This window comes from Vulpes lagopus, chromosome 14, assembly GCF_018345385.1.
Source record: "Vulpes lagopus strain Blue_001 chromosome 14, ASM1834538v1, whole genome shotgun sequence".
NCBI classification, from domain to species: domain Eukaryota; kingdom Metazoa; phylum Chordata; class Mammalia; order Carnivora; family Canidae; genus Vulpes; species Vulpes lagopus.
Genome location: NC_054837.1, coordinates 20,987,827 through 21,053,345, shown reverse-complemented (window position 1 = coordinate 21,053,345; position 65,519 = coordinate 20,987,827). Strand labels below are relative to the sequence as shown.

The 65,519-nt window shown below is 41.4% G+C and overlaps 1 protein-coding gene across 1 annotated transcript; it reads left to right on the top strand.

The window, feature by feature from the left end:
- Positions 1–24,520: 24,520 nt before the first annotated feature.
- TMEM233 (transmembrane protein 233) lies at positions 24,521–60,649 on the top strand. The gene is made up of 3 exons (XM_041728464.1): positions 24,521–24,809; positions 50,466–50,602; positions 58,579–60,649. The coding sequence occupies exons 1-3, from the start codon at positions 24,624–24,626 to the stop codon at positions 58,583–58,585; spliced, it is 330 nt and encodes a 109-aa protein (XP_041584398.1). The 5' UTR covers positions 24,521–24,623; the 3' UTR covers positions 58,586–60,649.
- The last annotated feature ends 4,870 nt before the right edge of the window (positions 60,650–65,519 follow it).

Below are 65,519 nucleotides of genomic sequence, written 5' to 3'. Positions count from 1 at the left end.
AAGAGATGCCCCCTCCTCCAGAATTTGTCAAGCTCTCCCCCACCCCACCTCCTATAATTTCTCCTGTAGAACAATTCGCAGAATTGAAATTAGTTATTTGTATACATTTAATGCCCACAAGCTTCAACTATGCTCACTGTACAAGGCACACATGAAAACTTATTGACCACAACGAGATACCACTTCACATCCAGTAGGATGGCTACTACCAAAAGAAACAAAATAGTAAGTATTGTTGAGCACATGAAGAAATTGGAACCCTTGTGCATGGTTGTTGGTAAAATAATGCAGCCACTGTGCAAAACGGTATGGCAATTCCTTGAAAAGTTAAAAATAGAATTACCATCTGATCCAGCAATTCCACTTCTGGATATATATCTAAGAGAATTGACAGCAGGGTCTCAAAGAGATATTTGTATACCCATGTTCACAGTAGCACTATTTATAACAGCCATAAGGTAGAAGCAACCTAAAGTGTCCATCGATGGCTGAAAGGGTAAATAAAATGAGATCTATACATACAATGGAATATTATTCAGCCTTCAACAGGAAGGATATTCTGATGCATGCTACAATATGCATGAACCGTGAAGATGTTATGTTTAAGTGAAATAAGTCAAGCATGAAAAGAAAAGTTGAGCATCTGCTTTTGGCTCAGGGCATGATCCCGGGTTCCTGGGATCAAGTCCTGCATTGGGCTCCCTATGGTCAGCCTGCTTCTTCCTCTGCCTATGTCTCTGCCACTCTCTCTGTGTCTCTCATGAATAAATAAACTCTAAAAAAAATAGGTTTAAAATGTTTAGGGTGGTCAAACTCCCACAAACAGAAAGTAGGATGTCTGTTGACAGGGGCTGGGAGGAAGGGGAAATGGGAAGTTTTTGTTTAATTGGTATAAAGTTTCAGTTTTGCAAGATGAACAAGTTATGGAGATCAGAGGGACAACAATGTGAATACATTTAACACTACTAAACTGTACACTTAGAAATGTTTCAGATGGTCAATTTTATATTGTGTGGTTTTTACCACACTTTTTAAAAGTAACTTTTAGAAAACCTTCTTGAATAAATGAAGGAACACAGCTGGGGAGACTTTTAGGTATGTGGGGGGAAAAAACACAATCCAAGCCCACCTAAGGAAAAGGGAAATTTTATTGCCTTCATGACCAAACAAATTCTAAGACAGAGTTTTAGACATAGCAGGATCCAGGTGTTCAAATGATACCATCTAAAATCTGTCTCTATCCCAGCCCTGCTTTCCCCAAGTCATGGGGAAGAATGGCACACAGAGCCATGGAAGATGAGTTTGTTGTTCATCAATATTAGTTTTGCTCTGAATTGGATACTAAGTGGATACCACTTTAAAATCCCCTCAGGCTCACCTGAACACCAGCAACTACTGTTGTAACCATTTCTATGGAGGTGCTAACCAATTATACACAGTTGCAACCAGACATTTTAAAAAAAGGAAAGGAAAGGAAATCTTGCCATTTGGGATTTTGAAAAACATGAAATAAATCTCAAGGGCATTATGCTAAGTGAAATAAGTCAGAGAAAGTAAAATACTGTATGATTGTACTATTATGTGAAATCTTTAAAAGCCAAGCTCAGAGAGTAGTTCTATAGTTAGCAGGTGCTAAGGGATGGTGGAAATGAGGGGATGTTGGTCAAAGGATACAAACTTCCAGGTATAAGAGGAATAACTTCTGTAGATCTAAAGTTGGTAACTATAGTTAACAGCATTGCATTAAATACTTGAAAGTTGCTAAGAGAGAAGTTCTTAAATGTTCTCACCATAACAAGAGTGGCAACAAAATAATAACTATGAGACTGAAGGATATGTTAACTTACCTTATTGTGACAATAATTTTTATAATATATTCGTGCTTCAAATGACTACATTGTACATCTTAAATTTACATAATGCTGTATGTCAGTTATAACTCAATAAACCTGGAAAAATATTAATAATGTGGATTAAACTCACAAGTAGTCATCACATTATGAATAACAAAGAAGAAATATTATTCCAGTATTTGAGATAATTATCCAATTCAGCAAAAAAGTCTTTATGTCATTGACAAGTGATATTCCCATATATTCAACATTTCACTTTTATCTTTCTCATTAACCTTAAAAAATCAACTAACATTCTTGTCAAAACTATACTCATTCATCAATGCAATCATAGGTTGGCTAAGAATACAAGAGTTTGGTAGAAATCAACAAAAGAATTCTCTAAGAATTGATTTGATATTTGGAATTTACATTAAAGAATATTGCATTTTTAATTATTTGTAATTTTAATGTTATGAATCCTTTATATCATGAAATTTATAATAAGCATACACATAAGTCATAATATATGTCTATAGAGACATAGCAATATCCAGCACAATCACTACAAAAAGCTATACAAAGAGATACGTCTAAAACACTAGAAGGGGCATCTGGCTGGTTCAGCCAGGGGAGTGTGCAACTCTTGATCTCAAGTCATGAGTTCAAGCCCCACACTGAGGCAGGGAAGAGTTTACTTGAATAAATAAATAAATATACAGCCTTAAAAACACTAGAAATAAATCAAGATGGAATCTTAAAAGGTATTCAAATAACCTACAGGAAGGAAGAAAAGAGAAACAGGGGAAGGAGACAGGAAACAACCAATAAAATGGCAGACTTAAGTTCTAAGATATCAATAATTGCCTTAAATGTAAGTGGTCTAAATAGACCAATTAAAAGGCAGAGATAGGCAGATTAGCAAAATGGATAACAAAGTAAGTTCCAACTACATGTTGCTTACAAGAATTCACTTCAAACTCGATGATATCAGTAGGTCAAATTAAAAGAATGAAAAAAAAACATACCATGCAAACACTAATCTTTTAAAAGGCAGAAGTGGCTATGTTGATATCATAAAAAGTAGACTTCAGAACAAAGACAATTACTAAAGACAAGGAAGGACATTACGGAATGTCAAAAGGATCATTCTTCAGGAAGACATAACAATCCTACGTGTGCACCAAACAGCAGAGTCTGAAAATACACAAAACGTGAAACAGAAAAACCCCATTATAGCTAGAATTTCAATATGTCCCTTTTAGCAACAGATAGAACTACTAGAAAATTGGCAAGGATATATAAAATCTGAACTACACAACCAACTTACAGGATCTAATAGAACACCACACCCAACAATAGTAGAATACACAGTTCTTTTTCTACTGCCCATGGAATATTCACCAAGACAGATCATATTCTGGACCATAAAACAATCCCCCTCCCTGTAATTTTTATAAATGGTCAAGGACATGAAAGTTGGGGACAAACTGAGGAACTATTCCAGACTGAAGGAGACATGATAACAAAATGCAATGCATTTTCCCAGGTGGGACCATGATGCCCATCTGTTGGGACATGTAGCAATATCTGAACAAAGTGTATAGATTAGATAGCAGGGTTGTATCAAGACTGATTTCCTTATTAGAAGGGCTTTATGGTGGTTATTTAGAAGAGTGCTTTTGTTTGGAGGAAATACACAGAATTATTTAAAGGTGATAAGGCAACATGTATGTAGCTTATGTTCAAATGGTTTAGAAAAATGCTAATGAGTTTGCACAAACAAGTAGACATATATAGGAAGAAAGGAAAAGAGGATGATGAATCAATGCAGTGAAATGGTAGAACGTTGGGAATCTGAGTAAAGGATATATGGATGTTGCTTCTGCTGCTCTTCCAACTTATGTATGTAAGTTTGAAATTATTTAGAAATAAATTGAAAATTATGAAAGTTAAATATTAGCAAAAGCTGAAGGAATTCACCCACTAGCAGATATACAAAGGTGGCATTTACTCAAAGGATACAAAAATACTAATTAAAGGGATACATGCACCACGATGTTTATAGCAGCATTATCAACATTAGTCAAATTATATAAAGAGCCCAAATGCCCACCAACTGATGACTGGATAAAGAAGATGTGATATATACGTACAATGGAATATTACTCAACCATAAAAAAGAATGAAATCTTGCCACTTGCAATGACACAGATAGACCTAGAGCGTATTATGCTAAGTGAAATATGTCAGGTGGAGACAAATACCATATGATTTTACTCATATGTGGAATTTAAAGAAACAAAACAGATGCACAAAGTTAAAAAGAAGACAAACCAAGAAACAGACTCAACTATAGAGAACTGATGGTGACCAGAGGAGAGATGGATAGGGGGGATGGGTGAAATAGGTGGTAGGATTAAGGTTCCTTAATACACTTGTGATGAGCACCTGCTGTTGTATGTAAATGGTGAATCACTAAATTGCACACCTGAAACTAATATTACACTGTATGTTAACTAAGCAGAATTTTTTTTAATTTACTCATAGAGACAGAGAGAGAGAGAGAGAGAGAGAGAGAGAGAGAGAGGCAGAGGCACAGGCAGAGGGAGAAGCAGGCACCATAGAGAGAGCCTGACGTGGGACTCTATCCGGGGTCTCCAGGATCACGCCCTAGGCTGCAGGCGGCGCTAAACCGCTGCGCCACCGGGGCTGCCCTAACTAAGCAGAATTTAATTTTTTTTTTATGATAGTCACACAGAGAGAGAGAGAGAGGCAGAGACACAGGCAGAGGGAGAAGCAGGCTACATGCACTGGGAGCCCGACGTGGGATTCGATCCCCGGTCTTCAGGATCGCGCCCTGGGCCAAAGGCAGGCGCCAAACCGCTACACCACCCAGGGATCCCACTAAGCAGAATTTAAACAAACACTTGGGGGAAAAAGATACACAGAGGAGGTTCTATGGCAGAAGACTACTGTGTATGTACAGAAATTAAGACAGTGTAGGTACTTCTACTGAAGGTAGCTAGAGGGGACCTGGGAGGGATGGGGTAACTGGGTGATGGGCATTAAGGAGGGTGCTTGAAGTAATGAGCACTGGGTGTTATATACAACTGATGAATCAATAAATTCTACCTCTGAAACTAATAATACAGTACATGTTAAATTGAATTTAAATTAGAAAAAAAAATTTAAGACAGTGTGGGTACTTCTACAAGGAGAAACAAAGAAGCCAACCAATGGATTGCCCCACATGTATTTGGACATTTGACTGATGACAAATTATTAATGGTACTATATTTAATTAGACATCCATGTGGAAAAAGGATCTTGACCCCTAACTCATCCCATCACATTAAAAGGTCCTGTTTTCACAAAGGACACTATAAAACTTGGATTCACAATCAAGGGACAGAACGCATCCTCCTCCCTTTTTCACTGATCAAAGGTTACTACTATGGCATTTCAACTGTTAGTAGGATTAAGAAATCAGGGTTGGCAAGGAAATCAGGGCTTCAGAGTAGTGTCCAGAAGCAATGACATATCCTCTGAGGTACCAAAGCTAATGCGTCCAAACAGAGAAGACTCGACACAGTGACTGCAGCTGACAGATCTGTCTGTGAGCATTTGTGCCACGGTGACATACCATCAAGGTCTGCCACATGGGAATGAAAGATCCTTTGGAGGGAGCTAGAGATTCTGGGTAAGCAGGTGGAGACAAGGGCTACCCAGCTATTACTGTTTAAGTGACTCCCATTGAACTCAATGGGAGGTCACAAGCATATGAGCTCCCCAACAGTCTGAATTAGGTCTTATCTAATTCTGTATCCTCAATGTCTGACATAGGGTAAGTGTATTAGTTTGCTCAGGCTGCCACAATAAAGTACCATAGGCTGAGTAGTTTAATTAAACACAGAAATTTATATTCTCATCATTCCCAAAGCTGGAAGTCCAAGATCAAGATCTGCTTGACAGGGCTGCTTTCTTCTGACTTGTAGATGACCATCATCTCCTTGGGTGCTAACATGGTCTTCCCTCTGTGTGTGTCTGTGTCCAAATTTTCTCTTCCTATGAGGACCCTAATGACCTTGCTTTAACTTACCTCTACAAAGACCGTCTCCAAATACAGTCACAGTCTGACATACAGGGGAGTTAGGACTTCAACATATGAATTGGGGTGGGGGGAGCACAATTCATTCCCTAACAGTAGCTAGCCCCTTGATGACTCTATGCTAAGTAAAGAATGAGTGAATAAATGGATATAGAAGCCTCCAATACAACATCTCTTTTGCGGGAGAAGGCTTCAATCCCTCAATGCCTGAGCTGAAAATGTTTGGGCATTTGTGATTGTTCTGGACCCCTCCCATTCAGCCAGTGAAACCAAGTGGAGTGCAGCTATCACCAGTGTGATTTGGGGAGCCAAGCTAAGTGCTAATACAATCTACTTGTTATGGCTACTGCTTTGCTATCTTCAATTTCCCAGCACTAAACATTGAGGCCCAAGGAGACACTCCAAATCAAATTCAGTCACTTTTTGGATTAACCTTTACTATACCCAAATGCTGGGGGGAAAAAAGCATTTAGGCACACACAACCACCACCCTGACTCTCATTGTCAGGATATGTGACAGGAGGATAATCTAGCTGCTCCTAGACCTTTGGTCACTTATTTCCAATTTTTCAGGACAACACAACCAATGTGGCCAGAGTCCTAATTTCAAACATGTAGCTCCCTTGTCTTCATGTGTATCTTTACATTCAATGGAACACATGCCCAAATTTTGGTAACTGAGTAAATGGTGATAAAAAGCCTAGATACCAGGACACTAAACCTGGCTCTAATCTCTAAAGATATCATCCACCTGTAAAAATGAATGCTTTGAAGTTAATCATCTTGGTGATCCCTTTAAGTCTTAAGATTGCTTGTCTACAGATACCCTGGTTTCTTTATAAACAATTATGGCTTTGACATCCATGTATCATTTTATTCATTCGTTCATTCTCCTGATCAATATTCACTGTTCTAAGGCCTGGGATACAACAATGAAAGAAGGTTTCTGCTTCCTTGAAGCTTACATATTAGTAGAGGAGATAGAGACTAGTTACAGAGTAAGTTATTATAGCAATGATAAGAACAACTGAAAAAGGATAATTAAAAACCATATGAAGACCAGAAGTATAGTATTCCAGCTGGATGGAACAGCATATGCAAAGCCTGAGGAAGAAGAATAGAGTAACAGGAAAAAAGTCTAGTGTGGCTCCCAGTATCTAAAATTCAATAAGGGGTGCCTGGTGGTTCAGTTGGTTAAGCATCTGCCTTCAGGTCAGGTCATGATCCGAAGTTCCTGGAATCAAACCCCTCATCGGGCTCCCTACTCAGCAGAGTCTGCTTCCCCCTCTTCCTCTCCACACCCCCTATTCCTCACTCGTGCTGTCTCTCTCAAATAAATAAATAAATCTTTAAAAAAAAAAAAGTTCAGTAAGTATCCAGAATGATGTTCTATCACTCAGTTTAAGCTGAATTCTCCTGAGCATTTGGAAAGTAGGAAAGGCCATCCATTGCTGTGAATAAATAATACCTCCATTATCCCTTTCCTGAGTTTAGATTTGGATCAAAACTACTCTCAAGCTTCTGTTTCTAATGTGAAGAATCTCAGTGGGTTAGCCTAGCTCATGTCACCTCAGGTCCTCTTGATAAAAATAACTTTGTTGAGCCCCTAACAGTTAACACTTACTGAGCACTTATGTGTCAAGGATCTTGTTAAGCACCTCACATACCTTATCTCTTTAATCCCCACAATATCCCACTAAGGGTTGGCACCATATTATAGGCAAGAAAACTGAGGCTCAGAGAGACTGGATGACTTATCCAAGCAAGAAGTGGGGGAACAAGGATTTGACTTGTCTAGGCATGTGTCATGCCATTTTGTGCTACACAATATTGGCTACCATTATGCCCCACATGGTGCACTTGACCCTTGACCTAAATCAGTTCCTAAAATCATGGAGGATCTCAGAGAGTCCTCAAGCACTTCAAAGGGACCTTTTAGTTCTGCTAATTTACTGATTCTAAATGTCATTTGGGACCAGAGCCAAGTTGGCTCCATCTGAGACTTTTGGGAGGAAATTTTTAAAAATAGAGATGTCAGGATTTGAACCCAAGGCTAAAAATACATCTGCTTCTTTTGGAAAGCTCCCCCAGGTGATTCTGGTGAGCAGCCAGGAAGAAGACTGGCTCCTCCAGCCTAACCTTCCTGACATAATGCAGACTCTGCCGGGAAACTTTCAGAAACAGTGTGCATCACATACTGGTTTGATTAGTCCTAATATTTGGAACTTTCTTTCATCATTGCCTGAAGTCTACTCTTCCCAAATTGTGGTTGCCTAAAGAAATGGGAGTCAATGCCATATGGTTGAAAATGCGTATAGCTGATAAACAATTTCACATCCCATTTCCTGGAACTATGCTGCTATTGTTCTAGTTTTGCAAGGAAAACAAAAGCAGAGCATCTCAGAGTACAAATCATAAAACAAAAGAGTAACACGAGTGCTTCATCATATCCACTTTGTAAAAAGATCAAAGGAATAGAAAGAAGAAAAAGAGGCAGCAGGGGGCTGGGAGAGGAGACAGTTGGTGGGGTTAGAAAGAGAAAGAAGAAAGAGAAGGAGTCAAATATGGGCTCTACCAACAGTGGTTCTAAATTTTAAAAATCCACTTTCACTCTTACTCAGAAGAACAATACAGAGATAATTTTTCCCTTTACCAAGAGCTGTTGTACCTTCATTGGACAAAAGGATCCAGGAAAAGTTTCAGTCCTTAATGCACAAAAATTCCCCAGGAGCCCAAGAAGAGCTTTTTTGCTGGATTGTGATAGAAAGCCCACTCCTTCATGTATAATTGAAGATACTTAGGACAGCATTACAACCCTTCCTGCTTAGACACGGAACTGCCTCCAAATCCTCACTAATGTGCAGCTCTCTCAGGAAGCTCTCTTAAGCAATTAAAAAAATAATTCTGCCACCTAGCAAGAGCCTGAGCCCACCCCAGCCTTTGTGTGCACTGCAACTGCACATTTAGTGGTTTGCACTGCAAATGTAAACACTCTACAAACTTTTGTTAAACTGTGCTTGCTAAATACGTAGGTGAGGCTCATTAATTTAAAAGAATAACACAAAGAAATGATCATTTTTGATAAGGCTTTACTTTAATTTATCCAGTTGGTTTCTAATTTGCCAAGAGTAGAAAGTAAAACTATATTATGTGTGTTCCCTTACCCCCTCAAGAACAATTTGCTTCTGAAAACTTAATGCTGGAATCCCCAACTTCCACATAGGAGATCTAATTTAATTCATAGCAAATAGTGTAGTGAATGGAGTTCTATTTTGCATTAATTACAATTGTCATATACAGTCTTCAAAAATATAAGGAAAAAACTAGCTACTTTATTAGGCTATGTAGTTTACAGCAATGTTATTCAATGTGTGGTCCACAGACTAGCAGCACCAGTATCTGAGATCTTGTGGAAACAAAAAAAAACACTGCTTTAGGGGCACCTGGGAGGCTCAGTTGGTGAACCATCTGCCTTTGGCTCAGGTCATAGTCCCAGGGTCCTAGGATCAAGCCCCAGGTAGGGCTCCCTGCTAAGCGGGGAGTCTGCTTCTCCCTCTCCTTCCACCCCTCCCCCACTCACTTGCACGAGCTCTCTCTCTCGCGCTCTCTCTCTCTCAAATAAGTAAATAAAATCTTTAAAAAACAACAACAAAACCCCCACTGCTTTAGAGCAGTGATGGTCAACTGAGGTGATTTTGCACCCCCTCCCCCACAAGACACTGGGTAACGTCTGGAGACATTTTTGATTGCCACGACTGGGGCTGAGAGTGTTACTGGCATCTAGTGGGTGAAGATCAGGGATGCCTCTACTCATCCTACAATGCACAGTAGAGCCCCCCCAACAAAGAACTCTCCTGCCCCAGATGTCAACAGTGCCACTCTTTAGAAACTCTGATTAGAAGAAAATGAATTGTAAACAGCACGGTTAATGTAGGGAGAGCAAAAAGAAAATGTTTCAAGCTGATAACTAATAGAAGTAAAAGAAGAAAACTATGGCATGAAGGCCTTGGGACTTGGGCTGTGATCATGGGAATTGTGTACCCTTAGCAAAGTCACCCTCCTTCGATGTCATTTTACACGTCTGTAAAATGATGGAAGAAAAGGTCGAACCAAAAGAATGGGAATATTATCCTTGGGGTTCTTTTTGGAATTGATACATTATAATTTAGGCAGTATTTCCCAAGCCTTGAGCAATCCATAGATCACCGTCACTACATTTGCCATATCTGAGTGACATCTTTGTTATTTCAGTTTTTACTTTAATGAACATATTTCATATGTTTGTGGTATATTTTTAAAGGAAGTTTTTTTAAAATGATTTATTTATTTATTCATAGAGACACACACAGAGAGAGAAAGGCAGAGACACAGGCAGAGAGAGAAGCAGGCTCCATGCAGGGAGCCCAACGTGGGACTCCATCCCGGGTCTCCGGGATCACGCCCTGGACTGAAGGCGGCGCTAAACTGCTAAGCCACCTGGGCTGCCCTAAAGGAAGTTTTATGTCACTATCATTAGTTTAAAGCCACTTCTACTTGCCACAGCTGGAATAAATGCCATTAACAGAAAATAATGGTATTAAAGTCTGGCTGGGGATCCCTGGGTGGCGCAGCGGTTTGGCGCCTGACTTTGGCCCAGGGCGTGATCCTGAAGACCCCGGATCGAATCCCACGTCGGGCTCTCAGGGCATGGAGCAGCCTGCTTCTGCCTATGTCTCTGCCTCTCTCTCTCTCTCTCTCTCTCTCTGTGTGACTATCATAAATGAAAGAAAGAAAGAAAGAAAGAAAGAAAGAAAGAAAGAAAGAAAGAAAGAAAGAAAGAAAGAAAGAAAGAAAGAAAGAAAGAAAGAAAGAAAGTCTGGCTGGATACCCTTGTCTTCCCAAGACTTCGAGCTGGAGGCCAGCTCTTTCTTGGTTAAACAGGAGATTAATGAGGGTTAAAGGGGTTAAAGGCATGTTAACACCAATCCAAGACTGTATCACCTTAAGTGATTTTACATTCCAAAAGTGACATATCTACATTTTGGAAGATGGTAGCATAAAGAGGGCAAACTTTGAAAGTAGTTCCATATGGGTTCCAAACTTAACTCTGTGATTTACTGGCTGTGGAATGCTGAGCAAGTGACTTAACCTTGATAAGCCCCAGTCCCTCACTGGGAGTTAGTAACAGGACCTAGGGTATTATGGAACCCTTTGAGATGGCACCCAGTGATCTCTACCTTCAGGCATTTATGCCCTTGTATAACCCCATCCTTGCAGAATCCCCTTGAGGGTGTGCTGGATCTAGTGCTTATAACCAGTAGCAAAGAGTAATAATAATGGGATGTCACTTCTTTTGTTTTTTTTTTAAGAGTTTATTTATTTATTTATTTATTTGAGAGAGAGAGCACAGAGGGAGAATGAGAGGAAGAAGCAGACTCCCCACTGAGCAGAGAGTCCAGTGCGAGGCTCCATCCCAGGACCCCAGGTCATGACCTGAGCCCAAGGCAGATGCTTAACTGACTGAGCCACCCAAGCGCCCCAAGATGGGATGTCACTTCTGAGACTGAGTTGCAAAAAGGCTGTCTTCTCATCTCACCCTCTCTCTCTCTTCCCATCTCTCTCCTCCCCTTCCTCCCACTCTCTCTTCTTTCCTAGAGAAACAAGCTGCGATGTCAAGAGCCAGCAAGGATATGAGGCCAACCAGAAGCACTGTGAATGGCCTTGAAAGTGAATCTCCCCCATGTCAAGCCTTGAGATGACTGTGGCCCCAGCTTAGGAGATACTCTAAGTCAGAGGGAGCTATTGAAACTACACCCAGATTCCTGATCGACAGAAACCATGAGACAATACATACTTGTGGGATAATACTTATTGTTCTAAATTGCTAAATTTGGAGATAATTTTTTATGCAACAATGGAAAACTAACACAGTTATACTATGAGGGTTATACAAGATAATGGCCTTTCATTCAGGGGAGAAGTCCTGCTGGAAACAGTCTCACACAAGGTGAAAGAAATCCACAATAGCTTTTAGCATTAGTCAACCAATTTCATTATAAATATAAATGGATAACCATAGGTCCCCAGACATTTGAGAACTGAGATGAACAAACAGCACAACTGACTTATAGTCAAAAGAGGAAAAGTATTTTTAAAATCTCTAAAATTATAATTAGTATCTTCATAGAGATTCAAGAAGATATTCATTTTTAAATAATATTGTTAATAATGATAATTGTAGGCGCTAATTATACTGAAGTTTTCCGTAAATAGGAAGGCACTCTCAGAAATTAAAACTTTATTGCTTAAAATTTTTGATTTAGTGGACATCCTGGAAAAAAATCTGAGAAAATCTTCCAGAATATAAAGAGAAAAAAAGAGATGCAGAATATGTTATGAAAGCTAAAAGACATAAAAGTATAACCCAGGACATTCAAAGTTCGTAGAATAAAAGATACCAGACACAAGAACAGAAAATGGAAATGAGAAAATTATTTTTAAAAATAGAATTATCATTTTGATACATACAAGAAAGGCATTCAATAAAGTCCAACATCTATTAATGACTTAAAAATTAAAACACTAATGAAAACTTTCTTAAACAAATAAAAGATATCTATTAAAGAAACCTTAGAACAACTGATTATAAGACATCACTTTGAATTACCTAGTTTTATTGAATTCTATTCCATCCAAACCTGAATGATATGCATATATAAGTAAACTTCAGAGTTCTAATAAAACATAACTTTCATAAAAAAGAGAATTGATTAACCTTTTCTTTAAAAATCCACCACAGGGCAGCCCCGGTGGCGCAGTGGTTTGGCGCCACCTGCAGCCCAGGGTGTGATCCTGGGGACTAAGGATCGGGTCCACGTTGGGCTCCCTGCACGGAGCCTGCTTCTCCCTCTGCCTGTTTCTCTGCCTGTCTCTCTCTCTGAATGAATAAATAAATAAATCTTTTAAATAAATAAATAAATAAATAAATAAATAAATAAATAAATAAATATCTGCCACAAACAGGTTTATTGGTAAAACCTTTAGTAGCATTCCCATTAATGTAAGGAATAAAAATATAATACCTGCTAGTTATTGCCAAAATTATAATTGAGATGTTAGCCACTCCAACAAGACAAGAAAAATAAATAATGTTTAAGAATAAAAGAAGAAAGGTTGGGTAGCCCCGGTGGCCCAGTGGTTTAGTGCCACCTTCGGCCCAGGGCGTGATCCTGCAGTCCTGGGATCGAGTCCCATGTCAGGCTCCCTGCATGGAGCCTGCTTCTCCCTCTGCCTGTGTCTCTGCCTCTGTCTCTCTCTTTGTGTCTCTCATGAATAAATAAATCAAATCTTTAAAAAAAAGAAGAAAGGTCTATAACCAATATGATTGGCTGAAGAGAAAATATAAGATAATTTATAGGTAAACTATTAGAACCAATAGGAAAGCTCAAGTTCATTGCATATAACAACATACAAATACAATTTATATATTTCAAGAACTACCAGTTAGAAAATGTAATAGGAAGCTATATATCTTATTCAAATAGCAACAAAAATTACAATATACCTAGGAATAGAAGATCTTTATGAAGAAAATTATAAAACACTGAAATACCTACAAGAAGTCCTAAATAAATATATATAAATTTGGAAATACTTTAAAATGTTACAAATTGTGTCCCTATCCATGAAATATATTATGTGTGTGTTTCGGGAAAGTTACTTAAAAGTGAATGTGAATTGGCTAAGCCAATTTTACAAATAAAAACAATGAGGAAGTTTCACCCTACCAAATTTTATCACATCTTATGCAGTCATACCAATAAAAACCATGAAATACTGGTATAGGAACTGGCTTCCAGAAAAATGCATAATCATAAATGATTTGGTGAAACTAGCTCATTATTTGGACAAAAATGAAGCCAGATCCCTAACTCAGACCTTTACAAAGGTGAACATCAAATTCCTTGAGGACCTAAATGTCAAACGCGAAACCAAAAAAATCTAACATAAGAAATTGTCAGAGAATTTGTGATCTCTAAATGGAGAGGGACTTATTAAATAAAATCCAAAATCGTATATGATAAGTGGAAAACTGGTAGTTCTGAATACATCAAAATTAAGGATTCCTGTTTAAAAAAACAAATCACATAGATGGTAGCCTGAGAAAAGTTGCTTATAAAACATAAAACTGATGAGGGATTAACATCTAGAAAATAAAAGAGACTCAACAAGAAAATATGTAAACTCCAATAGAAAAAATTCAGAAAATGATGTTGACAATTTGCAGATGAGAAACCCAAATGGCTGACAAGTAAATAACATGTCCAATTTCACTAGTAATCAAAGAAACACAAATTAAAATGGTAAGATACCACTTTACTCCTGTCAGACTGCGCAAAACTGGAAAGTAAGGTAATAACTAGAATCTCCACACATTCCTGATGGGTTCTATCATTCTAGAAAACAACCCGGCAGTATTTTGTGAAAATAAATTAATGTATGCCCTAGGACCTGGCATATCCCTCTCCTGAATGTATGTACTTCATAGAAACTCACACAGAAAACCACACAGGGACATGTATGAGGATGTGTATTGCAAAACTGTCTGTATAGCAGGGAGCTAAAGATCATTAGATGTCCATCACTGGCAGAAATGTAACAGAAACTTGTATCAGATGTGCACTTTGAAATACTATGCAACAGTTCAAAGGAATCAACTAGATGTACACATAGCTCATAATACATCTAAAAATCATGATATTGCCTTTAAGAATTAAGATCAATTATATCTGTTGTATGATATTGTTTGCATCACTTGAATATATATATATCGTTTTACAATGTTATACAGGTATCTGGGCACATATATCAAACACATCTGAGTAGGTGCCTTGGCAGGGGCAGGCGGGAAAGATATGGAATATGAATATAAGGATGTAGAAAAAGAATACAAAAATGAAGTCATCAAAAAATAAAACAAAATGAGGGCAGAACGTTGAATGGGCTGACAATAACACATTAAATGAACTAAGGAGTATGATTAACTTAGCTCTCTGCACTTGAGATCAAAAAACACATTTCACAAGGAAGAACAAAGGGCCAAGAAGAACCAAGAGAATTTTGAAGAAGGGAAGCAAGATAGTTGGATATTCCCTATCAAATATCAAGACTTTTTATAAAAGTATAACAATTGAGGCAGGAGTACAATAAAAACAAATGTTTAGCTGTGTAGTAGGCATGAAAACCAATGATCCGAAGTAGAACAGGAAGGCAGCTCCAAAAACAAATAGATAAATCATCTAATATTTTGACATAGAATCTAGTTGAACTTGATGGAATCGGATGGCAAATAATAAAAATGACAATAGCAATATGGTTATAATATGTTGTATCCTTTTCCCTTTCCACTATCCCTCCTCTCAAGTTTTATTAATTATACCTCTCTTACAGGACACAACTGTAATGACACCTAAGTCCAGTAAGTCCAAATACACAAATTCATTCTTCAGTAAATCATATTTATGTAACTGAAACTGTCAGTTAATGGTTTCAATTACAACCTTTGGACAAAGCCCAAAAGAATTAATTTTTCTATGTGACAGAACAAAAGGTAAATGTTGTAAACCTTGAAGATGTACAAATAATGACAAAAGGCAGTTAGGAGGTAAAGGGATTTGGGTCTTGCTCTTAAGAAGAGCAGATGACAATTACACAACTTTTGGGAGGAAAGTTGGTGCTTTAAGGAAAGTGTCCATCATCATTCCAACCAGTGGAATATGATACAGGAGATCAGAGGTAAAAAGACAGGAGGGAAGAGAAGAGAGGCTTCAGAGAACCAGAAAACAAAAGCAGTCAGAAACAATGAAAAAGCATGCTCTCCACTGAAGTTACAAGGTAGCAAAGATCCAGCCCCAAAAGTTTCCTAGAATTCATGTGACCCCAAGTTTGGGTGCTTTTTTTTCAAAGTATTTCAGAAACCACAAGAATGAATGTGGGAAGGAAAAAAAAAGGTTCTTCCTTTTTCAAACTTTGAAGCACTTAAAGTCAGTTATGAATGGTCCCATTTTCAGGATTGCTGAGATTTGGTAATTTCACAATTCACAAGGCAACTCAAAAAGTACTTTACAGTTAGTCCACTTGAAGCTCTGAAGTAGAGATTGTCACAGCCATTCAACATGTTTGTTGAATTACATTCCTTTGGACAGGGTATTGTCCAGTTCACATCAATGCCCCCTTTCTATAAGATGTGTGTGTGTGTGTGTGTGTGTGCATATATGTGCATATGTGTATTTTCTCCTTTCAGAGCCTCTGTTCATGCTATTCCTTCTACTTAGTGGGCTTATACTCTGCTCCTCACATGGCTTCTCCTTCTCATGCTACTCATTTTAACTTAAATGTCAACTCTCCTATCTAAGTAAGTTCCTTGCTATTATCTACTTGTATATCCACTAATATTTATTAAACACCTCTTTTGTGCCAGGCTCTGTTCATTCTCTGGTCATAGAACTGTGACCAGATTAAGGTCCCATCCACAAGGAACATTTTATTTTATTTTTTATTTTTATTTTTTCACAAGGAACATTTTGAAATAACTTTTTTTTTCCTATAAGGAGGGGCTCTCTTCCCTTGAAATAAAGTTTCCATGGACAGGTCTGCTAAGCTCATTATATTATATGCACCCCTGGCACCTAGGACAGCACAAAGCATACATCTGGCATCGTATTTGTGAATGAATCAAAGAATTGATGCTTCCTCGCTTCACCACAGCTGCCATCAATTACCTGGAGCCCAAGGGACATCCCAAAGCCTGAGTTAAGCCAGATTCTCTCTCGCAAGAGTTTGGAATATGATCCATAGACATAGATGGATTGGGAGCCAGATGAGAAGATACTAACTCCTATGGTAAGGTCCCCAGACCTACCCCCTAAGTCTTGCCTGCCCCATGGCCAAGTTACCTAACTCTTCTTGGAGCTCCTGAAATAAATCTTCCTTTCAGTAAATTTCCCAAAGTCAATTTTAGTCACTCTCTGCATCTGGTAACACACTAACACAACTAATTAGCATAAAAGAACATTAATTGGCTCACAAAAATCTGGTTTAAAATGCTTCAGTGGTTTCCCATTGCTCTTAGAATAAAACCCAGACTCCTTACCAGAGGTGAAAAGGTCCTGCACATCTGGCCTGCTCACCTCTCCTAACCTTATCCCCCACCCTCATAGACCTTCTTTCTATTTTTCTTAAGCATCCTGAATTATTTTCCACATCAGAGCCTTTCCACACACCATCCCCATTGCCTGGAAGGTTTTTTTCTCAGTTCTTCCAATGTCTGGCTTCTCTTTAGCCATCAGATCTCCACTCAAATGTTACCTTCCCAAGGAGACCTTCTAAATCAGTCATGGACCTAGCAGGACTCTACTGGCACATTCCCACTAGAATTTACGACTAGTTACCAAGGTGTAGGGAGTTACAAGGGATAACACAGGACCCCAAGAGCCACAGAGGGGCCACTGTCATTCCTAGGCCTAAAGGAAAGAGGGTAAGGGGCTCTCTGGAGCTCAAAATGAGATTTCCTTGGAGAGGCTGCCCTGGAGGAGCTATGAACTTCAACCCAGTGATTCATCAGCTCAAGGCACCTCAACAAAGAGGAAACCCAGGGGGGAATATAATGACACCACTCTCTTCCCTCCTTCTGATCTCCTGAAAGGATTCCCTGTTGGTTAAACCCATCTGAAACCAGAAGGCAAAGAAGCCTATTGAAACAGAAAAAGGCTTGGCAAATATTTTCTGTAAAGGACCAGATGGTAAATATTTTCAGCTTTCTGGGCCATACAATCTCTGTCACAATGACTCAACTCTGACATGATAGCATGAGAAAAGCCATAGGCAATACATAAATGGATGAGTGTGGCTGTGTTCCAATAAAACTGTATTTATAAAAAGCAGGCAGTGGGCCACAGTGTGTTAAGCCTGGATGTAAAACATTCAAGATAGTCTGTTGGGTCAGAAGATGAGGTGGAGAAAGGTGGAGAGTAGATTTAAGGCTCAATAGGATTTATCTGGCATACTTTCTCCAGCCACCCCATCTAAGTACCCCACTCCCCCAAGTCACTGTCACATTACTCTGTTTTTGTCCTTCACCACAGATCATAAGCAACTTATTTGTCCATATGAGTAGAGATCATGGCTTTCTTGCTTGCTACTCTATTTCTAGCACCCAAAATAGTGGCTGACACCTGGTAGCTTCTCAAATAAATATTTCTGAAAGAACAGGAAGACTTAACTAATACAGTGTGACACAGGTTGACAAGGCCAAAACATCTGGTCTTTTTAACTCAGGTGCACTAAATGATACCCTCCAAAACATAGGAAATCCAGCTCTCCTCTCCAGTCCAAATGTAAGTGCAATTCTTATCTATTCTGTTTCAGTCTTTCTAACTCCCTCTCCAGACCCTTCTCACCTATCACCCCAGTACCTCCACCACCCATGACTCCAGGTTGCAATTCCACACATCAGTGTTCAACCTTTCAGACCCTAAGTGGTTTGCTCCCACATCCTTTGGAAATTATTCTGTTTCAGGAGACCTCTCCCCCACCTCTGGCACAGTAGGCTGTTTTGAATCTCTATTTCACTCTACTTTCCAGGGTAGAGCAGTGAGAGGAGGAAGGAATGAAGGAAGGAAGAGTTTGGAGCATCTCTAAAAAATTTCCCTTCTTCCTTATTCTTAATACAAAAGATGACAGAGCTCCAAAATTACCTAATAAGAGGAAAAAACAACTAAATTATCATAAAATTATTAAAGTCATCAAAGATGATTCAGCAGAGGATCACAATGTGGGAAGGGTTTAGCATAGGGCATTAAGTTAAAAAAAAATCAAGATACAAAATGGTGCATACACTTTCACTGCAAGTTTGGAAAAATACCTGGATATACACAAGGACTGGAAGGTTACATGGGAAACATCAACGGCTAGGATACTGAGGTAGGGGTGACTTCTTTCTGATTTCTAACATCACTGTTATAACATTTGCTTATTTGGTTCATCTAGGATTGTATGATAGAGTCCAAAACACAGCATTATCATTACTATATATTATCAATTATTTTGTATATACAATAATGGTGTGTATATACACACACCATTCAATCGGCAAGAAAAAAATGATAGGATGGATATTGTTCTCTGGTACAATGGAGGACTGATGAATTGGAAAAGGGTTGCATTTTAAGTTTGAGAGAGTTTGTGTTTTGTGCCCCGCTATCTGGAAATGGTTTCATTAAAAGGCATGGTTTAAAAAAATTAACAGTACAGAATCTGTTTCCCCTTCATACTCCCTCTCTCCAGTCTCGTTCCACTCTCCCCGCCCACCACTTGTAATCCTTGTGAGAAGATCAGAACTGTTGGAAACTGGAAAGGTAAATGGTTTTCTAATAATATTAGCCAAAAAGACACTGTTCTTCTGTAGCAAACCCCTGAGACCATAAGTTACTTTATGACTGCCAAAGGCTGGTACTTGAGACTAATGCAAAATTTGGCAGCAGATGCATTCAACTTTTTACCATTCCTAAAGATCTGGAACCCTTACTCTTGTATTTTCACAGTTCAGCAGAATATCTCTCTCTCACTCTCTCATCACCGTCCCTCTCCTTTCTCTCTTTCCCTCCTCTCTCTCCTCTCTCTCTCTCCCTCTTTCTCTCCCCCCCTCCCTTTCTTCTCTCTGTCTCCTTTCTCTCTTCTGTCTCCCTCCATCTCTCCCTCTCTCCTTTCCTCCCTCCCTCCTTCTATGTTGGAATCCTAGGCATAGCTAAGATCAAAAAGTGTAAATTCAAAATCACCCCATTAAATATCATAGATCTGGGGATCCATTTGGCATTGAGAAGCTATTCTTTGAATCCATCTCATTTCATCTTGTTTGAATCACTTCATTTCTGTAGTCCATTGAATATGTGATTGTTCCCTTGGTCTACATTTTAATTTTACATTTGGTACATATCTTATGATACAATTTCTCAACCAGCCAATCTGAGTTTTTTTCTGCCCTTTCAAAGACAGACATCTCCCCTGTAAGGTCATGAGTCACAAAGGAATGATCACAAATGTTGATAATTGGGCACAAAATCACAGTATTTTTCATATTTTGTTTAACAATGAATACCCACCAAAAATAACCTAAATACCTAATAATTGAGAAATGGTTACATAAATAACAATCCATTGAATCAATGGGAAATTAGGCAGACCATAAAAATATCTGCAAGGAATGTTAATGATAATATAACAGTGAGTGCGAAAAACACAAAACAAAACTATATAATCCCAGGTTATTGAAGAAAAATATACACATGTAGAAAGGGAACAAGAAGGAAATGTTCTCTTATTTTTGTGGTGGTTACCACTGGATGGTGGGATACAGGTGAGCCCTCTTCCTATTTATGCTTTTCTTCATTTTCCAACTTTTCCAGAATGAACATACATTATTTTTACACTTGGAAATAAACTTTTTTCAAATGCCAAAAAATGTAGATTGCTACCTCAGGATCCAGAAAGCCCCAGTAAATCTTTGCCCTCTTCTAGTTGGGCTATTCCTTCTCATTTTAAAAGAGGGAAGATATTGCCACACTATTAAGCAATCAGCCAGCAGACTTCATTCAAGAGCAATATACTGACCTCTCAAGAGAAAATTAGTGACGCTTAGGAAATTAGAGCTGCTAACCTCTGAGTGGTCTAATGCATCCCTCAAGAATTAGCACCATATACATTACACTTTCTGGTGTGGGCACTTTCTTTTCAATTTAACTGTAAATATTTCAAGTGATTGCAATTTCAACTGCTATGTTTTAGACAAGTCAAGCTATTAATCCATCTTTGAACAGAATATAATAACTCCAGCAAACTTCTGAGATGTCCATTTAATTCTCTGGCCTGGACCCACTAGCTCAACAAGTATCTTAGACCTGGTTCAAATCCTGGCACCTCTACTTAGCTCTAAGACCTTACACAAGTCTCTTTACCTATCTGGTCATAGGTTCCCTCATTTGCAAAAGGGAAACCTATCTATATATCTCACAAATGGTGCTGTAGGAATTATTTTTTTTAGAGATTTTATTTATTAATTTGAGAGAGAAAATGAGCCAGAGAGAACATGAGCAGGGGGAGGAGCAGAAAGAGAGGGAGAAGCAGACTGCCCATTGAGCAGGAAGCCTGACATGGGGCTCCATCCCAGGACCCCAGGATCATGAACTGAGCCGAAGGCAGATGCTTAACCAACTGAGCCACCCAGGCACCCCAATGTGCTATAGGAACTAAATGAGATGATGCACCTAGGGAATGCAGACAGTAGGTACTCAGGAAATGTTTGGTGATTCTGGAGTGTTGGACCGGGGTTGAATAGTTGTTTTCCTGGCAGAGGAGATGGGCCATGCTGAGTCAACAACCCCTTCTTTTGCATTTCCCTGGATAGCACAAGTGGGTTGGCATGAACAGTACAGTTCATGACCTTGAGTCAGCAAAATTTCATTTGGAACCCAAACCTTGGGCTTAGCCACACCAACTAAATTCACCAGCCCCAAACCACAAATATGGCTCAGACAGTACCCACTGAGCCTTGCACTATTAATAAGAGCTACAATCATAACACTAGCCTTGGAGAAGGGAAAAAAGAGATCATGTTTGCCATGGAAGCAGTAAGGTTTGATGAATCCTTGATGTAGAGGCTGAAGAAAAGAGTTCCCAACTTGATAACTAAATGCACAGTTTATTTATCCAATGAATAACTACAGAGCACCTACTAGACCAGGAACCGTTCTAAGTGCAGAAGACACTGCAGTGAACCAGATGGGGGCAGGGGATCTCTGCTCTTATGAGTTTGCCTTCTAGTGGGGAAGACAGACAACAGATAAACAAACCAGAGTTTCTGGTTGTGATACTTGTGATGGAGAAAATAAACAGGGTAATGGGATGGAGAATAAGAGGACCATACTTACGATGGTCAGGGAAGGACTCTCTCAAGAAGTAACAGAAAGATGAGAAAGACCCACCAGGTGGAGAAGAGGGAAGCATTCCAGGAAAAAGGAAGAGCAGGTGCAAGAATCTGAGGTGGGAAAAGGCTAGGTGTGTTTGAGAACAGAAGGGAAAAACACCTTTGTAACTGAAGCATAGTGAGAAGAGAGAATTGGTAGGTTAGAAGGTTGGAGGAGTGGACAGGATTAGCTAAGGACCAAGACTTGAGAAACAGGTTCTTGGAGGAAGATGTTTTACTTTTGGCATGCTGAGTTTGAAGGACCAGAGAGGATCTCCAAACTAAAGGTCCAGGACTTAGTCCTAAGAACTAGAGACAATGATGAGATTCAAAAAAAAAATGTCCAGTTGTATCAAAATCATTGGAGAATGTTCTAAAAATACAGATGTCTCAGGCATTAAAAATACAGATTTCTGGGATATCACCCTGGGAAATTCTAATTCAAGTAGGTCTTGGTTAAGATCTGGAAATCATTTTTGTGCTACTAGCAGGTAATTCTGATTCATTCATCCAAGAAATATTTTTTGTGTTCCTACTATGTGCCAGGAAAATTCTAAGTGCTAGAGATACAGCTCTGAACAGGTTACAAAGCTCTAGGTGTAGAGAAAGAACTGATGGTGAACACATAAACAAAAATCACAATAATGACACATGTCATTTTAAAAAGCTGGTGAGTGGGGAATCCCTGGGTGGCGCAGCAGTTTGGCGCCTGCCTTTGGCCCAGCGCGCGATCCTGGAGACCCAGGATCAAATCCCACGTCAGGCTCCTGGTGCATGGAGCCTGCTTCTCCCTCTGCCTGTGTCTCTGCCTCTCTCTCTCTCTCTCTCTCTGTGTGTGTGTGTGTGTGACTATCATAAATAAATAAACAAATTTAATTTAAAAAATTTTAAAAAGCTGGTGAGATATAGAGTAACAATTACCATGGGGACTACATTAAATAAATCTAAAGAGAAGATATCTCTCTGAGGAAGTAATTTTGAGTTGATAGCTGAGAAATAAGAAGGAACAGCCATGTGGTAGTCCAGGGGAACAGCATCCCAGGTAGAGGGAACAGCCAAAGGAATGGCTTGGTTGAGAATTCAGTAGCTCTAGTTCTTTGGTTTATTCTCACTTGGTTAACCAACCAAAATGGGAGAGAAGGCACTATTTCATCTTTATGTATTTAGATACTAACCAAAGACTTTGTACCTGGCACTGTGCCAGGTGCTGATACAAAGATGAGCAGGAATGGTCCTCTTTCTCAGAGTCTGCAGTCCAATGAGGGAGACAGATAACAGAATCAGTATGGCTCCATGAGAAGTGAGAGCATCCCAGATAATGAGTTCATATTCTGAGAAAGTCAAGCAGATGATTAATACTTTTGCTGCATTATGACGTGAGCAACTATTCTTGAAACTATGCATAATAAAATTGCTTGTATTTCTCTGTTGCCCTGCCTGCTTAGAATATCTGGATTTTTGGTGACATATTTGCACAAAGGGATATTGGGTCTGAGGTACTGCATAATGACTCTTTTTGGGGAAATAGCTTCCTAATAAAAACTAACATGTATAGCACACTTAGATTCACCTGGTTTGACTTGCAATTTTATAGTGTTCACAACGTCCCTAATGGGACTCCTGTTATCCACTTTTTTCAGATGAAGGAACTGGAGTTCAGTGAGGTAAAAGAACTTTCCTGAGATCATTCAACTCAAATGTTACAATTTCCCATCTCTGTCTGAATTTGGAGTCTCAGTTCTTGTCCGTACCTCTCCCTTTAATTGCTTAGTGATGCAATTGCTATCCTCATCCTAGTTGCCAGAGTAGACCCCTCTCTCTTCTTCCCCATCTCAAATATCCACTTGGGTTGTCTAAACCAGCCAGATCTACCTGCTTCTCCCTCCAGGGCCCCTGCAGTTGGAAAAGTGGAAAAGAGAGGGTTTCTTGTTTGCACACTTGGGGAAAAGGGGATGGGATAGCATCCAGACTGGCCCTTACTGGGCTGTCCCCACTGGCTGTCTATACTCAGGTCCAGTCTCCAGCGGACCCCTGCGCAGTGCCTGAAGGGTGGGGCCCAAAGCTTAGCGCCTTGTTCCCTGCCCACCTGTTGGGGAAGAGAAATTATTGGGCCTCAGTGTCCAAAGTCTGCTTACAATTAGGGATTGGACCAGGAAAAGCAAATTGTTAGGCGAAAGGAAGTAGTAAGTCTGTAGCCACCTGCATAGAGTTGGGTTGCCTTCTTACACTTAACGTTTTCAAACTCAGCGGCTTGAAAAGATGAGCTGGTCGTGTCCGGACCGCAGGCTAGCCCGTTTGCAACTTAAAGGGCTTTCGCTCTCCCCAGCCCCGGGCCTCCTTTTATTTCGGACTTAGAGTGGGTCTGTGCGTGCGCCCGTCTGATGGTCTCTGGGTGTGTCCTTCAAAGAGCGCCTTTCCCTTGTTTCTGGGGCCGGCTGGCACCCTCTCCTCCCCGCCGCCTCCCCTCATTCCCTTGTTCCCTCCCTCCCTCCTGTGCGGAGGCTCTTGGCCCAGGTCCCTCGGCCCGGGCGGGTGCAAGCGGAGGACGCAGGAGAAGTGAGGTCACGTCTCCCTTGAGCCCCGCGCCGCCGGCTTTTCAGCGCCTCGCGGCGAGCGGGCTGCCAGAGCTCCGGCCCGCGCCGACCGTGCGCTCCTCCGCCTGCCTGCGCCGCCGGCCTCGCCCATGTCTCAGTACGAGCCCAGCTCGGACTTCAAGAGGGCTTTGGACAGCAGTCCGGAGGCCAACACCGAGGATGACAAGACCGAGGAAGACGTGCCCATGCCCAAGAACTACTTGTGGCTCGCCATCGTCTCGTGTTTTTGCCCCGCGTACCCCATCAACATCGTGGCTTTTGTCTTCTCCATCATGGTGAGTGAATTAGGGCCTAGAGTAGCCAGGGAGGGAAGACCTGGGAGGCGTTGCCGGCGCTGGGCATGGGCACCCAGCGCGCTTTCCGCTGCTCCCTTACGCACTGCCCCGCGCACCCCGGGTTCTCGGTGCTTTCGCCGCCTCCTCACTTTTCTCGAGCTCTGAGAACTCTGCGGCTAACCACCAGCGCCGCCTCCGCGCTGCCTGCGGCGCTCAGAGCCCTGATCCAGCCTCCCCCCGGCCGGCTTTCCACCTCCTTCCAGCACCCAAGGTGCGCAATGTTCAACACGAGCAGTTCTTCCGTGGACTCCCCAGCTTCTTTCCCCGCCTGCCTCCTCTGACATTTGTGGGCACTGGTCCGGTTCTTCTCCACCTGTTTTTCTAGAACCTCAAAGTGCGCCGCCTTTGGAGGCAAAAGCACGCCCCATTCTCTGAGTTCTACGGCCCCTTTCCTGCTGCGCGCGGGGCGTCCCCTCTCCGGCGCGTGGCACTTTTACCATACAGTCTGTGCTGAGCCTGGGCGCCGCCCCGGCCACTTTCTGGGGGTCCCCAAGCGACTCCCGAAACCCTCTCCTTGACTCTGGTCCTATGGTTTCTTAAGCATCCCCTCTCCAGGGCAACAGCTTCTTTCTACGCCAGCTCGCTCGCCACGGCACGCTCCAGCACCCCTTTGGCCCCCTCTTTCCAGTGCGCTGGCTCGCTCTCCAGGGCTTTCTTGGGCGTCCCCTGTGCCCCTCTCACCAGCAATGAGTGCCCTTGCCTCTCTTTTACTCTTTTCTGCCCCAGCATGTCGTAGTTCTTCCCTGATTTGCTGCGCGCGGACCCTATCTCCGCCGCTCTCGGCGATCCCCAAGGGCTCCCCAAGGCTCAGCTCCGCCGCTCCGTCCCGCGCCCAGGGCGCTCTCGGTGGTGCACTGGGGACACCGCGCGCCCTTTGCGCGTCCGCCTCCAGAACCGTGGCCTCTCTGGAGTAGAGGTTGCCGATGTTCCGGTCTCCCCTCCCGGAGCTTGGCTCTGCGGCCCCCTTCTGTCCCGGTAGGAACTCCCGGGCGAACCCCACCAGGAGGGCGGCAAGCGCTCGCAGGCCTTCACCTTATTGACTGGAGCAGCTGGCCCGTGGGGGCGGGGGGCGGGGGGCGGCCGGGTGAGGTTCCGACCCGCACTGTCCCGGGACAACCCTTGCAGTGATCTCCCTCCCCGCGGGCCCACCCCGGGCAGCTAGGTGACCAAACTCCCCAGTCACAGCCAGAGAAAGCCTGATTCAGGTCAGGGAAGATCCAGTGTCTCCGCCCCCTTGCCCCATTCAAGTCCGCCCACACTGGCCCACAGATGGCATCATATTCGCTTCCTGGGTACACACAAAGACCTCAATTGCACATGCAACCCTGTTTGCTCTCGGCACCAACATTCAAGCGTGCCGCTGCTTACGTTCCCAGTGCTTGGGTTCAAACCCTAGTTCGGACCAGAGATCAGCTGTATGATCTCTGGAAATCACTGCATAGCTCTGAACTTCAGCCTTTTTGTCTGTAAAATGGAAATAATCCTAGCCATAATTTCTTGAGGTTGTTGTATTAATGAGATGTTTGTAAAATGCTTGAAACAGTGTTCAGCATGATGTTATTATTAGATCTTTACTCAAATGTCACTTCCTGAGGCCTTCTGTGATCACTCTTCAAAATCAAAATCCCCACAAGCTCTATGCCCCCTTTCCTTGCTGTTTTCTGTCCAGAGCACTCCTCTCCATCTGATACATTGTTTCATTTATTATTATGCTTACCGTCTGTGTCCCCTCTTTAGGGCATAAGCCCTATGAGGGTAGGAGTATTTGTCTGTATTCTTTGTTGCTGTTATCTTCAGCACCTAGGAGAGAATCTGGCAGGTGGTAGATGCTCCACAAACACATGAAATGAACGCATGTATGAATGAATGAATGAATGAATGGTATCAATGGATCATGATATCTGCTTCACTCCTGCTGCCATTTCCCCCCATCCTGGAGCCAGGAAAACTGTGGTATCAGGTTCCTTAGGACCAGCCAGCCAGTTTCCTCTCTTCCTTCCTCACCAGAGATATCCGGTATTGGGTTTTCTGCAGCGAAACCGGGAAGGATGCTGCAGCCAAATTCTCCAGGCAGCAGCAGACATTCTGGCTGGAATGGGTGCCCACACTCTATCCTGATTTATTAATGAATCAGCAGCCAGTTCACCCCTTTCCCAGTGCCAATTATAAAACTGCCTGCAAAGGCTTTTTCCTTCATTGATCTGAGATGAGCTAACACTCCAGCTGGTGGTGACAGGTTGGATACTAATGATGCCACTTGGTGTGTCCTGGGGGATAAGACTGGTACATGCTTTGAATGGAAACCTTTTTTTCTGACCCTCTCGTCCCCATTTCCTCCTTCAAGACTTTTCCAATAGTTTTCAGCAAGACACCACTCTCACGTCAGAACACAGACACTGGACTTGGAGAGGTGACTATGTGCAAGTTTCATATCTTCTTAAAGCCTTGGTTTCTTCATCTAGAAAATGGGAATGTGAAAATTGTTTTAGGTGGAGCAAATCTGTTATAAGGATGGAACAGGATAAAGCATGCCCAGCTCCCAGTATTGTGCTAGGTATGTGTAATAATTGTTGAGCAGATGGATAGGTTTGGAGCCTGGAAACAACAAATGTCACATATGAAAACCAATAGAACATCAAATGAGTGAAATCCAAATTCTAAAGTTTCCCACACCCTCCTCATCACATAGCTTCTAAAGTGCTTTCCCATTGAAACCATGCAGATCTGGGCTTGACAAATTTCATGATAAAGACTCCAAAATCCAAAGAATAAAGAAGAGGAATGGTGTGTAGCAAAAAGGAGGTGGATCAACTCTGCTAGCTGTGTGCTTTGCCTACGGTGTCTTGTGGGGTCTGGTTTTTTTTTTTTTAAGTCTGACTTACCTATAATTTGTGGTAAAGTGAGGATTGGTACATGGCTTGTCGTATTGGAACTTCAGTGGACCAAGCATTGCCAGTGGCAGAAACATGGAAATCTTTGCTTCTCTGTGTATCGAAAGTGCACTTAACCTGTACTCAACTTTAGGGATACATATCTCAAGAACTTCTCCCCAGACTGGGCCTCTTCTAGCCCATATCACATATTCATGGGAATCTGAAAATGGCACCCCTTCTCCATGCAGATGCAGCCCTACACCAGGGCACATGGCTTAGAAAGTAGAGCCTAGGCTGGCTTTCAAGCCTCATTCCCCCATGCTCCCATCCATCCTTGGTTATCTCTGTTTATTTCACCTGAAAGGAACTCTGTAATTTCCATACACCTTTCACTCCAGAGAAAGAACGTTCATTCAACAAATATTTAATGAGCACCTATTATGTGCCAGGCTCTATCCCAGACATTTAGATACTCCTTTACCTCTAACAAGGGGTAAATAAGATCAACAAGATTTCTGTGTTCTTAGATTTAGAAGAAAAGTTCTAGGCAAATTACAGGAATATTGGCAATTTTAGGTTGGGTTCACCATCTATTGGTTGTGTAGCTGGAATTTGCTACCTGACTCAAGAGACCGAAGGTCAGTCCATGCTGAGCCCCCATTCTTGATGAGGTCATGATACAATTATTTGCACAGCTGAACCAATTTGGTCATTCTAAGTGCAGATACGAAATAGCCAATGACTTTGGATTGGGTGATTTATAAGCCTTCTTTCATCAGAATTTCTTCACCTTCACACTTATAGAACCTGTCTAGACACCAACCACTGAGGTTCAAATCCTTTTCTGCCATTTGCTATGTTTGTAATTTCATGCCACTGACTCAGTCTTTCTGAGACTTGGTTTTTCAACCCTGTAAAATGGGGGTTGTGATAGTACCTACTCAAGTGCTGCTATGAAGATTAGATAATAAAAGTTAAATGTTTTTATCTCATTGCCTAGGACTAGCTAGAACTCAGTAAGTATTGATGGTGATGATGGTGATGGTGATGATGATGATGATGATGATGTGTATATTTTAGGGATACAAGTGATTGACTTTTCCAGTGGCAGTTTGTCTCTTTTGATTAAGACCAGAAAATTCAATTAAGAACAAAAGCAATGACGAGAAAATATGTCACTGGAATAAATAATTGTTGTAGCCTAAAAGTAAATATTAATGCTAAATTGGGATGCATACAAATAAACAAGAAAGACTTTTGGTTCAGCATGTAATATTGAATAAGACTTTTTCTCTACTCTTCCGAAACCACTGAAAATGACAGTAAGTGAAACTAAAAAAGTACAAACACCCAAGGACAAATTAGGAGAACAGGTAAAGAGATGAGAGAGGTGACAAAATCTTGGAACATGGAAAGCAGCTAGTTGAGCATTGACCAACTTTACACAGTAGATAGTACTGAAAACTGAATCCTGCAGAAGGAGCCAACAAGAATAAAATCTATTTACCCTGAGCAACTCTAGAAAGGCTTAGAAATTAGAGGTACCAACTGAAGATATCACTTTTGAAGGTAGAAGCAAAGAGTAGGGCTGAAGAGTGGAGGAATCTTTGACAGTCCATTTAGGAAATCATAAAGAGGGATCCCTGGGTGGCTCAGAGGTTTAGTGCCTGCCTTTGGCCCAGGGTGTGATCCTGGAGACCCCGGATCGAGTCCCACATCAGGCTAAGTGCATGGAGCCTGCTTCTCCCTCTGGCTGTGTCTCTGCCTCTCTCTCTCCCTATCATGAATGAATAAATAAAATCTTTAAAAAAAAAAAAGAAATCATAAAGATCATCCACCAGCCCAGGCAGTAGATACCTGACAGAAAATGGAAGATCTGCTCTCTGGTTAGATTAAACAGAATGGCTCTAGGCACGGCTGAGGGTAAAGTTAAGGCATCACTGAATGAGAAAGTCTCTAGCCCCTGTCCCTACTTTGTACCTCTACCCTGGCATCCAAGCAAGAGATTGGAGAATTTTCTCACCAAAAGAAAAAAACCTACAAACATGTAGAAGTTCTCCAGAGAAATGATGAAAGCCCCACCTAATCATAAGTGGCTGCCCATCTGTTGACATGCCCCATCCTCATACGCAAAACTTCCAAGAAGTTTTTCAGTGTCTCACTTTGAATATGAACAAGCAGACATTGGAGCAATTCTTCTGAATTAAGAGACCTGTGATTTAAAGAAGAAATGAAGTGTATGGAAATAAATAATGCAAAATCAGAAGAAAATTTAAGGATAGATGATGAACATCCTGAGGGAAATATGAAACTATGTGGTGTCCACAAAACAAGAACAAATTGGGGAAAAAAATAATTAGACAAGCAAAACAGAGGACTTGGGAATTAAAATATGAGAGTAGATTAAAAAAACAGTAGAAGGGCTAGAAGTCAAAGTTGAAGGAATCTCAAGGAAGTAATACAAAAATAAAAAAGATGGAAAATGTGGAAGCAACTCAAATATCCATCAACACATAAATAGATAAATAAAATATGGCATATACATACAATGGAATATTATTCAGCCTTTCAAAGAAAGGAAATTCTGATGCATGCTACAACATACCCTTGAAGACATTATGCTAAGTTAAAGAAGCCAGCCACAAAAGGACAAATATTGTAAGATTCCACTTATATGAAGTACCTGGAGTAGTCACATCCATAGAAAAAGGAGATAGTGTTTGTTAGCAGCTGGAGACAGAGGGGAATGTGGAGTTGTTTAATGGGTATAAAGTCTCAATTTGGGAATATGGGAAAGTTCTGGAGATAGATGGTGGTGATAGTTGTGCAACAATGTGAATGTACTTACTGTCACCAAACTGTATCCTTAAAAAATAGTTAATTTTACGTTACATATATTTTATCACAATATAAAAATGAGGAAGGAAATTCCCCCCCCCAAAAAAATGAAAGTCATCAAGAAAATATAAGAAAATTTGATAATCATTCCCAGAAATCCAATATTTAATCAGAAAGTTAAAAAAAAGACAAAATTCAAGAGAGGAAATTATCAATAAATAATACAGGAATAAAATGTCTAGAACTGAGTATCTGAGTTTCCAAATTGCAAGCATCCCTTGATACCCAATAAAATGAATGAAATTATATGGGTACCAAAGTACATCATGGTGAAATTTCAGGTATTTAAGGGTAAAATTTCTCTCCAATCCTACAAATTTGTAAGAAAAAAAAAAACATGCCACGTATGCATTCATAATGGCTTTGGAATTCTTAGTAATGCTGAAAGTCAAACAGTGGAACAATGACTTCAAAATCCAAAAGGAAAATTATTTCCAACCTCGATTTAGACCCATCCAAACAACCAAAGAAGAGAAAAGAATAAAGACATTTTCAGACATTCAAGAAAATCCCTCCCCCAAAAACTCCAAACAACAATGCAACAAACAATTACCTGCCATACATCTTTTCTCGGAAAGCTATGGGATGATGTGCTCCCCCAAAACAAAGCAGTAAACCAAGAAAGAGAAAGACTTAGGATCCAGCAAAAAGAGATCCAAACAGAAAAGAGACAAAGAGAAATCCTCAAAACAAGGCAATGGGTCTCAAAAACCCACAGAGGATGGAGTTGATAATGGATGGGTAGTCTAAAAGCCATTGTTAAAATCCCATTATCCAGTCATGGGTTGGCACAGTAAGCTATAGCCCTGCCCTGCACCTGACCACACCTGCTCCAGAAGACAAAGGCTGTGGTCAAAAAGAAAGTAAATACCCACAGGATGAAAGACAAACCAAACTGATTGTTCTTTCCATCTGATCCAGGCTCCACCAGGGACTGCTCATCCATCAAAGCTATGTTTCAAGTGGCCTTCAATTAAGTTTAGAGGGGGAGTTTTTTGGGTTTTTTGGGATTTTGCGTGTGTGTGTGTGTGTGTGTGTGTGTGTGTGTGTGTGACCAAGGCAGAACTTGGAAATAATAGGTCTCAGTCCAGGCAGCTGACCCAGGAGATATAACACTGCTCACAAGTTGGAGCTCTAAATATTTGTAACTCACTGGGTCTCTCAATGTGACTTCTCTCAACCCTCTCTAGTTTTTTCCACATGATTTTCAGCTGAGAAAGGGGGTATTAATATTCTGGACCCTTGTGATTTCTTTTGAATTCCTGCACATGAAGCTCTGAAGAGCATTAAAATGGTTCCAGATGATAAAGACCTTACCTGAAGTGTGTCACTGTTAGGAATTTCTGTTCTACATACCCACAGCTTTTCTAAATATGCGTGTCATCCAAACAGTCCCAGCTTTGTTGGCTAATATGTGGCAGAGGGTGGCCACTGACATCTGTTACTTGTGAATCTAGAATTTAAACTGCTGTCGGGGCACCTGGGTGGCTCAATCAGTTAGGTATTTACCTTCAGCTTAGGTCATGATCCCAGGGTCCTGGGATCAAGACCCTTGTCGGGCTCCCTGCTTGCTGGGGAGCCTATTTCTCCCTCTTCCTTTACTGCCACTCCCTCTGCTTGTGATCTCTCTCTCCTTCTCTCAAATGAATAAATGAAATAAAATTAAAAGATAAACTGCTGTTGGAGTCCTTTTAGTCCTAGGTATGGACTACATCTACCTCAAGATGTTAATCTGTGTGTTCCTATAAAAGGAAGTTTCAGGTTTCTATTTAAATTCCAGTTAGTTAAGGCACAGGTGTAGAATTTAGTGATTCAACACTTCCATACAACACCTGGGGCTCATCACAAGTGCCCTCCTTAATCCCCATCACCTATTTCACCCATCCCTCCAACCTCCCTCCTGGTAACTTCCAGTTTGTTCTCTATTGGTTTGCCTCTCTGAAAGAATATACATTTTATTTTATTTTATTTATTTATTTATTTTCTAAGAGAGAGAAAGAGAGAAAGCAAGTGTGCACAAGCATGGGGTGAGGGGAAAAGGAAGAGGGAGAAAGAATCTTAAGCAGGCTCCATGCTCAGTGCCTGAGCACAGACAGAGCCCAAAACGGGCTGGATCTCATGACCGTGGGATCATAACCTGAGCCGAAATTGAGGTTCAGAAGCTTAACGGACAGATCCAGCCAGGTACCCCAGAAAATACATTTTAAATCCTATTTTAGGGGCACCAAGGTGGCTCAGTGGTTGAGCATCTGCCTTTGGCTCAGGTCATGGGTCCTGGAGTCCTGGGACTGAGTCCTGCATTGGGCTCCCCTCGGGGAGCCTGCTCTCCTTCTGCCTGTCTTTACCTCTCTCTGTGTCTCTCACGAATAAATAAATAAAATCTTTAAGAAAAATACCATTTTAACTTACTGATAAAATGATATAATGGCTGTGTCATTATATGGGAAATAAAGATAAAACAAGATTGGCTGCTAATAGTGAAGCTGGGCTATGGGAACATGTGGATTCATCATATAATTTTGTTGATTTTTTCATGTTTAAAAAATTCCATTACAGTTTAAAAAAAAAGTCCAGCCAGAACCTGTCTCTCAAAGTCATCAAACACTGCCCAGATAACAACAGCAGCTATTTAATGAGTTGGCAAAATGGGGCCATGGTTGAGGAGCAGTTTGCCATTAATTAATAAGCAAATTATTTCTCACTTATAATGTATGAATTTTAATGATGACTTTGGAGGAAACCTGCAAATAATCACCAAGGGGAGACCAGGTAGGAGGACTCACTTCCTAGAACAGTTCTTCACAAACTTTAACCACTTGAGGATCTTTTTAAATGCCAATTTCACACCTCTTTCAAAATTCAGCTGGAAAATCAGTGAGGCCTTTCTTGATTGCCCTCTCTTCCTCACCCTGGCTTGTGCCCATTATACGCTGAACAGATTTCCCTCACAGCACTTTTACTTCTTCACATCAAGTTGTGTGAACCACTTGATACGGCATTGTTGGCACCAACACCTAGTGCAATGCTGAGCACATGATCCATAAGTAACATATGTTTGATGAATGAATGAATAGCCACAGAGGCCCAGGTTTGTTCCTACCTTTATCTCTGAGGATTCCCCTCCCCTTCTCACCTGAGTTCTGGATTTCTGCCAAAACTCTTTTGAAAAATATCCAGGAGACCCAAGCTAATGCCATGGGTCTCTGAGAGATTGGTCAAGGCTTGGTTCCTGATAATGACTTTCCTGGCTGCTCTGGAGCTCACCAACATCCTCACACCCCAACCCAATGGGTCCATGTTTGGAAATTGGTCTCTCTTCTCAACACACTAGTCCATGGGATGACACTCTTCACTTCAGAGCCACTCATCCAAAAATGTGATGCCTTCAGAGTGTGAACCTGAACATACATAAAAACCTAAGCCAGAGTTTCCAAAATGATGCTTCTCAGACAACTGGTTTTGCCCTATGTTAAAAAGTTTTGCCAGAAAAGGGATGAGGAGGGGGTGATGAAATTAAGAGGTCAAATGCTGGGATCCCTGGGTGGCTCATCAGTTTAGCGCCTGCCTTTGGCCCAGGGCATGATTCTGGAGTCCTGGTATCAAGTCGTACATCGGGCTCCCTGCATGGAGCCTGCTTCTCCCTCTGCCTGTGTCTCTACCTCTCTCTCTCTCTCTCTGTCTCTCATGAATAAATAAATAAAATCTTTAAAAAAAAAAAAAAGAAGTCAAATGCTAAGTAAGGTAAGCAAAAGTAAACTGTTTCCTTTCCTTTGGGGTTTCTCAGAACCTTTGGCCAAACACTGTGCCTTATGGCTCTTCAGTGGAACAATAATACAGAGAGCATTTACTAAGCATGTTCAGCCTTTGATCCTAAGGCTAATACACCACAAAGCACACTCTGGTTAATACTGTTCATAACGATCATGGTCCTCACTCTTAATGGATTGAGCCATGGTTGACATGGAAGTAAGGCCAGGTGCTCCATCCCTAACATTCTTGCCTTATAGACCAACCTCTCCCCACTTTTTTTCCAACAGAAGTATTTTTAATGGGTCTCCCTGGCCAAACTTTTGCTGCTGTTCTGCCTCCTTCATTCTCTTTTTCTATAGGTGAAATTCAGAAATTCATCTTTCTGTTTACTTTTTATAGTATATGTTCTATTCTGCCAAACTGAAGGAGACTTTTTATATTTAACTCCCTCTTCTGATAACTCCATTTGTTCTTTGTTCTGGACAATTTGGATAGTGTGGTATTACCATTATCAACATTGTCACCATCAACATCATCTTCTTCTCAAAGCATTTTCATATGGACACAATTTCACTTTTTCCTCGCAAAACCCCCAGCAAGGTATTCAGGAAAGTTGTTTGCCCCATTTATCCATGAGGAAGCGAGGCTCGGAAAGGTGACACTGAGCAATGTATAAAATTGTTGAATCACTATATTGTACACCTGAAATTAATATAACACTTTTTATTAATTATACTAGAATTTTTTTAAAAAAATATAAGAAAGGTGACACTTGTGGACAAAATCAAACACGATAGTGCTTGCCCCCATGGAGTTCACAGTCTAGCCTCCTGTAGGGTTATGATCAAGTGGCTATCCCTCACCCTTTAATAGGAATACAGCTTCAATGTCCTGAAAGCTTTCTCTTTTAATAGACGTGCCCCAACAATAGAAGAAGCATCATGTAATACTCTCAATCAAGCCTGACAGAAGTCCTCTCTAGCTTTCTGGTTTTAATGATAGACTGGCAAAAGGACAATTTTCACTTGTCCTTGAAGATATTTATGGAGAGAAATGACCCAGATGTATAAGGAGATAGATATGAATGAATGAATGAATGAATGAATGAATGAATAGCAATAGAACAGAAACATGCCTTGTGATCTGCAAGCCCCATCTCTAAATTCCCAGAACTACATTTAGGAAGAGCAAGGATCTTAGGATCAAGCAAAACCTAAATGAAAAATCCCAAAGTCATCTCAAAACCCAGACACTACTTCCTAAGTGCCCACATATATCAAGCTATTTTGATGGAGCCTTGCCATCGAGGAGTTGGGGATCTAAGACAATGCTGATCTATATAAAAAGAGTTCTTACACCTGAACAAAAGTATCTAAGGCTATGTTCAGGCATCAGTGCAAGTCTAGATATATATGTGAGTCTGTGTGTGAGAGAAAGAGACAGAGAGATCAAGACAGAAACAGAGAGGCAGAGAGAGATAACACATGTAGAGAGAGAGAGAGATAACCTCACTTCCCACTGACCAAATATATCCTAGAGATAGGGATGATGAAGAGGAGGATGGCTTTGAAAGAGAGAAGAGTGTTTTGTGTTTTTTTTTTTTTTTAAAGAGAGAGCATGAATAGGGAGCAGGGGCAAAGAAAGAGGGAGAAGCAGACTTCCCACTGAGCAGGGAGCCTGACGTGGGGCTCGAGCCCAGGACCCTGAGATCATGACCTAAGCCAAAGGCAGACGCTTAACTGACTGAGCCACCCAGGTGCCTCAAGAGAAGAGGTGTCTTAAGGAAAAGGCAACAGGTTCTAGAATTAGGATTTCAGGGGATCCCTGGGTGGCTCAGCGGTTTGGCACCTGCCTTTGGCCCAGGGCGTGATCCTGGAGTCCCGGGATCGAGTCCCATGTTGAGCTCCTGGCATGGAGCCTGCTTCTCCCTCCTCCTGTGTCTCTGCCTCTCTCTCTCTCTCTCTGTAATTGCAACTCAGTACATCAAACAATAGCAAACAAAAACTCAAAATACCATACTGTTTTCCATAGCAAAGCCTGCTTTTTTGTTCTCTCAACCACACTGAGAGCACCTGATCCTCCTGAGGTACGTTCATCATGCTTTTGAAGGACATGTGGCTCATAATATCTCCTTAAGCAACACTATCTCCTAGGTTATCTACCAACAAAAAGAAATGGACTCTGAAGAAAATGTTCCAATATTTCAACATCCCATGAGCCCCTAAAAAAGTCCCTTCGACACTGGTGCTTGATTGTGACCAAGTCCAAAACCCATTTTCAACCAGAAGGAAAACAGAAGAGGCAGGAGGTGGGCATGGCAAATAGACATCTGTATGGCCAAAGACAGAGAAAGCCTGGGTCACCAGCCTTTTCTTCCAATTATGGCACCCGTGGCCTCTACTACCATGGTAGGAAGCTAGTTGGGGGGCACTTAGCTCTGAGCTTCAAAGAGAAGGGCTGAGAAAAGGAATTCAGATAAGGGAAGAAAGTGTTAAGCCAACACAAAAAAACATCACTTGAGTATGCCTGGTTCTCTCAAAGAAGATGCCACAGCACTTGGGAAACCATTGGCCACTTTTCAAGGGTAGGAAGTAAGGAGGGGGGTTCTCACATTCATTCACTCATTCAACAATTTTTGAACACTTACTATGTGTCAGACAATATGGTGACCCTTTATATCGCTGACATTTGGGGCATTTGTGAGCTGGCTGGTTCTCTAACTAGAAGAGGCCTACATGTTGGATCAGTGAATTAACCTCTCTTCTTCCCCTCAAGATTTCTGAACTAGTTAAGAAATAAGACACAGAGGGGCAGCCCTGGTGGCTCAGTGGTTTAGCGCCGCCTTCAGCCCAGGGCATGATCCTGGAGTCCAGGATCGAGTCCCACATCAGGCTCCCTGCATGGAGCCTGCTTCTCCCTCTGCCTGTGTCTCTGCCTCTCTCTCTCTCTCTGTGTGTGTCTCTCATGAATAAATAAATAAAATCCTGAAAGAAAGAAAGAAAGAAAGAAAGAAAGAAAGAAAGAAAGAAAGAGAAAGAAGACAGAAGACACAGGAAACAAACAGATCATCTGTTTGTTTCCACAGCCAAAGGGATCCACTCTGCCCCCAAACTAGGTGGACTAACCCAACGCTTCGTGGGCAGCACAGGACAACCACAGCCTTCCCCTGCTTGTTGAATGAGACAGTCAAGGTTTTGGCTCTCTAGAAACTTGTCTTAGTGGGAGAAGACAGACCATCCACAGGTTAGCACATAAACAAGATCATTTCATAGAGTGGTAGGTGCTGTGAAGAAAATAAACAGGGGAAGTATGAGAAAGAAGGACTACTGGGGGCAGGTGGTAGAGAAGAGATTCTACTTTAGAAAGGATGGTTGGCAAAGGCTGAAGGATGAAAACAAGCCAGTCATGGGAAGATCTGGCCAGAGCCAGGAAATGCAAAGCCCCTGGGGTAGAATAAGTGTAGTGTAATCCAGGGACACATAGGATGCTATCTATGTCATCTACTTAAAATGGACCTAACTCCCCCAGGAAGGAATCCCAGAATAGGCCACAAAATAGAGAGCTAGGGCTTCTGTTATCCAGTGGGGTATCACACAAGAGCTCTTCACAGATCATTACTTTGTCCTGGCCCCAAGCCAAACAGTTCCCACATTTAGGACCAATTCTTGTTTTACTTTTACTTTAACCTTCATTCCAACTAGAACAATCACTCAGAACTGATTTGGTCACTGAAGAAGCAATATCCATTTTTGCCTGGGTCCCAGTTTCTCTCTCTCTCTCTCTCTCTCTCTCTCTCTCTCTCTCTCTATATATATATATATATATATATATATATATATATATATATATAACCTGTGAGTGCAAATACAACTGACATTAATAAATAGTAGCCCAGGCTTCACTGGTTCTTGGCCCTCCCTGCTAAGTCAACTCCTGTAAAATTCCTCTCTATATTTCAAGATGTGTTTCCCATGCACTAATACAAAGCCATAATGCACTATTAACACCCGCAGAGCCTGGCTGTTGCTTCTAGTGGACACTGGGGTAACCATCAAATATCCCCGGGGCTGCTTCTAAGCCCTGGCATCATCTCTTGCCTGAGACTGTCAACTTCTCTGGCCTCGGCCATTGATCTACTGGAGTCCTCAAGGTGCGTCACCAGGCCTTGCTTCTTTAAAAAAAAAAAAAAAGTATGCAACTCAAGTGATTGTTAGTATATTCACAAGGTTGTGCCATCATTACCAGTATTTAATTTCCATCACCCTAGAAAGAAATTCCATACCCATTAGTAATCATTTGTCATGCCTCTTTTCCCAGCCCCTGGCAATCACTTATCTACTTTCCATATCTATGGATTTGCCCATTCTAGACATTTCATATAAATGGAATCATACATTATATGATCTTTTTATGTCTGGCTTCTTTCACTTAGCATAATGTTTTCAAGGTTCATCCATGTTCACGCATGGGTCAGTACCTCTTTTTTTTTTTTTTTTTTTTTTTATTTTATTTTTTTTTAATTTTTTATTTATTTATGATAGTCACAGAGAGAGAGAGAGGCAGAGACACAGGCGGAGGGAGAAGCAGGCTCCATGCACTGGGAGCCTCATGTGGGATTCGATCCCGGGTCTCCAGGATCGCGCCCTGGGCCAAAGGCAGGCACCAAACCGCTGCGCCACCCAGGGATCCCAGTACCTCTTTTTTTAAAGCTAAATAATACTCCATCATATGAAAAGACCACATTTTATTTTTCCATTCACTTGTTGAGCATTTGGGTTGATTCCATTTTTTGGCTGTCATCAGTAATGCTCCATGAACGTTCAGAGACAAGTTCTTGTGTGTTTATATTTTCACTTTTCTTGGGTATATGCTTAGGAGTGGAATTGCTGAGTCACACTGTAACTCTGTGTTAACTTTTTTAGTAACTGCCAGACTGTTTCCAAAGCAGGTATACTGTTTTACAGTTTTATGCAGGGTTCCTGTGTTTCCACCTCCTCAATGAAACTTGTCTTTTTTTTTTAAATATTCTTTAAAGATTCTTTTAAAGATTCTTATTTTGGAAAGAAAGAGTGTGTGCAAGCAGGGGAGAGGGGCAAGCAGACTTCCCGCTGAGTGCAGAGCTTGATGGAGGGCTCACCCCAGGACCCTGAGATCATGACTTGAGCCAAAATCGAGAGTCCTATGCTTAACCAACTAAGCCCCCCAGGCATCCCTTATCTGTCTTTTTTATTCTAGCCATCTTAGTGGGGATCTTGTGGGTTTTGTTTTGTTTTGTTGTTGTTTTTTTTTTTTTTGATCTTGTGGTTTAAATTTGCAACTCCTTAATGACTAATGATATTGAGCATCTTCTCATGTGCTTATTGGCCACTTGTATATCTTGTTTGGAGAAATGTGTATTCAGATCCTTTGTCATTTATATTGAGTTGTTTGTCTTTTTGTTGTTGAGTTGTAAGATATCTATATATTCTAGATATAAGTCCCTTATATGATATGTAATCAGCAAATACCATATCCTCTGTAGTAGGCTTTCTGGCCCTTGTTTCTTTCACTTGCTTTGTGACCCTTGTTGAGGGGTCTATGTGTTGCAGAGTTTCCAATGAAACAACTCTTTTTTTTTTTTTTTTTTTTTGCTTGTAGCCTCTCTTCCTTCAGCCCCCAATAAGAACTGGCAACAGAGTCAAAGGCAGATACTAATGGTTCAGACTCTGCACTCAACTCAAGTTTGAATCGGTTTTCCCACCTATACAATGGGAACTTTAATGCAGATCTCTCTGCATTGTTTTCAAGATTAAGTGAGGTAATGCTGGGCCCTTCATGTGCATTACCTCAATTAAGGTTCACAAACTGCCTGTGCTATAGACATTATTACCCTCATTTCACAAATGAGGAAAACAGACTCAGAGCCATCCCTACAAGGCCACATTTTTCTTTGAGGCCAGCTACTATCATATTAAAGATCCAAATGTCTATTGCATAATACTGTCTGTAATAAAATGAGTCATTGCATAATTCCCATACACATAGACAAGTATTGGGGTGGTCGGTTCCATTTAAGTGAAAAACTGTTGGTGACTCTGGCTTATGAAGTTAAAGTGGCTGAAATTCCTTCCTGAGCTCTTGACCTCAAGCCAAAAATTCCTTATTCTGGTCATCCACATGGCAAACCCGTGTCTGCCATTCTAAGGCAAAAGCCCATCCTTCAGAACTCTGACAAAGAAGTTAGATGACTAGGTTTACTCTTTGTTCTGCCAGTACAAAAAGGACTGGTCACCTTGGTAGGAAAACTAAGTTGGCCAACTGCTTCATTTCAGTGTTTATTTGCATTGCTTGTGTTATTGGTTTGCTTTTCCATCAATTCAACGTCATCTATAGGAACTAAAGGGAGACTAAGTAAATCAGACCCTCCATCAGGCCCTGGAAAGAGGGTAATGAGTAAAAAGAGACATGGCGCCCACCTTCATGGAGTTACAGTCAGGTCATGGAGTCAAACACTCAGTGAGTCAGTAAGCAACAGAATAAAATAACTGAGTTGCATCAAGAGGATGCCATGAAGGAAACAGCCCAAGACTGAGTCAGCACATAGGTCAGGGGATTGACTGAAGATGGGGTGACCTGAGAAAGTAGACATGAAAGCTGAGACCGGAAGAATGACCAGGCACCGGTCACATAAGACATCAAGAGAGGAAGGCTCCCAGCAAAGGAAATGACCAAGACAAAGACCAGGGGGCCAAAAAAGAGGGAGGCAGGGAGCCGGAAAGAAGGCTCCAAATGAGGCTGGAGAGGCAGGCAGAGGTCAGACCCTGCAGGGCTTGAAAGGCCACAATTAAGAACATGGGTCTCTTTCTAAGGGCAATGGGGAGCCACGGACAGGTTTCCAGCCAAGGCCACTCAGGGCTCCCATCCCATCCCCTCCCCTCATACAAGTGACTTATGCTTTCTGATGGCATTATCAGACATCATGAGCTTTCCAGAAAAGCTTGACACTGTGGTATCCCTGGCTGCTAAGGCTTTACTTGACACTGTGGTGTCACTGGCTGCTAAGGCTTTACTGCTTACCTGTCCTAGGTAACAGAAATGTTCCTTCTGCGCCCTACACAGCGGGAAGAGGACTTTTAGTTCTTACCCAGGTCTTTTTTTTTTCTTAACAATAGATGTAATCCTAAGGAAGGGCAACTGAGCAAGGGCAATGTGGAGCATACCAAAATATATTTAATAGCTCATTTGTTTTCATATTCATCAATCAGCATATGGCATAATAATAATATTGATGTAATAGCTACTGGCGCTATTTTGCAAACGCTGCTCAAAGCACTTTACGCGTATTAACTCATTTAATCTATAATGACCAGGAAACCAAAATATAAAACAACAGCAACAACAACTGACAATGTCTTCCATTGTTATTATTTTGTGTTTAGGGGCTAATTTTGTTTGAGGATGAATGTGGGATTTCTGAGCACGTTTGGTGGCAGACAAGAACAAAGAAAATGCACAACTTTCCGACAGAAAGATCAATAGCACAGATTAGAGACATGTTTGCCCTATTTTTAATATCAGTGGCCAAGTATTTATGAAGCTGGGTTATCAACACTGTATTAAAGCTAGCTCTTAGGTTCTTGTGGACATAATGATGGTGTTATTGCTAAGAGCTTTGTCAATCAACTTATTATCATTTGCTAACGTTTGTAGCCCCCTTAAAAAGTTGCCTTTGAAAGCAGACACATTATTTGCTTCCCTGTACCTGAGTCTCGGGTTTTCTCACTGGATACAATTTTATACCACATGATAGTCATGGTAAAGATTCAGTTATATGATGGTGTGAATGGTTATTCCAGGATCTGGCATAGAATAGGTACCTCATGAATATTAACTATTATTTTGCCATAATTCATTATAATTATAACTAACATAGCTCCTGCTTTACCTCCAGCCTCTTCTCATCTCTCTCTCTCTCTCTCTCTCTCCTCTCTTCCTTCTTCACTCCTACATTTCCTCCTCAGTTTTAAGTACCTTCAATAAGAAAATTATTTCCTATCCCCAGACCTTTGCACATGCTGTTTTTCCCTCCAGCCTTCCTCTTCCTCCCCGCCCCCACTCTTTGCAGGTCTGGTGCCTTCTCCTCACGTGTCAGTCTACCTGCCCCCATCTCAGTGAGAGTTCTCTCCCTGTATCCCATTTTTCTTGCCTTAATAATTTTTTCTGTAATCATCTTGTTTATTTTTTTTAATCTTTTTTTTTTAAATATTTATTTATTTATGATAGTCACAGAGAGAGAGAGAGAGAGGCAGAGACACAGGCAGAGGGAGAAGCAGGCTCCATGCACCGGGAGCCCTACGTGGGATTCGATCCCGGGTCTCCAGGATCGCGCCCTGGGCCAAAGGCAGGCGCCAAACCGCTGCGCCACCCAGGGATCCCAATCATCTTGTTTATTAGCATGTTTTTTTTATTTTCAGTCTTCACCAGAATGTAAGCTCCATGATGTTGGGGAGCATTGTCTGGTGCATAGTTGGTGCTCAACAAATAATTTTTGGATGGATGGATGGATGGATGGATGGATGTCCATCTAGGACAATAGCTCTTGCCTCTTCTTAAAATAAACTACAAAGCTTACAAAAATGTACTAATGCTGGAATCCCAGCGCCAGAGATCTTGATTTGACTGCTCTTGGAGGGCGCTTGGGTATAGGAATTTGTAAAGTCCCTCCAGCTAATTCTAAGGTCAGCTGGGGCTGGGAACCACCAACATAGGGGAACATAAAAAGTATAACTTGGAAGAGTTGCATCTCAGGCCTGAACCTGGTAGCCACTCCTCAGGTGATGCTGTCTTATCTGGTATCGTGTGGGATGTGACAAGAGTTCTGCTCTAAGACCAGAATGAAAGGACAAAGTACTTTCCATATTTTTCTGGCTTAGGAAAGTGGTGCAGCTTTACCATTTGATGTACAGTGTCACAAATTTCTAGAACATTGGATCCCCTGGTATTCAACTCCAGTTAGCAACATTTATGGAATTATACTGAGTCTCTCCTTCTTGGAAATGTGGATGCTGGGAGATTTCTGCACCTCTGACATGAAGCAAGGAGTCCTGGCTGCATAGCCTCATGACACACAGTCGTGCTGCTCCCTGCTGCAGGTTGGGCTTAACTTTTTTTTTTTTGAGGTTCAGCATAGAAACAGTCACCCTCATTTCTGGTTCCTGACCAACTTTCCTTCTGCGGGTATTTGAGTATCATATGTCCATCCAGGGAGGAGATGTATAAATAAGCTTGAAATAACTTGATGCAGTGACCATGACATCATTAGTATTCACTACAGGAGAAAAGAACTTGCTCCATTTCTGTCAAACTGTGACCTTTGCTGGCTCAAAACCAGGTGACCAAGACCTGGATGCTCTCCTTAGGTTTTGTAATGACTCTAACATTTTGCTGGCATAAGCCCAAGCTTGGAGAAAAGAGAAAAGGCACTCCTAGGGACTTGTTTGAGTGCCTTACAAAATGTGTGATAAGGCCTCATTTGTGCTACATATTGAGAAAGGTTCATTTGCCTCACAGAGGAAAAGAAAAACTAGAAGGAAATTAAAGGTCCTTCTTTTTATCACACTTTGTATAGTGCATATCACACTTAGCACCTTAAAATAAGGGTCATTGGGTTGGGAAGAGGAATACAGCTCAGAAAGGAACTCCAGGCAATATCCAAGCACCACGTATATGATGAGTTAGAAGACAGTAAACACAGACACAGGGGAAGGATGTAACACAGGATTTCTGTGTGTGTGGACACTCCAATCTACATGAGACAAAATTTCATAGAACTATACATATACCAAAAAAAGAAAAAGAGTATATGTAAAAACTGGTGAAATCAGAATAAGATCTATACCCAAGTTAATAGTGTCTTACCAATGACACTATTTCCTAGTTTTGACAAAGTACTATGGTTATGTAAAAGATCATCGGGGAACACTTTGTGAAGTGTTCATGAGAACTTTTGGTACTATCTATAGTTTGAAACTTCTCATGAACCTCAATCTGTATCAAAATAGAAGTTATACTTGGGGCAAAAAATAGATGGGGAGAAACTACGAGAAAATTTTGTAATATATGTAACAGATTAAGGTATATTATCTACTATGCTATTCAGTAGTTGCCACTAGCTATATGTGGCTATAGAGTATTTGAAATGTGGGTAGTACCACAGGTTTTAATATTATTTTAGACACATTGGGTTAAATCAAATTTATATTATTAATTTCCTCTATTTATTTTTATTTTTTTAATGGGCTACTGGAAAATTTAAAATTATATATGTGGCTTCTGTCATATTTCTCTTGCAACAGTGGTGATCTATAATACATTAAAAGTTCTCACAAATTAATAAGAAAAGGACAAACTGATAGAAAACTGGACAAAGAATATAAATACAAAATTCATCAAGAAGAAATATAGTTAACAAATAAACATTTATCCATATAACAAATATTTATTGATCTCCTATGTTTCAGGCACTATATTGGTCATCAGAGAGAGTTTTAAATTAATTCTTCTTAGAAAGTTTCTCTAAGAAGGTGGACATCTGAGCAGAGGACCAAAGAACATAAATATAGCTCAATCTCACCATTGAATCAAAGAAATGTCATTCTGAGATTCTTTGACGCCTATCAGAATGGCAAAAAAAAATAGATTGATAATACACAGTTTTGGCAAGGATATGGGGAAAATAGCACTAAAATACTTTTAGCAGCAGTGTAAATCTGTCTAGCTTTTTTGCAGGGCAATTTGTCTCTCTAAATGTAACCACATCTACCTTTCAATTATTTGATTGAGCAGTTCCACTCCTAGGAATCCATCCTAAGGAGAGGCTTAACCATGTACAAAAATATATGAATAAGGATGTCTACTGAAGCATATTATGTAATTGCAACAAACTTTAAATGACTGAAATGTCTACTGGTGAGATGCAGCCATGGATGTGACTACTACTAAGCCACTAAAAAGAATAAGACAACTATGCTCACAACTTTTCTGTAAGTTTGAAGCTATATGAAAACAAAAAGTTACCTAAAAAACAAAAACAAGCATCATGACAATCTAAGATTTCCCCCCAAGGATGCAAAGATAATGCAACATCAGGAACTCTATATTTTAAATAACTCATTATTTTAAATCCTGCCTGGAGGGAAAAAAACAAGAATGAGACAGACCTAGAAACACTAGCTTGAAAAGGTGCAAACCCTGTATTAGTGGAAAAATGCAAGTTGCAGAATAGGTATAATACTATCCATATTTTTTAAATAAAAGAAAACAAACAAAAATCTCTAAGTGTGTATATGCATGTGTGTATAAACACATACACTTTACATATAGTATTAAAATTAATTTCACCTATTTTTTTATTTTTTTTAATGTGGCAACTAGAAAATTTAAAATCACATACATGCCTCCCATTATATTTCTATTGCACAATGCTGATCTATAATATACAAAAAGTTCCCACAAATCAATATGAAAAAGACAAACTAATAGAAAACTGGACAAAGGAAATAAGTATATCAAGAAGAACTACACTTAACCAATAAACATCACGTGTATACATACGTACCTTACAAAACTAGCTATGTGACTCTGAGCACTTTAACTTCTCTGTGCTTCAATATTCCCATCAAGAAAATGGAAACAATAAAGCATCTATCTCATGGGCTTGTTATAAGGGCTAATAAGGTAATCCTTGAAACGTATCTAACACTGTGCCTGGCACACATAAAAACTCAATAAATGTTACCTGCTATCATTTTTAATTTTCAAAGAAAAACTCAGAGACCAATACATTTAGAAAAAAAAAAATTCACTTGGAAAGAAATGCAAGGAAGTCCAACTTCAAAAGGACCAGCTAGCCAAATAAAAAGCACAACACAAGTATTTAAAGGAAACAAATGCAAAATTGCCAAAGTTACCAAGTTTAACAGTAGTTTGTTCATGATTTTAAAAAAATTAACAAAGCAAAACAGTATCTTTCTCAAGGGATTACAATATCCACGAAGGAAGTGACCTGTGTTTGGGTACCAACATCGCATAAGCCGAGATGAAGTTGTCATTGCCAAGATTTATGGGAAATACTCAAGGTTTTAATATTAGAAGGATTTGGGCTCAACAGACTGACTCTGTATTCTTGGTTTATCTCAAGGTGCAAATTGCTGTTTCTTTATCTTGACTGAGATACATAATGTGCTTAGCCATAACAGAAGAAGGAGAAAGTATCAGTTTTCCTTTCATAGTATTCATGGGGTGGGGGGAGGATCTAGAAGCAAGTGCACTAAACTGTGAACAATGGTTATCTCTGGGAAATAGGATGGGGAGAAGAGCTTAGTATTTACTGGATGTTTCTGTAGCATTCGAATGCTTTACATGTTCACAAGTTACATTTGTAATCCGTAAAATAACTAAATAAGATCATGTAAATGTTAAATATCTAAGCCATCTTATGTTTCTTTCTAGTTCTTCCACAGCAGATGGGATAGTTTGCTTTCTAAGCTCTTCAAGAAAAGATTTATAAACCATGCATTTTCTCTACAACCCATTTCCACCACTTCAGTCTGTAGCATTTGCCAGGAGAGCCTTAGTATGCAGTTCCAATCGGGAAGGGAAAAGAATGGCAGGCAATGAATGGGGAAGGGAAGATTAATTCCTTCTCTTTTCATTATTAGATCTCCACCCTAAACCCTGAGACTCCCAATCAGGGAAGTCCTTCAGAGTAAAATCTGGGAGTTCTAAAGTCTTTCATCTTCATCTTTCCATATCCTTATATTTACCCAGCAGATTTGCCCATGGGCAGCCCCTTCTTCAAGCACCAGAGGAGGAAATGGATTCATAAAAGAACTCATGGGAGGGAGGAGAGTCCACAGTAAATACTGCAAGAAGCTTTCATCTGTTTTTCAAGCGAATCATGACCTCATTCCTAAACGACTCCACGTCTCCCTTATGAGCCCCAGCAAGATGGTGGTTTGCAGAGAAGAGGTTCACATACAAGATGCCAGACTGGCAGCAAGTGATAAAGGTTGAGCAAGACTCACTCATGGCTTGCACCCAAATCCCCCTCAGCCAGGTCACCAGCATGGTTCTGCTGATCTGTAGCAAACAAGTGGCTTAAGAAGCCTCCATCTCACCTGTGCTCATGGGCACAGATAGAGATGTACCCCTCAGTATGCACAGACTCACTGTTCTTCCCACTTGAGAACATGAAACTGGCTTTTCATCCAAACAGCCAGGAGTTAACAATATTTGGGAAGGGGAGGGACCTCATCAATTCTCCTCTGGTTACAGCAACACAAGTGCATTGCCTTGACAAAGTGCATCTCGTAACTGGGTTTTCCAAAGTAGCACAATAGGATAACGATCACCTTAGGAGCATCTGAATAGACATAATTTTAAACTGGATTGCGAAAAATATAAAAATGTAAAAAAATAGTAAACTAGATTGTGAGCTCAGAATTTGAGGGTCTAAGATTCTACGCAGTGACTTAGATCATGAAGACTCTAAAACAAGCTTTCTCAAACTTGGGTCCTCAAAGATGCTGCTCCAGCAAGGGGCAGAGCCTGATCATCTATAATTCTGATAAGGAGCCCAGGTGATTCTACTGCACCCCAAAGACCTCAGTGTTGGAGGAAGAACAAGACAAACAGTGCCAATTCACAAGAAAAGCGAACATTTATTGAGCATACGCTATGGGCTGGGGCAATGCTAACCACTCTGTAAGCCTTAACTCGTTGGCTCCTCCATTGTGAAGGAGGTGCTATTCCCATTGCCCTCAATTTACAGATGAGGACACCAAGGCTTAGAAAGCTTATAACTTGTTCTAATTCTCTTATCTTGTTGCAAAGGTGGCTAACACATGGAGTTTGAAATCAGCTCTCTCTTTCAGCTTAGAGCCCATGCTCTGTTGCACACTTCCTCACAATAAATCTTAAGGTGATGGGCACCTTGACTTTGCAGGGCATTAAATATAGCTGTCTAGACCAAAGGTTTTCAATCCTAAGAAGCTTTAAAAAATACTTTGGCAACAACCCAAGTGTCCCTGGACAGATGAATGGATAAACAAAATGTGACATTATACACACAGTAGAATGTTATCTAGCCTTAAAAAGGAAAGAGATTCTGACCCATGCTACAACAGGGATGAACCCTGAGGACACCGCAAAATGAAAAAAGCCAGACACAAAGGGACAAATATTGCATGACTCTACTTACATGAGGTACCTAAAAATGGTCCAGTCCATAAAGAGCTAAGTCTGTAGCATTTGAGCTAAGTCTGTAGCGGACTGAGTTTCAGTTTGGGATGACAGATGGTGGGGATGGGTATGCAACAATGTGAATGTCACTTAATGCCACTGAACTATACACATAAAAATAGTTTTAAAAAGGTAAATTTTATGTATATTTTACCACTGTTTTTTTTTTAAGGAAGTTAGTGTCTGGTCCCCACACCAGTATCTCTCCAGGACAACTATCTGTATTTAAAAGAAACAAACAAAACACTAGCCAGGTGTTTCTAATAAATACTCAGGGTTGAGAACTCCAGAATTCAGGACTCAGAATTCTGGGACTGATCCTGCCAGAAGCTCTGGATGTCCTTGCAGATTCCTACCTTCCCATTCACACCAGATGCCTGCACACAAGCCCCCTTCACTGCCTAGGTCCACATCTTGTTGCAAAGGTGGCCAGAATCCAAGAATTCATGGAAGATTATGGAAGTGGAAAGTTCAGTGGTATATTGGGTGTTTCCATGGTTTGTAATTGTTTGCAGTGCCTAATCCCCCTTAATAACCTGGGAAGAGGAGGACTCTTACTGACATTCTGTGATTTCAGGATCAAGAATAGAGTTTCCCCACTGAAATCTTAGATTCACCTGCACTGATCAACCTCTGTCCGTAACTCACAAATGCATATTTCCAGTCTTCTTTCAGCAGCAGCAGAACTTTTGGGGGATCCTCATCAGTGGGAATTATGATAAAGAGGGCTTATTATAAGATTTTTCAGCTGCCCTGGCCATCAGCTCAGCAGCAAATATTCTCTGAGAACCTCCATTTTGCCCCCAAACAAACTCACATCCGGTAAGGAGGATCACCTACTCAGCCAATACCTACCTCTTGAGCTCCTACAATGTACCAGACACTGCTCAACGTACAAGCAACAAAGGCAATATTTAAAATATTCAACAAGTATTCAAAATTCAATAAAGTATTCCATCAGAGAGGATGTTCTGCTGGGCAAGTGGTAACTCTTAAGTTGCTGGATCATGGGGAAGTCTGTGGGTATTCAGAAGTTGGGGGGCAGGATGGCTGGGATATTGGGGAGGTGTTGCTGCTCTTTACCTGCCAATACAGAAGTAGTTCAGGATTTTAGCAGCTGGCAAAGTCACAAGAGTAGATACCAGTTGAATGACAGCTTGGCTTGGGGACAGAGGTGAACAGTTCAGCCAAGGTCCCTAATCTCGTGGATTGAACTTCTAGTGCAGGAAAGGTGAACTTTTTCTGTTAATGGACCAAACAGTAAATATATCAGGCCTTGAGGACCATATGGTCTCCAATCCAGCTACACAACTCTGTTGTAGCATAAAAGTAGCCACATACTATAGTAAATAGAGGAGTGTGGCTGTGTTCCAAACAAAGTTCATTTATAAAAATAACAGGCTGGATTTGGCTGATGGGCCAGAGTTTGCAAACCCCATTCTGCTGGATGAGACATGCATACCTGTTCATTATACAAATATTTATCAAGCATCTTCTACATGACAAATATGGCGCTAGGCACTGGTATACTGTACAGAAAAAAAGATAAATGGCCCCACATAGAACTTACTCTCTAATGGGAGAGGCCAAAATAATCCTTTTAATGTGCTATGGTAAATACTAAGATGAAGGTAATCGGGAAATCCAGAAGGGGAAGTAAGTCAGCCCAGGAGTCCAAGGAAGGCTTCCTGGAGAAGGTGATAACCATGTTTGCCTGCTCAGATCAGCTTAAGAAGCACGTGTCTTTCCCTAGGGGGTGCCTGTCATCACCAGCTCTTCCCTTGTATCCCCCCAGTCTCTGAACAGCTACAACGATGGTGACATTGAAGGATCCAAGCGACTTGGGAGGAATGCCAAGTGGGTGGCCATCGCCTCCATCATTATTGGCCTTCTCATCATCGGTATTTCTTGTGCAGTTCACTTCACAAGGAAGTAAGTAGGCTTCTTGAATCCCTCCCCATGTAAAATGCCTTCTCCTGAATGCCTGTTGGGATCTGTGAGGACAGTTTAGGTTATGTTCTAGTAGTAAACAATCCCAAACAAAAGAGTTTTCATTTTCATTTTCATTTCCACAAGCCATGGAGCTTTGTGGAGCCTCTCTCCTCCACCCAATCACTCAGGGTCCAAGCTATCTGAAGCCCCGCTGTCCTGTAGCTGCTCTGTCTAGAACAGGGGTCAACAGACTCTTTCCACTAAGGGCCAAATGGTAACTATGATAGGCCTCTATTACCATCTCTGCTGTGACTACTTAACCTCTGCCATTTTAGCATACAGGCAGCCATATACAACATGCAAATGAGTGAGTATGGCTGTGTTCAATAAAACTTTATTTACAAAAATAAATAGGTCAAGGGACCATAGTTTTCCAATCTCTGAGAGAGGAAAGAGGAAGACCAGAGATTCCCACATAGATTTTTACTGCCTCGGCCCTGAAGTGACAAATGTCACTTAGGCTCACAATTTATTAGCCAAAGCCAGTCACACAGTGCCACCTCGTTGTAAGTGGGAAATGTGGGGGAGTAAATGGGTATTAGGATCATTACTTGCTCTGCCTTACCATCCAATCTGCTCAATGATTTCATGATTTTGACTCAACTGGGCCTACCTGTTCTTAGCGTAAGGGCAGAAGGGTGACCACATATTTTTGGTATTGCCAACAGGCTCTCATCTCATTAAAGAGATGAATGCTGTTGCTATTTCTCTCTGGATTTGGACAAATTTATCCTGATTTCTCGAACCAGCTGAAATGCGCTGAATCTGCTAGAATCTCTGACATTGCCCATCGGAGGCTTGGCAGAGGGCAAGGTCGTGTGACGGATGACTGAGACCCGGAAATGACAAGCCCAGATCCATCTCTGTCTCACTAACTCCTGGCAGGGCAGATAAGAATTCTGAGAAATCCTTTAGCTCTTCTGCCAGAGCAGCGCAGTTAGCCCTACACCCTCAAGCTGAGAAGGTCAGCCCCTCTGGCTTGGTTTCAGGAAAGGCTCACCTGGTGGGTGGGGGAGGAAGGGGACACCCTTGAGCCTGCCAGATGGGCCAGTGCAACCTTGGCAGCCAAGAGGTGTAGTACATGTCACAGGAGATCAACTTCCTATCAGACAAGCCAGACCCAGGAGCAATCGGGGCAGCTGGACAGAGGAGATGTGAAGACAGGAAGTGGCACAAAGGGAAAAAAAATTAGGTGGTTTCAACCAAAGAAAGGAGAAAAGGACACTAAAACATCCTAGGAAGCTCAAGGTTTCTTGTCTACAAGATGGAAAATGAATGATGTTGGCCTATAAAGAAGATGGTCAGAGAACATATATAAACGCAGACCCAACTTTATTCTTTAAGGAAGACATAGAGTGCTTGTGTGTAAGCATGGGGCTGTGGTGTGTGGAGTTAATGGTGCAGGTTTGGTACCAGATTTCTTGGGTGCAGCTTTTCCCCTCTGCCACTTACTGCCTGTGAGACTCTCAGCCAAGTGCTTTGCCTCAGTTTCTTCTTCTGTAAAAATGGGAATTATAGTTGTACCCATCGAATAAAGCTATAGTGAAGGTTAATTAGATGACCTGCATGCATATAACATGGTGTCTGTTCCTTAGTTGGTACTGAAAAAAATGCAAACCATTTACTAATCTTAGTATTACTACTGTTGCCAATTATCAACATGACTGGGAGAAGGACCTCAGAATTTAAGATGCTACCAAACACAGTTCAAGCCTTTGTACTCATGAGCTAAATTCAAAGGACTGTGTTCCAGGGAAACGAGGCTAAGTCTTGGCCTAACTCTTGGAGACTTGTGAAAATACATACTGCCCAGATCAGTGTTGAACTGGGTTATAATAATAGTAGCTGACACTGACAGAGAACTTAGCATAGGCCAGCTCCTGTCTAAGCTCTTACATGAATGAATCCCCACGGCAACCCCATGATGTAGGTATTATCATCCCCACTTTGCAAAAAAGGAAATGAGACTTGGAGAAGAGAAATAACTTGTCTGATGCCTCACAGCTAATTAGTGATAAAGTCAGGGTTTAACCTGAGATCATCTGGCATTGAAAGCTGTGTTCTTAACCACAATGCCACACTGCCTCTAAGCCAGTAACTAGTATACTCCATAACAAAAACCAGTAGATAGCACTCGCCTTGTGTCTACCTCTAGAACTGATTTATATGGGGGTGGTATGGTGGGGTTTCAACGTTAAAAAAGGGGGGGATGCCTGGATGGCTCAGGGATTAAGCATCTGCTTTCGGCTCAGGGGGTGATCCTGGGTCCAGGTCCAGGGATCAAGTCTCATATTGGGCTCCCTGCGGGGAGCCTGCTTCCCCTTCTAGGTCTCTGCCTTTCTCTCTCTCTCTCTCATAAATAAATAAAAATCTTAAAAAAAAAAAAAAGTGATGAGACAGCACCAGGATAACAAAATCAAAACACTGCAGAAGGTAAGCAAGGAACATGAATGAAGCAGCCTGGCTGTGGAACAATAGGGGGTGGTGGGGACTGTGATGTTTAAGATCATAGTCCAGTTGATGGGGACCACTTAGAATGCAGACCTCATGGAGCCTTTTTCAAAAGACATTGGAAAGCTAGGTTTTCATGTCAAATCTCCTTTAGATGTTGGCAACTCTTTTAGGTGTTGGCAACTAATTCACAGTTTTTAAGCACATAGTGAGAGCCAGAACCAAAATGAAAACAAACAAAAACCACATCTCCAGCATGGACATTATCTACTTTGTAGTCTCTGGTGGACATTCAGCTTTCAAAAATCATCAGTTTGCCCATTAGTCACCATCCAAGAAGTTTTACAAGGGACCCACAAGTCTTCATATGTGAGGACTTTCTCCATTTTTAATATCAATGTTTCTATCTGGAGATGAAGCATCGATGTGGATATGCTTGTGATTAAGGTTTTGTTAGCAGTGATAAAAGATATGACAGGGAGTCACCCCTTCACCCCTTCTTCCTAAGGAGCAGTGTTTCACAGTGGTGAGAGCCTGGACTCCAGCACTGGCTTTCCAGGATTCAAATCCTAGCTCTACCACACAGATCACCCTGACAAGTTACTAAATTCTCTCAGCCATCAGTTTGCCTATCCATAAAATAAGAAGAGAACTACTTCCCCACCTGCCTGGCCAGGTTCCTTTTAGATACCCTTCCCACCAGGTTATCAAAGAAAGCAAAAATAATGTTTTTCAGTGTTAGAATCCCATGGAGAAACTCAAATGTAAAGGCTTTGTCTGTGTTTTGTGTGTGTGTATATATATATATAAAGACAGAGCAAGAAACTAGCCCTCGGAAAATGAAATCAATTCTATCTTCCATTAAGACTAATAACAGGCCAATTTCTCAGTAATCCTTGGAAATAAAATTTCCCAGTCCTGGGAGGAATTGAACAGCAATATGGAATTACTAAGGCAGAGGTTCCCTAACTTGGAGCTGCATGCAAGTTACCTGGAAGGTTTAAAATAAGTTGACATCGGAGCCCCATCTCAAAAGATTCCAAGTCGTAAAATCAAAAGTGGGGCCCAAGATTCTGCATTTCCCAGCTCCCCGTTCCCGCCCTGGGGTTTAGATGCAGGTGGCTATGACAATACTCTTTGCCAAACGTCCTCCCTCCCAAACCCGCAAAGAAGAATGCACTCAACGAAGCTAGGCTTTAACAGAGTGACCAGTTTTCATTCCCACTAGCAAACTCATCAACCTAACTGTGTTAGGGCTCACTCAATGCCAAGGAGGGGAGTCAGGTTACCACCAAGGAGACAGACCCATTCACAGGGGAGGATCTTTTGTAACAATCCTCAAGGCAGCCAGGGCTTCCATAGGGGGTGCGGGGTGGGGGGTGGGAGATGGGGAAGTCTGACTTTAGAGGAGCCCAAGTCTGGACATGAGACAAAAATCCTTGAATATGTGACTTCTCTGAATTTCAATCAAAAAACCGTCTGAAGTAAACAACTGCCTTTTAAAAACTCATGAGGTCCTGCCTTTTTAAAGAAAAGTATTCTTTATCTTTATCAACAACACTGTAACGAATCCTGAAGTCCCTGCCTTTAAAAAAAATTACTCTGTATCCTTATCAAGAGAACTGTAACCAATCTCTTCTCCCTCAGATGATGGAAATCCCAGGTGGACAGACTGGGGTCACGAAGAGTATCCCAAGTCAGAAAAAATGTCTCATTCGTCCTAATTTTGCAGGATATCTCTGTAAGCCATGTGGTGGTTGGAGCAAAGAAAGAGTTTTATGACATCAAATCCACAAGGACTGGGAATCACTAACAATGAAACATTCAACAGCTTGGTACAGAATGTAGGGCTCCCAGAAGAGAAGGATTCTGGTGCAGATGGAATCAGAAACTCACAGGTTCTCCAGGCCAGAAAATTTCCTGCCCTCCAAGAGCTCAAACATTTAAATATTGCTTCAGTCTATTTATTGATAGAAACATTCAAGTCCTCAGCCTAAATCAAACTATCTGAAGGCTTTTACTTTCTGCTGGTGCCTTGAGGATTCGAATAAAGTGAGGTTATTCCCATCGTGTTTCTCAAAGTCTTGGAGCCACCTATGACAGTTTCAGCTGGGATGTTTGTAAAAATGCAGATTCCTGGCCTCGAATCAAGAACCCAAGTGACCCTGAAATATGCATTATCACAAGCAACACCCACCCAAGAAAGTTCTAGGTATTCTGAAATTATAGAACCACTGTTCTAGGGCTTTGCGTTTGATGGAGAACATTCTTGCATGCGTGAACATATGCCACAAAACAGGTCTTTTTTACATCCTAAGATACCAGGTATAAGTTTCAGCTACTGCTGTTTCTTCCCTACTCCCTAGAAACTTGACATGCCTTCCAAATTTGTTCTTCCCTCTCGTCTCATGATCAAGCTCATGGTAACATATCTGATGCCTTGAAGAATTCAGGGGGAGTTCCTTAGCAGCAAAAACAGTTGACAAAGCTTGGATGTAAGACAGATGAGAGTTGTCAACCACAAATATGACAAATGACATTCAATGCACTTTCATCTTACTCGGGGGTGAGGTTCTAATGTCAGGACATCATGTGAACTTTGAGGGTAATCAAAATTCATCTTGGAAGCATCCATAGGTGGATGCCCTATTAGAGATGCACAGCCTGTATCCTGGTCAGCTGAAGAGAGCCAGTGTTCCCACCAGTTTTGGAAGAGATGATGTTCCTTGGGTTGAGTAGAAGCTGAAATAGACGCTGGAACCATGCTCCAAGTTCATACAGAAGGAATAGGAATCATATGCCCATCCATGCTCATGAGCATGGAGCGTGGCGATGGCCAGAATCTCCAGCTCCATTTAAATGGTTGCTTTTCCTCTTGTTGAGAAACACCAATGTTTCATTCATCATAAGTTAAATGCACATGCAATGTAACTCCATTGAACTGACATCTCTGGATGGCCTTGTAGGCATCTAAGTAGCCAGGCACACCCCTCCCATGTATTAAAAATGCTGTTTGTCATTCTTGCAATAAAAGCCTCATGCTCTGAAGTTTCCATCAAGGAAGAACTTGACCTCCTAACTGGATTAAGGATCCCACGGTAGTCTACCACAAGCAGACACAAAGTTAGCAGATATTAACCCATTAGGCAATGGTAAGGCTTATGTCTTACAACAACCTGGCATGAATCCTGTCGTGGCCTCAAAATATCCTTCAGTTGCATTAGGATTAGAAGTGAGCATATGTATCATGGAGGGCAAGAAGCAAGAAACTGGCCTCTGCAGAAACGTACAAGCAAATCCATCTTCTTCCCTACAAAATTTTGTTAGAGTAAAACTTCCTGGGGATTGTTCTGCATAGATATGTCTTCAGAGAATTCTTGTGATTCCATGATGAAAAATGGGGAACATTACCTACTTCCAGAAGGTCAGAGGGCCTTTCTTTGTTGGTTCTGATAAGCTGGAGTCAAGACAAGTCACACCTAAGTCATCAGTAACAATGGAAAGATTTCAGCTTTGTAAAGGATATAAACTGGCAGACTTTGACAAAGAAATCAAAATAACCAAAAAAGATGTTCAACCTTACCAGTAACTAGGCCAACACAAATTAAAGCAACAATGATATGTTTGGGTTTTTTTGTCTGCCAGATTGAAACAATTAAAAAGATGGATAGTTTCAAGGTTGGTGAGAGTGTGAAGAATTAGTTAGATACAACACTGTTAGTAGGAGTAAATTGGGACAGTCTGTGGGAGGTCAATTTGGAAACATCTATTAAACTTTAAAATCCATGTGTCCACCCACTCAGCAATTCTACCTCAGAGTATCCTCCCTAGATACAGGTGCACAAAAAGGATATAAAATGGTGCTCTTCCCTAGCTACACATTAGAATCACCTGGGGAATTAAAAAAAAAATGCCCAGGGCCCACCTTGGATCAGTTAAATTAGAATCTCCAGTGATAGGGCCAGGCATTGGTAGATTTTAAGGCTCTCCAGAGGATTCTAATGAAGCCAGGGTGGAGAACCAAGGATGTGCAGTGATTTTCATTGCAGCTCTGTCTGAAATAGGGGAAACTGAAACAACCTAAATGGCCATCAGCTGGAAAATGATTATGCAGTTGTTTATTCATAGGATGGAATGCCACACTGCAGTTTAAACACAGGTAATTTCCCATACTATGGCTTTACAAGGTCCCACATGATCTGGTTGCTGCCTTTTTGTCTTCATCTCCCAGTGCACATCTCCCCTCACTCCTCCACTTTAGCTACACTGAATTCCTCTCTCTTCTTTGATCAATACAAGTATGCTCCTGCCACAGGGCCTTTGCACTTGCTGGTCCCTCTACCTAGAGTTTTCTTCCTCCTAATATCCACATGGCTTCTTCTCATCTCTCCTTTAAATGCTTGCTTCTATGTTAACAGAGAGGCTACCCCTGAGCAACTTCTCTAAAATAGCACCCCACCTTCCTTCCCTTGGTCCCCTTATCCCAACTTTATGTTTCTTCCTAATATTTGCCACTCCCTAAGAAACTATATGTATATATATTTATATATAACTTACATAATATATTGATTCATAATTATACATTTTATATATCAATGTACATATAATTATGTATATTTTTATGGTCTATCTCCTCCTACTGGGATGAAAACTCCAAAAACATTTTCATTTCTGTCATTGCCCATACTAATAGAGTACAACACCTAAGGGAGCACCCTTAGCTTCACTTTGAAGCTAAACTGGTGGGGTTTAAATGCAGGTTCTACCTCTAAGTAGCTTGTGTGCTCTTGGGCATGTCTTTTAACCAGTCTGTACCTTAGTCTTCCCATCTGTAAAATGCGAATAAAATAGTACCTAACCCATAGGACTGTGAAGATTAAATTGTATAAAGCACAGTGTCTGACGCATGGTACTTACCATGTAGCTGTGGGGCACTGTGTCATTATCAGCATCTAGAGCACTGCCTGGCATGTAAATATTTATTGAATAAATGAATGAATATATACATATGTCATATATATGTTATATATATATGATATATACACACCATACATAGGTATATCATTATCTCATTTATATAAACACACACAAGATGAATTTCTAAGTGCATAGTTACAGATTTAACTACAGAGATAAATAACTGGAGGATGCACACACCAAATCCTAATGGTGCTGCTAGCTTTTGAGGAGAACAAGGTTCAGAAATGCTCACAAAGCATTTTGCTGCATCTGTATCATTTGTGGGTTGTTGGTTTTTTTTATATGCACCAAGTGTAAAATCAAATGTTTCCAGATAAACTTTTCTCAAAAGGAAACCCACACTTAGTCTCAAAAGTATGCAGATGTGCCGGTCCAGATCCGGGCTTGTTTAATCAGAGTGATCCTATAGAGAATGGAAGCCCTTGGGCCAAGAAGGCTCAGGCCTGCTCTCTCTCTCTTTCTTACTGTCTGTTTGTCCCACACAGCGCCTGAGCGGGCCAGCAGTCAGCCGCAAGCACGGAGGATGGACCTCATCCACACACAGGAGTTTCTGAGGAATGGGCCCTTGACTTCAGACTGTGAGATCTCTTCCTCCAGGACTCTCCAGAGGCAGGTCCCTGGCAAATGAACTTAAAAAAAAAAAAAAAGAAAGAAGAAAGAAAGAAAGAAAGAAAGAAAGAAAGAAAGAAAGAAAGAAAGAAAGAAAGAAAGGCTAAAAAAAAGGAAAGAAAAGGGAAAAAATCCAAAATTAAGGAAAACCAAGCAGCAGAGCCAGATCAGCCAGTCGTTGACTTAAAAAAGAAAAGAAAAACTCAAATTTCGCTGTCTGAGTTTAGGGAAAGCCTCTGTGTCCATTCCTCTTCTGCTGAGATGAGCCTCAGGAAATCTCATTTCTTCTAAGGGGGGGGGGGGATCCTAGGAAGAGCAATGGATGCTGTTGTCTGCAAAGCTGGGCACAAACATTTGCAGCATGTTTAAAGTTGTCCGACAGAGTGTAATTTGTGCAGGGTTTTTTTTTTCCCCATGTATTTTACATGTTGTAGCTAGTGAGTCCTCCTCCATCCCTGCCACAACCCCCAAAATTCCATCAGTCACTAAAGAAACAAATGAAGGAGCTTTCTGGCCTTTTGTCTTCCGATCATCCCCTCCCTTGCTTGCATCCACCGCTGGTCACTTCACTCCCCACTTAAAGACTCTGAGAATGTACTTAATGGCCAATTCTAGGTACAGAAGCACCTTCCCCATCCCAGTTTTGGAAATAAACTGGCTGTGTTTATGGAATATGCTTTATTCCAAACTCTCCCTCTCTTTTTTTAGTAAGTCTCAGGCATGATCTTTGATCTTCCTGGATGCCAACCTAGAAGATGCTACCCACTGTATTTCTTTTCTGGCAAATGCAACCCCTTCAGGTGTGATTGTACTGGTTTAATGATGCTATAATTCTGCCCACCAGAACACGCCAACCCAGTGTTTCACAGAATGCAAGGTGTGTACCACTGGTGGTACACAAGGAAATTTTTAAGTCCTTTATAGGCACAACATTAAGTCACACCAGTCACAAAATATGTTTCCCCTTTTCTAGTCTTTTCCAATGCTGATTACAGCAAAGAGAAAGTCTCTGGTTAGTGCTCATGGGTCCTTAACACACTTGTGTTACTTTCGCTCTTTTCCCATCTTCTTAAAGAAAGAGCAGGCCTCAGGTTCAAAGTCTTCTGTCTAGATAGAACTTTAGTAGCACAGTCCTGTTTTTGTTGTATTTCTTATATTAATTACCTTCCATTTACAGTTTCCCCTTAGGCATGTGATATATTGCTTCTATTCAAATAAATTTACTCAAGAAAAATAAGTGGACTCAAAGAAAATATCCAGGGATTAACACATCAGAGGATATGTATATATGGCAAAAATAACTTCAAGAACTCATTAGAAACACAGTGATAATGAACTTTCCTAAGCAAGAGAAAAGGCAGCTTATTCTAAGTGAATAAACATGAGGCTGAGAATCAAAATACCTGAGTCCCAATGCCTCTTTTGCCACTAACTAGCTATGCAAGCTGATTTTAGGCAAGTTTCTTAGCCTCTGAGTGCCTCGGATTTCTTCATCTAGAAAATGGACATAAGAACACCTACCTGCTACATACCTCAGAGCGTTGTTATGAGAATTAATCGCCGTAATAGATGGGAATGCCCCTGGAGGGAGATTCTAAGTGCTATACAAAGACAAAGCATTGTTCTTAGATTACTATGAATCTCAGGAGGTTGTTAAAACCTGGACCCTAGCAAAAAAATAAACGTTGAGATGAACGTCAGATTCCACCTGTCATTTCACTTGGATGCCTGCCATGAGCCAGCACTTGTCCCAGGAGAAAACTGAAACAGGGCCATGAATTCTCAGCACGCAGAGATCCTAGCGTCATTCCAGTGTATTAGGTCCTGATTTCTGTTTCAGACATCTCGTTTCTTCTTTGTTTGTGTTTGGGTCCCCAATCTTTTTCCTAAATCAAATGAGAAGTGTTGCTGAGAGGCAGAATAAAAATGGTTTTAAGTAAGCCTGTTTATCATGGTGTGCAAGTTGTGTTTTCTTGGGGCTCCTAAATTTCTCCTAGGGACTCTCATAACCAGAGTGGGCTCCTGGATCCCAGCCTAAGCCTATAGGGAAGAACAAAGAGAAGCTGGAGGTGGGGCTAGAGAGGTGTCAACTCAGGACCCATGGCCTGAGTTGCCCTCCCAAGAGGCACTGAAAATGTTCTTCCCACTGAAGTCACTAAATGAGATCCCTGGGATCCAGAGCAGGTCTGATTCTTACTGGGTCCTCAGGACCTGGCAGAGAACTTTCATAATGATAAAGTGGGGTTATGGGCTACTCCAGGGCTTCCTGCAAGGCTGAGATCATCCTTGCTCTACTCCAAAAAGCAGTTAGAAAAAGGATTGACCAAGGGCATCAGCCAGGGGATACTTTCAACAGCCAGTGACAAAAAAATTTTTTAAATGTTTTTAAAGGCTAGAACAAAACATAAGAGTTTACTGGTTCCTCTAACTGAAAAGTTCCAGAGATTGTTTCAGGTGTGGCTGCATCTTGGTGCTCAGCATTAAGAACTTCTTCCTATCTATTTCTCAGCTTCAACTTCTTGAGTTCATTTTGGTTTCATGATGACATGATGGCTGCCAGCAGCTTCCAGCTTCTCCCACCAGCTTAGCAATGCCAAGCAGAAATGAAGTGTCGTCTCTAACAGCTATGGGAGCTGGCAAGGAGAGAGGGTTGATTTGAAATAATGCAAAATTGATTCAGAACCAGGACTAATCTATCAGCATGGATACCAGCAGGTGTGGCTTCCCTTCTAACACAAATTGAATCTGTGGCCAGGGGTGTGTGGCACCCTCATTGGCCAGGCCTGGCTCACGATTCAGCCAGTGGAACTGAGGGGGAGGTCAGCTCCACCCAAACATTATGGATTGAGAGAGTAGGAAGGATGGTTTCCCAAAGGAAAAACAAAGTGCTTTTACCAGAAGAGGGAGAGACAGAAGCTAAACAGAAGAAATAACCATCATCTGTATTAGGCATGCTGCTTCTTACTATGCCTGCCACAAGCAGGGCAAAAGTAATGTAAAAGCTTTTCAAACAATTTCCCCAGCCTGTTGTCACTCTCATCCACTCCCTCATTCAATCGTTCTTTACAGAGCACCTATTCAACCATGGGGTAGGCTTTGGAAATTCCAATATGATAAAGAGAGACCCTGGGAAGAGTTCACAGTGAGGAACAGGCACATACACAACAATTACAAGAAAACGTGAGGATACTAAGACAGTCATGAACAGCGTTACACAGTCACGTTGCAGGAGGCACCACTGGCTGTATCCAAGGGGGTAGACTCAGGGAGCAAATGTCCCTGTCCCAGCGCTCTGTGAATTGCTAAGGCTGATAGGGCTATAGTCCTTGAAGTTGCCCTATCTTTACCCAAGAGTTATGGGCAGAAGCAGATGCAGACATAAATTCGCTGGCCTCAGCTCCTGGATCAGCAAATTATCTTTGGCCTACACCAGGACAGCTGCATTCAGCAAAACAGCATTATGCATGTATCTTGATATGTAATCCTAGATCCAGGTTTCTAAATATAAGAGACAGTTTTGGGCCACTGATTAAAAAAAAAAAAAATTCTAAGACAGCATCCAGATTCTTTGGCTACTACTAATCCTTAAAAAATACTCATGGATATTGAATATTTGAGCTTGAGGAGTGCCCTATTAAAACAGGTCCCTGAACCAACACATTATGAATTCTGGTTTCAACATACGCAAAAAGAGGCATAAAGACTACCCAGGCATCCACCCATCATTCCTGGAGAAGCCACAGAAAGAAGGAATTCCCTTTCTAATACAGATTTATTTATGATTTGTTCCAATAGAGATTTCTTTATCAGGGGTCAGGAGAGGGAAGTACAGAGTTGCCCTTGGGTGTTCTTCTGGGTCAGGCATTTGAGTTTCATTTGTGTACCTGGATGCAAACCTCGGATGGGCAGCCAGGTCAAATCTGTGATGGTGACGACTCTCAATCCTTCTTCCTTCTTCCGGTCTGAATGTTCATTTGCCTGGTTCACTGTCATAAGCTGGTTCACTGAGGTGCCCTGCCATTTTAATTTTCCAAAGCTGTCTGCTCCTGGCACCGCCACCATGTGTCGATTCCTCCAGGCGATGTGGAATCTCATGTATGAGGACTGGGTGTACTTCAGAGTGAATATATTGAGAGGAGCTCAGGAAAGGCCAAATCCTGCCTCTGCAGAGGTAACAAGTGGCCTGATGACCAGCATGATAGAGGGCCTAGCACAGATCTCAACAATTAATATGGATGGTAAATAGATGTTTCTCGAGCCATTACCAAAGTTCATCCAAACAATTTCAGCAGTCTTCTCATAGGTCTTGCTTGTGTGTTTGTTGCTGATTGGTGCTATAACAAACACTACAAACTTAGTGACCTGAAAACAACCCACATTTATTGCTTTACAGTTTTAAAGGTCCAAAGTCCAAATCAAGTCTCACTGGGCCAAAACCAAGATGCTTGCAGGGTTGTATTCCTTCCCACAGCTTCTCAGGGAGAATCCATGCTCTTGCCTTTTCCACCTTGTAGAAAATGCCCACGTTCCTTGGCTCCTGGCCTCCTTCCATATTCAAAGTCAGCAATGGCCACTGGACTCTCTCTCACTTGGCATCTTTGTGGTTCTGAATTCTCAGCCTTCCTCCTCTCCATGTAAAGACCCTTGTGGTCACACTGGGCCCACCCAAGTAATCCAGGCTAATCAATCTCCTTATTTTGAACGCAGCAGATTAGTAAGCTTAATTCCTCTTGCCGTGTACCCTCACATACTCACAGGTTCCAGAGATTAGTATAGGGACATTTTGGGGAAGATTGTTATTCGGCCCACCACACCCTGCTTTCAGAGCTGATCCTCCTCCAGCACTCATGGCAGCCTGGCACCAATCTCAAAACCTCAACTGAACCACATCATTGCTCGGCTGAAACAGCCCACCCACCTACACAATGGCTTCCCATGCAACTAAAACTCAAACTTTTAACCATGGCCCACAGAGCTCCACATGATTAGACCTTTGTCTGCCTCTCAGATCTCATCTCCTACCACTCCTGCTCGCTCCTTCTGCTGCAGTCCCACGCCAGCCTTCTCACTACTTCCCAAACATGCCAAGATCGTTCCTGCCTCAGGGCCTTTGTCTATGCTGCTTTCTCTGCCCATAATACCAAGTCCTGCCCATAACCTGAGTCCTGGATTCTCTCTCCCTCATCCTGCAGGTCTCAGCTTCTTGGAGAGGGCTGCCCTAACCTGCCCTGTCTAAGGCAGCCACGCCACCCCCAGGGTCTTCAATTTGCATGATCACATAGCCCCAGAGCTTTACTTCAAGGTCTATCACAATGGAGTTAAATACAGTCATCAGTTGTATAATTATCCCATGTCTGTCTTTCCCAGCAGACTATCATCAGCCCCTATGAAAGCAGGAACGCTGTTTACCTTTCTCACCTCTGCATTCCCATACCTGGCATAGAGAAGGTTTCCGGTAAGAATGAATAAATAAATAATAAATGAGAACGAGGGTATAGAGTGGGGAGAAATGGAAAAAGAGAACAGAACCAAAAGTTGCTCCATCATCTTGGCCTTATTTTTACATTATCCAACAGATTTAAACCTTATTTTTGAAGGAAGTGACTGACCAAGGAACTGGTTCAAAGTGCTATCCCCAAACACCCTCGTTTATTCTTTTGTCACTCATCATGACGGTTTGGAAAGAGGAGGTTATGAAAACTCACATACACCCAAAAATTATTTCAAGAAGATAGGGACCCCAATGAAGAACGCCAGCTTGTGGGGGTGACCTCTCCCCCAGACTCCCTTTGGGGCTGGGCTGCCCTCTACTGGAAGCAATGGACAAAAGGCACTTCAGGGTGTTCCTTTGATGGATGGCATATTCCTTTTGCCTTTTCTTTTTTTAAGATTTTATTTATTTTATTTGAGAGAGAGAGAGCACAAACATGGGAAGGGGCAGAGGAGAAGCAGGCTCCCCGCTGAGCAGGGAGCCTGACACCAGGCTCAATCCCAGGACCCCTAGATCACAACCTGAGCCAAAGACAGACACACTTATCTGACTGAGCCACTCAGGCACCCCTCCTTTTGCCTTTTCTAACCCTCTGCATTTCTGTAAGGAAATCCAGAAATGAGCTGGAGGGAAATCACACAACTTTAATAGAGAAAAACAGCAACAAGCTCCCGAGTAGCCACCTTTCAATAAAGTGGAAACAGAGCTAAGGCTTTTTAAGATCTTCCATCAGGCCAGGAACTGTTCTAAGCACTTCATGCCAGGTAATCTTGGCAAGACCCACCCGAGGAAGTCACTGTTTATTGTCCACTTCAATAAACAAGGAAACTGAAGCATGGAAAGGTTAAGTAACTGATTTGCCCAAGGGCCCATGACTAGAGAGTGGTAGAACTAGGGTGTGAACCTGGGCGGACTGCCCCAGAGCCTGGGATCCCAACCATGATGGTACCTGCCAGCAGTCACTGGTTCAAAACACTAAACTATAGTCTGTTGCTATTAAGCAATATATATATATATATATATATATATATATATATATATATATATATATATATTTTTTTTTTTTTTTTTTTTTTTTTTTTTTTACTGATTTCTAGGATAATTTTCAGGCTAGCTCACTCTAAAATTTAGTGGTGGCCACAAAATTCTCAAAAGCAATGTAGATGCCAATATGCACATCACTGTTCCTTAAAAACACCAAAGGTAGGTAAAATGCCTGATGACAAAAGAAGGCAAAGGTTGGCTCAATAGGGCTTGCTCTTCAGTCTCTACATTCTGCAATTCTAAAATTGGCTCTTTTTCTTCCAAGATATAGTTTAACCATTC

Bases quoted from the DNA above. Each gene is read 5' to 3' on its own strand.
- TMEM233 (XM_041728464.1), top strand. From the start codon at position 24,624: ATGTCTCAGTACGAGCCCAGCTCGGACTTCAAGAGGGCTTTGGACAGC. The intron at 24,810-50,465 runs GTGAGTGAATTA...GTATCCCCCCAG, and splicing joins CTTTTGTCTTCTCCATCATG to TCTCTGAACAGCTACAACGA.